This window comes from Platalea leucorodia, assembly GCF_965183815.1.
Source record: "Platalea leucorodia genome assembly, chromosome: 14".
In the NCBI taxonomy this organism is placed as follows: Eukaryota; Metazoa; Chordata; class Aves; order Pelecaniformes; family Threskiornithidae; genus Platalea; species Platalea leucorodia.
Genome location: NC_138836.1, coordinates 10,891,639 through 10,962,262, shown reverse-complemented (window position 1 = coordinate 10,962,262; position 70,624 = coordinate 10,891,639). Strand labels below are relative to the sequence as shown.

Below are 70,624 nucleotides of genomic sequence, written 5' to 3'. Positions count from 1 at the left end.
TTTTATATGCAAGTATTAATCCTCTTTTTAAGCGACCCATTTATTAAAACTCGGCAAGTTTCAATTTTTGAAGCTGGTTTCTCGAGATGTCATTATCCTCCTGCTGGAGCAGATTAGCGGATTGCTAGGAGGATGCAATTTGAGCTCAATTAATTCTGCTTCAAGTCCCAATTCAGTGTTGCTAAACAGCTCTCAAAACCTCTCATCAGGCTATCCAGCACTCCGCTGCCTGGGGAACACTGCCCTGGGACTGCACTGCTGCCAGGGCAGTCCTGCCCGGCTCTGCCCGACGCCAGCCCCCGTCACTGGCAGACACCGGTCGTCTTTGCACCATTGCTCCCTTTTTTCTAGAGGACTTTTACAAGACTTTCTGCTCAGTTACTCTAAAGCATCTTGTGTCCAGGGAGCAAACGCTGAGTTGGTCTTTTAAAATACCAACGCCAGCATTCAATTTTTCTTCTCTATTGTATCGCTTCTATTAAATCAGTTAAACCATTGGAGCAATCATTTTCATGTCTGCTTGAATACAGCAATGAGAGGGAATGGGAGAGTAAAGCAGGTAAAATATAAAGCAGTGAAATAAAAATAGTCAGTTCACAAGACAGGGTTTCTTTTTTTTTGCTTGGGTAAGACTTGCCTTGACTGTCATAAGTAGGATTAAACCAGAGCCTTGACTTAACCTGCTGGGCCCAGAGCCTGCAAATCCTCACTCATGTGCTTAGGTTTATGCGGGTGGAAATTGGGCTACTGGCATGTGTAAAGTGAAGACTCTAAATCACCGCCAGAGCAGAGCCATCAACTGGTTGTTCTTCCAGGCAGGAATTGTCTTTTCTTTACATGCCTTTGCAAAACCTGTAAAATTGGGCCCAGATCCAAGACTATCCAAATCATTATTAATCTTGACCTAGTTTACAAACAGGTATCAAGTCCATTTCCTTCGTTCCTGTCCTTCCTCTCTCTTCCTTCCTTGCTCTCCCTCTTGTGCTCACAAGTATATACTGCACGTCCTCTTTCCTGCTTCCAGCCAGCATCCGTTGCAATGAACCTGCCTTATTTATTTTTTTAAACATAAATACAAACCTTACCATGACATTCGACAACTTCCCAGTCTGCCGTATCTACTCTCACTGGATGCTCAAGAGAGGGGAGTTTAGGTACTTGGAGGCCACCTAAGGCATCACCATCAGCATGAATATGCAGTAGATGACTCTTGTAGCTGCTTCTACTACTTTTATTTTAAGACAAAGAGGACTTCTGAATGCAGACCATCTGAAAGAGAAAGGACTGGGGCAGGTGGAAGGATGGAGCTGTTTTCTTGGTGAAGGAGGTGCAATGCCCAGGGTGTTTCCAGCAGTTGTGCAGAGGGAGGTAAAGACCGATGACAGCTGCAGACTCATCACCCACAGCCTCCTCTCTTCAAACACCCAAGCTGCAACACGACAAAACAGATTATCTGAATTGTCAGGTGGGACCACAGAGTCCAAACAGCAAAAGCTCTTGACCTGGGCTCTAAGACACTAGTGAAATGCCCATGTTCCTGTCTTCTTCACAGTGGTCATCTAGATGTCTCAGAGACTTGCTTTTGTGTTGCCATATACCTGCCCGTATCCTTTCAAGCATCACCCCAGGGCAGCTACACTGAGAAGCTTCAGTCCCATGGCATCGCTGCAAGCACAAAGATGCAAACCAGACCAGAGAGAGACTGTCCCATGTGCTGAGCTTGATGCTATCATTTACGCCCAACGGAGTGTGCACATGAGCCTTGGGAGCTGGCAAAGTTTTGCACATGAGCTGAGGACAGTCCGAGGCACTGGCAGCATAGATGAGCCTTTCTGAACACGTCTCCAACGAAAGGCAGAAAACGTGGCTCGCTGAGAAAAGTCAGCTTCAAAGGGATTCCCCTGGCGCATTCCAGGCCCTCAGCCCATCAGGCAGCAGCCTGAAAAAATACTCAGTCCCTAAAGGTCAGCATGCATCACAGCAGTGGGCCGGCCGGGGAGTGAAGGGCACAGCTGAGGGACATGCCGGGAAGGTCCTGCCACTGGCCACAGGTGCCACACACCAGCAATCCCCTGCCAAAACGCCTCTGCTGTCTCGGCATACTCTGTTTTCATTCCCTTTTGCATTCAGGTTGGGACAGAAAGCCCTGTCCCCGGCCGTGCTGTGCACCCATATCTGCCAGTGACACCCAGCCCACGGAGCAGAGTGGGCTCCAAGTGCAGGAGTGCTGATGGCAGTGAGACCTTGCTCTCTGTGATGGATGGGGAAACCTTGGGAGAGATGCCACCACCTCCATGGTTGGTGTCTGAGTGCCGTGGACCCGCTTACCTGAACCCTGCGGTGTGGACCACAGCAGCGTGGGAGCAGCCAGCGCCTTCTGCGCTCGATGAACCCCAGCTGTGACGAGGAGGTGACCTGCACCCCTGCGCTGTCCCCTCTTGCTTACATAGCCAGCAGCCTGTGCTCTCTTCTGAAATTTTCTCCTTCCCTGCTATAAAGCTAGTGGCGTCAATGCCAATTGCCCTCTTGCCTGTCCCACATCTTACAGTTGAACACACAGGCAGATTGCTTGGCTTTCCTGATGCTGTCCTTCCTACGTGGTGATATTAAAGTGTGGGAGTGCTCACAGGGGAGTATGTTAGGACGTATCCCCCCACGGATTTGCTCTGACCCACCGATCCAGCTGTGCCCTATAGAGATGACGTCCAAGCAGGGAAATCCGCATCACCCTCCATGCCTGCAGCACAAGCTCCGGCTCTGGTGGGTCTGTACAGCCATGGCAGCACTGGGATGGGCAGCTTTGCATGGTGGCAGAGAAGCCGGGTCTGTGTTCCATCTTCTCTGCCCAGATCACCACTGTCACACTGGTGGAGATGCTCCCAGGATGCTGAGGACATCCACCTCCGCTGCCAGCTGCCCCTGAACTGGCAGGTACTGGGGCTGCCTGTTTTCCCATGCGCTGCCATTGCCCCAGGGCAGCACATCCGCAGCTGCCGGGGCTTTGCTGCAGGTAAGCAGAGGGTATGGACACAGCGGCGCTTGCAGAGCGTGGGGGAGCAGCACGGTGCCACTCCTTCAGCCGTTGTTTGTTCTACCATCGGTGTACAGAGTTGGTAAATGCAGCCCTTTGCACTGCTAAAACAGCCTTTCTCAAAGCCTGTACTGTGGATTGGAGGTCAAGGTGGGCATAAAGTCGGTGCAAGTTGTTCAGATGGGCCAGCCATCTCCAGCCCACCCTGACGGGGCTGGGGCTGAGCCAGGGGCTCAGAGCACAGTGTAGTTCGTGGGGCTTCACTACCCCGCAATGCAGCTGCGCCCCAGTCCAGCCCTCTCTCCATAATGCTGAGCAGCCCTTTCTGCTTGCAAGGACCTTGCCATGGCTGTGGGTGGTTTGTAGCTATTGACTGAAGGGACCTGGATCGATACAGAATCTATTGCCTTTGTGGTTGGGAGTCCTCCAAAACAGAGTTAAATGCTTGGACAGGCCCAAAGGAGGATGTTGCAGCTGGGGATCATGACCCCAGCAGATGCCTGCTCCCGTGGGGCCACCCTGCCTTTCCCAGATATCCCCATGGGGTGATTCCCAGCTTATGGGAATGACTGCGAGCCGCACAGACAGGGCTCAGATGCCAGTACATGGATATCAGCTTACCATCCCAAGGCAGGACAGCCTTGTGCATAGACCCAGCAGGCTGTACTCAATAACTACCACCTGGGATAATCTTCATTTTGGAGCATGATTCCCACCTTAAAGCCTTTAGGATGCGCAAGTGTCTCAGCAGAGATGAAAGCACCGAGCCACCCAACATCCCCCATGCGAAGGCTGAGCTGCCCTTGCCAGGGCTCTACAGAGCTGCTTGGAAGTCAGAGCCACAGCCCTGTGGACTGCGATGCCATAAAAGCTTCTCTTTACACATTAATTTTCCTGGGAGAACCCCAGGGCTTGGAGGGTTAATAAGAGCATCAGCTAAACAGGGAGGGAGACGCAGACAGCTCATGTGGATGGCGTGGAGGGGCTTCAACTGTTACAGTTCCCTGCTACAATTTCCAAGGCGGTTTTGCCAGCTTACATCAACATCAAGTCTTTCATCCACCGCTCCGTCAGTCAACCAGCAGCTCATAACGCCCAGCCCGTCTGGAAGGAGAACAAGCAGCTTCCAAAAATCGCAGCCCCGCGTCTCGCCGCCAGCACTAGCACTCGTGGCAGGGGCAGGAGCCAAACAGGCCTGGAGAAGAGGCAGGGCAGGGGATGCAGGGGAAGAGCAGGCGAGGAGGAAGATGCTTTTGGCAAGCAGAAAAAGAGCGAATTAGTGGAGATTTTGGGTTTGGTTTTTTTTTGAATGGGAACTTCCTGTGAAATGCAGGCATATTTTTCAAGGACCTTTCCCAGTGGTGCCATATCACTGGAGATGATCTACCATTAAAATTACGATTACCGACTGATTAAACAAAACCCACTCCTGCCTTAAGCCTAACCGATGCACCACCTTCCCTTGGTGAAGGCGGTGTTGGAAAACAAGACTGCCATCACCAAACCCCTTAAAGAGGAGGTTCAAAAGGGCTGATCCAAGGGTTAGGATCAGCGCCATGACACCATCCAGCAAGAAAAATCACCTGACATATCTCTAGAGTGATTAGATCCCGAAAGAAGGTGATTTGTTAACGCTGTGGGTCCATCTCCTTTGTGCAGAGCCCAGACATCTGGCAGGAGCCCGAGGTGCCGGTGGTGGCCGGCTCCATCCCCATTGCCAGCCTGCGAGCTGTGCTCATTGAAACACTGACCGCGATTCTCATGCAAATGGCCGGACGGCGAGAACAGATGTGAAACATTTGGTTCTGTTCTTGTTGGCTTGTAAAGAAATAATGCGACTGGAAGGGGGGAAAAAAGGGGCCAAGCAGGGTGCGGGGGGAGAAAGTTTATAACAATGGTTCTCCCTTGGTGGCCCGAAGCGATGGAGTTTATGTCAGGCTGTGCCAAATTCATATCTCTAAGTGAATGGGACTAGCCCTGTCAAGCTTTGAGGTAGGGGCAATACACAAATATTATAAATACAGGGAAGTGTAGAAGCTGTGTCATGTCCAGTGTGGAGCCATCAATCATCTCCTCCCCATCCAGAGTTTATAAAGTGGTTTCTGATGGTACTTAGACAGTTTACGCCGGCCGTGTGGACTGGCTGGAAAAGCTGACTGCATGCTCCAAGTATGTCGCGTTTGCTCTCAGGAAGCTCCGGTGATGAGGTGCCCTGGCAGGTTTTGTTGATATTAGCAGACGGAAAGAAAAAAAATCCACCGCCGCAAAGAAACAGGCAAGCCGAAAACACAGCCCATGCTCCGACTGAACCCAGGCTGGAAGGAGCATGGGGTGTCCGTCACCGCCGTCCCCACAGCCTTGTTCAGCACACAGGATGGGGAAACAGGGCCAGTGGGAGAAGAAAGCTGGTAGTGACACAGGTGCACAATGATGCTCAGTCTTCTCTGCCGTTTTTCATCATTCCTCTGGAACTACAGAGTTACTGTTGTCTGTTGGCATGGGACACCCATCCAGACATAGATGGGTCTTCAGAAATGTGTGAGGCCCTTTTGCTGCGGACATCCATGCAGAGAAACCTATGAAGACACACAACCCTCGTTGAAAAATATGCATGACATGCAGGTGCATAGAGCTTGCAGATTGCAACCATGCAGGTGCTCCCCACAACCTTATGCATGCCCATACCTCCGTCTGCTCTCCTGTGTGTGCATGTGACGCAAATGCTTATACACAGGCAAGAGCATCCCTTCACGCACACACACACACTGGATCCTGAGCTTGACTTTTCCCTTCTTTATCTATCTGGATACCTCTGAGCTGGGACCTAAGATCACAACATGAAGTAGAACCTCAAGCCTGAGCTTTTCCCACCTTCAGTAGTGGCTGAGCCCTGCCAGCATATTGCTGCTGATGCCTCTGACAGCTCCCAAGAGAGAGGGAAAGGCTCATGTGTGAACATGGAGGCCAGGGAGAGAGTAGGGAGAGTGGGAAGGTGGAGTCTGGGGAGCTGGGGGGCTGAGAAATGGCAGATCTGGTTAGTGCATGGCAGATGTGGAGACCAAGAAGAGCTGTTGTTGGTTATCAACATGTTCAGACTAACCCAACCTCGTCTCAGCCCTCTGCCCTGTGTAGGGGAGGTGACCACGTCTCCCTGGGCTTGTCCAGCTGAGGCTGGTTGGGTGGACCTGTCTAATCTCCACCCAACCCCACCGCTTCTCTTAGCCAAACCTCACACGCAGCTGCGTCAAGGGAAAGGTGTCTGCTTATGTTTCGTGAAGCACTAAAGATCATGTTTTGAAACAGCTGAGCTGATGACTGCCTGTGCAGCTCAATAATTACACACTCGGCGCTGTGATGTACATGCAAATTAGGCCTAAAATGACACTGGGATGTTGTGCTCCCAAGTTGTCAAAAGCTCAGTCCTGGGATTGCCTCCAAAACCCTCCAGTGCCTGCGACGTGCTCGCCGGCCGGGTGCTCCCCGGGGGAGCTGGCTCTCGGGGTCGTGAGTCGCACCCCTCTCCGGCGGTAGCCAGACCTCATCCCAGCAGGGCGATGGGCTTATCCGTGAGCTGGCGTGTGGGTGTGAATCCCCATAAACACCCCGGTGCACACCGGCAGGTGGGTGCAGACACAGCAGGGCAGGTTCCCCCCCCCCCCGATTTTTCTGGTGGGTTTAGCGCGGCAGTCGCCACTGCTCGACCATCACCCAGCCCTATCTCGAAGCCTCAGCGAGTGATCCAGGCGTGACTTCACCCGCCGCTGAAGCACAGCCATCTCAGAGCTGGCAGCATTTTTTAGCATTGCTTAGCAGGAGCGCGGGCTGTCTGAGGATGGGATGCTAAGAATACAGTATTCAGCCCAAACTCCTGGGGTGATGCAAGCAGGCCAAATTTCCCATACAAGGCAGGAATGTGTGTCTCTCGTTCCCCCTTCCAGCAGGAACTAATGCGATGTTACTGCTTTGCTTCCTTTTAAAGTGCTCTCTTCAGCCCAGCAAAGCCAATAAGTGGAGCTGTCACCAGCTCCGCTCAGCCAGGACGGAGCAGCAGCGGCAGCGCAGGGTCTCCTGGGGAGGGAGGCAAAGCCCATGCCCTTCCCTCGGCAGCCCCTAACGATTTGCCGGCTCTGACACTGGTTTGCTGGGAGTACACCATTGCCCCTCTCTGCCTGGTGCTGCTGGTTACACCGTAGGGCTCGGTGTTTTCTGGGTGTTACAAACACCCCGGGAGCATCGTGGGGCTCCAGGCTCAGGTTCTGTTGCTGGACAAGTCATTTCCAGCTGTGGTTTCAGCCCACCTGAAGGGAGGTGGGATATTTCAAAGGGATCACATGGAAAGAGCAAGCCATGAGGCTCAAATCGCCACCTCTCCTTTCAACCCCTACTTGTACCATTGCTGTACAAAGGACAAGCTATCCCGTAAAACCCGCTGTGAAGGGAGAAGCTCATGGGGGTTTACAGCCAGCCCCTCATCAGTGGGTCTCTGGCTCTTCTGTCCAGCGCGCCTGCCCTGTCCCAGCCCTTCGGGAGCCTGGTTCAGCCCTTGATGCTCTCCAAGCGTTGCTTCATACCCAGTAAAGTCAATGAAAAGATTGGCCTTAATTTCAGAGCCCCTTGGTTAAGCTTTTGGAGAGAGCCAAGGCTTTGTACGCTCTCTCACAAGGACCAAAGCGAACCAGGGTGTGAGCATGGGCAGCTCCCATCTCCACTTAGGGTGAGCCTTGTCTCCAGTCCGGTCCTTGGGGTCCATGGCATGTCCATCCTGGACCGGGAAAACCTTACCGAGTATATCTTCACCAAAGCCAACCCTCCTTCACGAAACATGCCACCTTCCCCAAAAGCACATTTTTAACAGAAAAAAAAAGTTTTATCAACAGTTTGAAACCAGCCTTCCCTGTGTGTTTAATATAGAACCATAAATGCAGATTTAGGGTTTAATTTTCCCTGTATTGTTTTCATCGTCTGGCTTGGCTTTTTTTTAAAGTAGAGAATAATATTAAAAAGCACAAAAGGCCTGGAAGGTATTTATTGTTGTTCCAACCCATAGCCAGTCACAACTGTATCAAACCCAGCACAATGAAGCACACAGCGCACAAATAAAACGAGACACAAACAAAGGTAATAAAAGAGACAAGTATCTGTTTCAAAAGCACTGGAAGAGCAGCAGGAGTGTAACTACTTCATGTTCCAGCTAATATAGCTGTCTGGAGTGATCCTCAGAAAGCTATACCAGGGAGCAGTTTATGGGTTTCCCTTGGAGAGCTCTTGTAAATATTTGCCTGCAGTGGCTGAGGACCTTTGGGAATGCTGGCGTTTGCCAGCCCATCGTCACTTCGGTTCGCCAGCCCAGCTAACAAACCCGCTGTTTGGGGTGTCCGTACAGCGCACCCTGCACCGCAGGCTGTAGGCATGGACGTGTAAACAGGGCATCACGCCGTTATTCTCAGGACGTTCCCGATGCTGGGTTAGTCTGAGAGTGGTTCTTCCATGGATGAGAGCTGCTGATGCATAAGTGCACCTGGGTGTAACAGCTCACTTCAGGTGTGCAACTCCCCTGTGTGCAGATTTGTACTGAGCACGGTGCATCGCCATCTCTGCCGCCGGCCCCAGCTCTCCAGGTGGAAATCCATCACTTCCCGCAGCCCCTTGCTACCTGGGGAGGGGTGGGTGTCATTTGAGCCAACCCAGCATGGCATAATCCCTTTCCCGATCTGATAAAAGCCAAGATGAGAGCTGGGCTCAGCACCCAGACCCCTCAATGTAGCACCCAGACCCCTCAATGTAGCTCCCAGACCCCTCAATGTAGCACCCAGACCCCTCAATATAGCTCCCAGACCTCTCCACGCATTTGCTCTTCAGGCTCACAGCCCTTTGCAGCCAAGCAACTCCCACCATGGCCCCACGGTGCCGACCTGCCTGGTGTAAAGGGGTCCTCACCTGCCCTTGGGGTGCACTGTTGGGGCTGCAGCCATTATCATGGTGCAAACAGCCTCCCTTAGGCAGACAGGATGGGTGCTTGCTTGCCCGTGGGGTACGTTGCCCATGACTGGCAATGTACCCCACATGCCCTGTGTGTTTTAGATGGCTGAGGCATCTAACAGACGCAGTGCCGGTCCCCTGAGGATGCTGGCTGCAGTAAGTGCCACTAGCTGAGGTCTGTGGGGCTGTTCCTCTGCTGGACCTGCCCGTGGATGAGCCCCAGAGGTGGGCTCGGTGCACCAGCAGGGCCCCCGCTCCCTTCGTGGGCTGCAGAAGGAGCTGGGGTGAGCAGGCACCCAGCAGAGCATCTCAGCAAAGCGCCAAGGCCGCCCAATTCGCCCTGCCTGGCTCTGCTGTCTCCCAGCCTGTTCTACCATCACAGCAGCCTGAAGCAGTGGTAGGCCACTGAAAACTGGGAGCTGTGGCTTCAGCAAACAGAGAGGCGTGATCGGTCCCGCTGGCCCTGGAGGGTCCATAGCCCGCTCCAGGCTTTGGGAAACACTGATGCAGCTGCTTTCATGGGAGGCTGAGCCATTAACAAGCTGCGGAGGCCCTCCAGATAAATCATCAGCCCGTATATCTTGGGGAAGGACAAACAGGGGTCATTTAAACGTCAGTCCTTTTGCCCCCTAGATTATATTGCGCATGACGAAGCGCCCCGCTCCAGGCCGTGCTCTCCCCTCCTTTACGGCAGAGGCATCACCCTGAGCATGGTGGCCGCATTGGGAAGGGCAGGGCCAGAAATCAGGACCCTGCCTGCGGCAGCTGGGCAGCTGCGGCTGGCAGCCCCGAGCTCCCATCGGGGCTCTGAATCCCATTCAGTCTCCTCCTCTTACTGGTTCTTATTAATTCATGCTCCCGATCTGAGGCCTCCCAGATGTCCTCACGTCTTGTGCCAGCTCTCTAATCAAGTTGGCCTGTTCTCCATCCCCGCTGGGCAGGAGGTATCAGATACAAGGTGGACAGCGTGCCATGTCCAGACGTCAGGTACAGAGATACGTTGCCTCCTGCCTCAGCCAAAGCAGGACTAAGATTTCATCCGCTTTCTGCTCGCAGGTCTGTTTGCTTTCTGGGTGCAGGCTTTGCATATTCTGCAACAGGCCGAGTCATTTTGTCAGGTTAAGCGAGTGCAGGCTGAAAATACTCCCTCAAAACTTTTTTTTTCTTTTTTTTTCCTCGTCTAGATGATATTTCCTGTGGATACTCTTGTCAGTCAAAAAAAAAAATTAAAACCAAAAGAAAAATCCCATCCCTACATTTTTAGTGTCTATGGCTCAATATTTCAGGATCCCTTTTCAACAAACCCCCCTTCCCTAGAGATGCTGCTCGGCTCTCCAACACGTCTCCAGGACCTGCCCCTACCTGCTCAGCCCCCATGATGATGCTCCGTGGGGATGCAGCTCCCATTCCCAGTGCTCGCATGGCTCCGCCGCTGCCCTGTACCCTCAGCACATGCTGTGCCTCAGGAGGGCTCTGCAGATCCCGTAAAAGAAGGACCACAGTTCCTTTTTTAATAATACGGGAGCATTCAGTTGGGACCCCGCTGCACCAGGCTCTGTACGTCCACTCATTCTCTGTCCCAAAAAGCTTGGTGGAGCTGGAACCCACCCGGGATCCAGAATGCGCCGGGATGAGGCCAGCAGCCACGGTCCTCCTGCCACCGCTGCCAGCCTGGGGCTGGGGACATCCCCGCGGCTCATCCCAGGCACCCCAGCCCCGCTCTGGGGCACGTCCCACCAGCCTTCCCCACACCACACCTCGCTGGCTGCTGGTCCCGCCGGCTCGCGAGGACAATGCATGTCCCTACAATCCAAAGGCAAAAAGTCCTTGAACTTTCTGTGTGATTTCAAGGGGGGGAAAGCCCAGGAGATTACCGAGATCAATAGAGGATTTGGGTAAAACAGGACCCGCCATTGACTCCTCCCTCTCCTCTGGCCTCTCAGATCCTGGGCTGCTGCTGGCCTGTCCCCGTTCGCTATTGTTCCTATTCATTTTAGATGAAGGGGCTTTTGTTGCAGGAGCCCACGCGGGGTCACATCGCCCCTCGGTTATCAATCTGTTTCTCTCTCCTCTGTCCCATACTCCATCTCCCCAGTACAATGGGATGTTTTCTTCGGCAGCAGCTTCCTGACAGGCAGCGGTTCCCTTTGCCTTCAGACCTTATAATCACTTGTTAAGCTGTACTAGCCTCGGGCTCCCCTGGTCTCTTTTCCACCATACTCCCAGTTTAACCCCTGATCCCATCTACACTACGGGTCACTGGGAAAGGGGAAAAAATACAGCCGTCCCAGTGGGGCTGGCGCAGGCTGTGCATGCACAAGGCATCCGAGCTGGAAGCCTTCCACTTTCCCAATTGTATGGGAGCACCTGGAAATATCAGATGGTGGAAGCAAAGTCTTCAGCTCTTGTTTGCCAAAGCGACAGAGGATTTGGGTTGCTGAGTTTAAGCCTTTGCAGACTCGCTTGCCAAAGGGCTCTCCTGGTACGCAGGGCTGTTTCCTCGGTGCCCCATGAAGGGACCCCAAAAGAAGGGCATCCCAAAACAGCCCATTTGGAATAGGAAACCTTGCTAACGGGCTGCTGCTGGTGGTGGAGGGGGATTTTGGCACCAGCCGTGCTGGGAGAAGAGCCCTGCTCGCTCTCAGAAGTGGCACGAGAAAGGACTTGTGCAGCGGAGCATTCCTGGGGGGGGAGGCAAGAGGGGAGCAAGCAATAAAATAATGAATAGATAAAAGGAGAAAGGAACAACCAAGCAAGGTAAGGAACGAGTGCAAACAGGACCACGGAGGAGAGCCTGCCAGGACCATCCCCGGGCTGAGCCCATGCCAGCAGCGGGGCCGGTGCCAGCGAGCCGTGAGTCACGGGCACGACGCGCAGCCCCGCGAGCTCGGCTGGCCGCGCTCGCCTCCGCCCTGCCAGCCCACCGGCGAGGCTGATCGCGGCACACGGAGCTCCCCTGGATCCCGGGGGATCCCAGCACCCCGAGGCACCCCGCTGCTGCCAGGCTTCGGGAAAGGCACGCTGGTGTCTGCGATGGGGTGTGGTGAAAGGCTTTGAAATACGTAGGTCGATCAATGCGGCAGGAACTTAAGGGGAAAAGAAAGAGGCTGCACTGAAAATGCTAAGTCGCTTGTGTAAGAGGCTGAGTAAAATGGAAAGCACCTTTTGCTCCAAGCCTCTAAGTCATTAAAAAAAAAAAACCAAAACATGTTATGCCTGAGAAGGGTTATTTTTGCATCAGGGCTAAAACAGATAAGAGGTGTAAAGTCTCAGAACTGGATGTCATGACGTCAGCCACCCAGTTTTTCTGGCCTTATAGTACAGCCTTCACCAACGGTCTCCGTGCCGAGAGAACCTCATCTAAAAATAAGGACAAAACCAGCCTGCTAATAAACCTCTATGGAATCTCATATTTGCAGCTGTACTAGCAGAGTCCGCAGCAATATGGGGTACGGAGGGGTGAAACTATTTGCTATTTTATTCCCCTGCATTGCCCTTTCTACCAGGTAAGACACCTTCCTTCTCGGAGAGCCGCTGCCGGCTGCCGGAGCCCCCGATGCCTTCAGCCCCGGCAGGCAGAAACGATGAGTCAGGTTCTGAAAAAATCACAAGATTGCCTTAAATATCGTAAGGCTGTTTTAAATACAGATATATTTGGCTTACTGCTTTCTAGACACCGAAACTTTTTAAATAGACTCTGGTCACATTTTCCCTAGGCAACTAGCGACTTTTTAAAGGAAAGCTGAGATTCTCACCAGTATTTCCAGGAAAAAAGTAGCAAATGTGAGTCCTGCGATACGATCACAGCGGATACACACACATCATCCCTCTGTGCTCTTTCACACTGATTTCACTTCTCTTTTCTTGCTTTCTCTGCTTGAAATGACCATTTATTCAAACAGAAAATGTAGCATTGTTCTAAGCGTCTAGGAAAAAAGTATCATAATGACCAGCATAAAGAAATCAAACCACTTCGCATTGATCGCGCTCCTTCCAGAGGGCCCACTCCAAAGCCCATTGATGTCAGCAAAGTCTTTTCATTGACTTCAATGAGCTTCGGATCACAGCGCAGATTTATAAAGGCATTTAGGTTCCTAATGATGTAAGTAGTTGCCTAGAGGTGTTAGAGGCCTAACCTGCTTATAGCCTTTTGTAAATCACACCAGGCGTCTACTTACATGTTGAAGCACTGAAATACCTGAAACGCTACAGTATCCTGAAGTCACCAAACATACCGAGTTGGAATGACGCTCACTAATTTTAGATGAAGTGATCTGGCTGTGTTGCAGCTGGGGTGGGTATGGATTTGGAAATCCATATATTCAAGATAAGTTTGTTAGAGAGGAAAAATGTCATAAAGTTAGGAGAAGATCTAACAGAATAATTCATTGCAAATAACATTTGTTATTAGTTTTGGGCTGTTTACTATTTGGAAACACATTTTTATTAGCCAGCCAGCTCTGCAGATGGCTGATTATTATTCATTGCAATTTTTCCCCCCTTTTCATTTTATAATTTGTGGACACACAAGCTTTATTTCCCATAGTTGAAGTTTAATTCCTCAGCTAGGTCCACACCAAACAGAGGGGGGGAAAAAAAACAGATCTAAGTCAAGTGTTTCATGTGCAAGTTTGTTTAAAAATTCTATAATCTATGACAAACATTTCAAATTAAAAGGACATTCCCACAGGCAATGAAATAATGAAGCCTTTAGAATCAGGCAGCCGAGGCATGAAGCTGATAGCTATTTCCACATTTTATGTACTCTCAAAGGAGAAGAGCAAATTCTGAGAGCAATATCATGTTGTGTTTGTAGATATCTCTTACCAACTGCGGGCCAGATTCTGCAGCCAGCCTAGGGGTAATTTGTTCAAGTGAGCGGGGAAAAGTCTGCTTTCGGGTCTTTCTGTGCTGCATTCAGTACAGTGCTTAGTGTAACTGTTGGCTGTAAGCCCGCGAATGTATTTCACACGCATGTCAGTGGTTTCACCGATTTTAAGGGGGACTATTCTTCCATGTAAAGGTATTTGCGTACGTAGGGGTGGATATGATCGTTGGCCAAATCAGGAATTTGTGCTCAGGTACCAGAGGGATGGGGGGGGGGGGGGGGTAGTTCAGAAATCTGAGTGGACGGACAGAAACGTGGATGGAGCGTGGACGAACGGACATCACGGTCTCATCACACTGCACACGCTTAACGAAAAGTCCTGCGGAGCTCGGCTGACAAATGAGCCTGTCTGCAGGCAGCGGGGTGGATTTCCTACCGCAGCTCCAGCGGGCAGCTGGCAAGTAAGTCAGCATCCAGAGAAAAGCTGTAGGGAACTGAGATCTCCTCTCTGCCCTACGGGGCATCCCCGCACCCTCGGGACAGCTTCCCGGGCACCCCCGCATCCCTCTACCCCCCGGGACAGCCTCCCGGGCACCCCGGGACCCCCGGGGCACCCCCGCATCCCTCTACCCCCCGGGACCGCCTCCCGGGCACCCCGGGACCCCCCGGGACCTCCTCCCGGGGCATCCCCGCACCCCCCGGGGCACCCCCGCACCCCGCTCCTCCCGAAAGGGCTCGGGAGCGCCCTCCCCGCGGGTCCGCCCCACCACCCGCACCCCGCGGCCCTGCGGGGGCCGGCCCGGGGGCGGCTCTGCCCCCCGCCCCGCCGCGCCGTGGCCCCGCCTCGCCCGCCCCGCTCCGCCCCGCGCCCGGCGATGTCTCCGCCGAAGTTTGCCGCGGCGGGCGCCGCACGTGGGAGCCCCACGCCGAGCCCCCAGCACCGGTGGGCTCCCGGCCCCGCTTCCCCGGCCGGCCCCGGCGGTGCCCCGCTCCCCGCCCCGCGGGGGATGCCCCCCTGAATCGCCGCCGCGCCGCGGCCCCCGCGCCGGGGATGCGGCAGCGCGCAGCCCCCCGCCACCGCTGAGCGCTGCGCGGAGGGGCCGCGCCGGGGGGCGGCCGCGGAGCATGGCCAGGGCGCCCGGCCGCCGCCTCGGGGTAGCATGGCCGTGAGCGCGGCGGCCGCCCCCGCCGAGCCGCTGCCCCGCAGCATCTTCAAGAAGTTCCTGGTGATGCTCTGCTCCCTCCTCATGTCCCTCTACGTCTTCTACTGCCTGGCCGACCGCTGCCAGACCCTGCCCGGACCCATCATCGCTGCCGGCGCCGCCTCGGAGGAGGAGGAGGGCGGCGGCGGCGGGTACCTGGGGGGCTCGGCCGAGCTGCCCCCCTGGCAGGCGGCGGCGGCGCGGCGGAAGCGGCTGCTGCAGCGGCTCAAGCAGCGGCGGCGGCGGCAGGAGGCGGCGCCGGGCGAGGAGGTGCCGGCCGGGGGCGGCGGGAGCCGGGCCGGCGGCTCGGGCGGCGGCGGGGGCGGCGCGGCGGGGACGCCCGGCACCCTGACGCTGCTGCTGGGCGAGGGCAGCAAGCGGCTGCCGCAGGCCATCATCATCGGGGTGAAGAAGGGGGGGACGCGGGCGCTGCTGGAGTTCCTGCGGGTGCACCCCGACGTCCGCGCCGTCGGCGCCGAGCCCCACTTCTTCGACCGCAACTACGAGCGGGGACTCGCCTGGTACAGGTACGGGCCGGGCTGGGGCGGGCGGCGGCAGCGCGGCGGGGCCGGGGCCGTGGCCGGGCCGGCAGTGCCCCCCGCTGGCCGCCGCGCCCCTCCGCCGCCCACCCGCGTCTCCCGGCCCCGCGTCTCCCCGACCCCCAACCCCTCCTCGCCGCCCCGCTGCTCCCGAAGCCCCGGCCCCGCTCCCCAGACCCACCCGCCCCTCCTTTTCTCGCTCCCCACATCCCCCAGCCTCGCTTCCCCCGGCCCCCGTTTCCCGGTTCCCCAGACACTCTTCCCCCCATCCCCTCTCTCCACCCCTTCTCCCGTCCCTGCTCCCAGATCCCCCGGCCCCTCTCTCTCCCCGCATCCTCCTCCCCGCCACCGCAGCCCCCGATCCCCCACCCCTCCTCTCCCTGCCCCGGTGCAGGGTCCCCCCGGGGGGGCCTCCCCGCACCCCGGGGTGCTGCCTGCAGGGCGGAGGGGGGCAATGGGAAGAGCAGTGGGTGGCCCATCGCCCTGGGGGCTGCACGGGGATGCTGAGGCAGAGCTAAACACCCCCCACCCCAGGAGCCCAGGCCCCCCAACATCTTGCTGCTCCCCGGCTCGTCTGTAGCTTTGCAAGACCTGTGGCTCATCCTAACTCCCAGATGAGCCACCCCGCAACCCCGGCTGCCTCCCCTTGCAAAGCATCGTATCATCACCTCCCGCAACTCCCAGCCCAGAGGTGCAGCCACTTTCCTATATTCGATGAGGAGAAAAAAAACTGTTTCCCATGCAAGTGTTTCAGCAGCCCCGTAATGAATAACCCAAAATGCCAGTTCCAGGGGCGCAGCCTACGCGCTCACCTTGCCTAGGACACGAGCAAAAAGGTAGATGGGGTTCTTCTTTCAATTAATTAGTGTTTCATTAAACCAAATGAAAGGTATCCCCTTTAAAACGAGACAGTAAACATTAAAGCCAAGGGGCAGGATTCTCATTAACGTTGTTTAGCTGTTTTCCTTGTGTGTTTTAAAGTTAACAGAGGAGCGTCTTCTGGCAGATTCCCATGGAAAGGATTGCTTAGGGTGGGGGCGAAACTGCTCTTTCGCAGAGTGTCTCTGTGTTTGTGGCTGTCTTGAATGAACAAGCAAAAAGGAGAGGATTTCAGGTACCCCCGGAGCTTGTTTTACTTTCAGGTTAAGCCCAGCTATTAGCAGAGAGGAGAGGGTGATTTTGGCTCAGCTTGCGGTGCCAGTATTGAAACGTGGAGTAGGATAGTACTGACGGTCCGAGTGTTTATGTAAAAGTCTTAACACGTGGAAGCGATGAGCTTCCTTGTGTATCCGCCGGTGTCAGAAACACGCCGGGTTTTTGCAGGCAGCAGAGTGTGGGTTCTCCGAGAAGAAAGATTTCCTTTCGTGTGGGCTGAAGCTGTCTACGGAATTATATTTTTAGCGTGCGCTTATCCAATTTCCACATGCTGACCCTGTATCAGAAAGGAAACATTAAAAACGAATCTGAAAAAACCTCAAGAACTTTAATCAAGTCTTGACTTTGAAAAATAAACACATGGCTTTGGGGTGGCATCTACTGAAATTTATGGTGGATATGCAGAAAAGCTCATTTATCAAAGATGCTCTCGAAGCCTTGAGGAGCAGATGGCAGTGGGATAGACCTGCTTCTGGAAACGGTGCCCGAGCGAGGAGCGCAGACCTAGACAGAGGAGCCGCAGGCATTTGGGGCATAGTACAGTCCTCGGTCTAGGGGATTTAATTTTCCAGAGGTTTGGTCTTGGTCTTGCAGCTCTTACTCATTCGAGGTGCTGCCCTGCAGCCTGTTTGTGTAATCATTATGTTTTAGCATTTGGTACATGAGCTCTCCCATTAATTGCTGCAGTTTTTTTGTTCTGGTATTTGATGTACTGAATTTCACCTTTTTTTTTTTTTTTTATTAGCCCTGTGGAGGCTGAGGTACAGTGAATTCTTTGTATGGGATTATTCCTTTGAGACCTAATCTTGCCGGCTTTGCTTGTATGAGTAATCTCTATTAACACACAGAGTCCTGGCGTGATGGCAGAGCTGCGGTGTCAGCCCACTGGTAACCAGTTACCAGCCTGTTATAAGTACTCATTTGAAAAAATGTCTGTCTCTCTCCATGGGTTTGTTGTAATCTTTGATGAGGGTTCAGTGCCGGGGAAACGGCCAGATGTTTGCCAGGGGTCCTGATTTCTTATCTTTGGCATCAGAGGCTTAGGTTTCACGTGCATTTCTGTTTCCCAGCAGTCAGACTAAACAGCATCAGTACAAGGTATAAACAGTTGGGTTTGCTTTCAGCGCCCGCAGGAAGCCGGCGCGGGCAGCGAGCGCCCTGTCCGAGGGAACAAAAACCTCTTGGCCGTTTGCAGCGACGCAGGCTTGCAAACGGAGAAGAGCCAGGCAGCCTTCGCGGCCGATGCCGTTGTCACCGGAGGGCTGCTGGGCTGTCACGAGGATGCCACGCCGGGACTGTGGCAGGGTGGCTGCGGGGTCTCGGGCATGCGGGAGACCCCGATTCCTCCTGGAAACAAAACAGCAGCTCCCGTAAGAGCTGCTCGTTATGCGGCGTGAGGCTGGAGAGGGGCTGAGCCGTGGCTGCAGCAGCAGGGTGATGCTCCCGAAGCGGCCGGTTTGATGATGGTACCTGTAGGGCAGCGGCTCACGAGGCGGAGGCTTGGCAGGTGAAAGTCCTGTCACCTACTGGGGTGCCACACAATGCACGAAACCAATCGCAGACGCTGTCCGTTAAATCGAGTGGAATAATCGCTCGCCTCTTACAGCCTGCACTGTGCCTGGGTAAGAAGGCAGCTGTCCTACCGAGCGGCTGATTTTATTAAAAAAAAAAAAAAAAAAAAACCAACAATTTGAGTGATTTAATTTGGTAAGCGTGACACCTCCGTGTGTGCTCGTGTGTGGGTTGAATATCAAGGCAAGTTGTCTGCCGAAAGCAGCTTTCTCCGTTTCGGGTTTACAAGTCCTCTCTTCGTACGGGGACAAAAGGAGGGAGGGGGCAGCCCACAGAGCTCGCGTTGACTTCCCAGCACAGAAATCTCCGCTCCAGCCCTGAACAAGGCTATTGAGCTAACGGAGTTCAATAGCAGGTGAGCATGGGTTGTAATAGAGTTCAACGGCCATCCCCCACCCCGAATACAGCCATATACAGCCTGGGGAAAACCCCAAGAATAGGGGTAAGCCAGTCAAGTAAAAAACATGTCTGGATTAAAAAAAAAATCTGTATTTGCGGGTAATATTGCGAGTCTGGCTGGTTCCCTCTGATCCTTTGTTAGTCTCGCGCTGATTGAGCTGCCTGTTGGAATGTCATTATACTGTCAGTCACCCCAGGAACATTTATTTCATATGTTTTAATCTCCCTGCCTCTGTAGCACCGATGCCAATTTCACTCGAGCGAAGCCAAGCTAATGTCATTAGATTACACCCGATCCAGGGGAAGATGAAAGATGATTCAAAGTTACTCCGGCAGGTTGGGAGTTTAAGTATCGCTCCTCCCGATGCTTCCAGAGCTGGGGAGTTCTGTTTCCTAATTAATGTCCTCTTGGGATTTTTCTCCAAGGCCTTTTTTTTTTTTTTTCCTTCTTTCTAATCTAGGCAACCACTGATGTTTCTGAGTCAAAGGGAACAGAGAGCGTCTCAGTTGCTGAAGAGGTCTGGGATGGAGGAAAAGGAGGTCTGGGGGGACGGACATGCTTACAGCAGCTGCGAGCAGCTGCATCCCACCTTGCGCTGGTTCCCAGCCTCTGTGCCTCAAATCACGGAGAAATCGGAGCCCCGGGGATGGAGGAGCTGGGCCGCTCCTGTAGCAGTGGATGGCCTGGAGGTCCGTGGGGTTTTGTGGTCACTGTAATTCAGCAGCGCAGTCTGCGAGTGCTTTGTAGGCGTGGACGTGAGGATGGGAGCGTAGGTGTGGGGGGCAGGAGTGTGTGGATGATGCCAGGGGAGACTTCGGGGGACTGAGTACAATTCATGAAAGGTGGAGCAGGACCAGATGGCCATCAGGAGGAAAGGGCTTGTTGCAAAACGCGCTGCGGGAGGGAGATGCTGTAGCAGTAGCTGCCTTAAAGTGATCTTCTCCCCCACCTTACTTCAGCCATCCTTGCAGCCTCTGCAAGAAACACCAGGTCTTTGACTGTGTTCAGGGTGTGCCCAGCCCAGGACATGGGTTGTGCCACTGAACGTCGAGTTGGAGCCAGTTTGGGTTTTTCCGCTCCCTGCTGTGTGCACGCCTGCTTGTGGGAAGGTCTGGTTTAGCAGCGCCTGCTCCTCGTCCTGGGAACATCTTGTCTCCCAAACACACCTGAATTACTAATAGCATCAAGCGCAGCCTGCAGCAGTTTCTCTGGAAATTGCAGCCTTGGACAACCACATGCTGAAGAGGATCAAGGTCCTTGTGTATTTATTAGCCATGTAATCAGACACCTCCCCATACTGAGCTCATGGTGCCAGGTGCTGTATAAAAAGGGAACAAAAGATGATCTTGGCCGCAAAGCACAGGTAATTCGCTGTAAACCACAGGTGGAGATAGGCTGAGACAGGCGCAAAGACAGTGGAGAGTGTGTTGGTTGGTTGGGCAGCGTGGGTCTCCTGGCCAAGGAGTCATTGGAGATCATAGAATGGTTTAGGTTGGAAAAGACCTTCAAGGTTATCAAGTCCAACTGTTAACCTAGCACTGCCAAGTCCACCACTAACCCATGTCCCTGAGCACCACATCTCCCTGGCTTTTAAATACCTCCAGGAACGGGGACTCAACCCCTGCCCTGGGCAGCCTGGGCCAGGGCCTGACAGCCCTTTGGGGGAAGACATTTTTCCTAATATCCAACCTAAACCTGCCGTGGTGCAACTGGAGGCCGTTCCCTCTCGTCCCATCGCTTGTTCCTGGGGAGCAGAGACCGACCCCCCCGGCTCCAGCCTCCTTTCAGGCCGTTGCAGAGAGCGATGAGGGCTCCCCTCAGCCTCCTCTTCTCCAGGCTGAGCCCCCCCAGCTCCCCCAGCCGCTCCTCCCCAGCCTTGTGCTCCAGCCCCTGCCCCAGCCTCGCTGCCCTGCTCTGGCCACGCTCCAGCCCCTCCATGGCCGCCTTGGGGTGCGGGGCCCAGCGCTGAGCACAGCATTCGAGGGGCGGCCTCACCAGTGCCCAGTGCAGGGGCACCATCACCTCCCTGCTCCTGCTGGCCACACCGTTCCTGATACAAGCCAGGATGCCATTGGCCCTCTTGGCCACCTGAGCACACTTCTGGCTCATGTTCAGCCGGCTGTCGACCAACACCCCCAGGTCCTTTTCTGCCGGGCGGCTCTCCAGCCACTCCTCCCCAAGCCTGTAGCACTGCATGGGGTTGTTGTGACCCAAGTGCAGGACCCGGCACTGAGCCTTGTTGAACCTCACACAGTTGGCCTGGGCCCATCGATCCAGCCTGGCCAGGTCCCTCTGTAGAGCCTTCCTGCCCTCCAGCAGATCAACACTCCCGGCCAACTGGGTGTCGAGGATGGAGGATGAGGTGAGTTTATGGGTGGTTGAAGGGACCTCTCCTTGCTGGGGAAGAGCAAAGGGGAGAAGGAGCTTGTTCGAAATGCTGATGAGATCAGGGCTAGGGTCATTGAGTCTGTTATAAAAAGACAGTAACTGGTTCTGGTGCTCATGTGCTTTGCTGCTGCCTTTGTGCGTGATCGGGCTCGGATACTCCAAGGCAGGTCGGTAAAGATTTGAAATAGTTTGAAGGTTGGCACACTGCTGCTGGGGAGATGTCTTGGTGTGCCTCAGTTTGTCCATCTGTAAAGTGGGAGGGAAGTCGCTGCCGTGTGCTGCAGGGGTGGGACAGCAGGGTTGTGACTCTGTGGCACCTCTCTCCGGCGCAGAGATGAGGTGCGATGTGGAATCTGAGCTTGTTGGGCTATGCTGTGGGTTAAATAACACCCAAAGCAGGTGAACCCCACCAGAACAGCTGGCAGAGGTCCTGCAGCCTTGGCACAGCTTCGGCTCACTGTCCTCTCGGGGCGAGGTGGCGTGCCATCTAGTGTGCTCACCTGATGGATGGCACCAGCCGGGGGTGGCAGCGTCCAGACACACACCCCTCGCAAGATCTAACTGCAAAGAACTGAGACTGGGCTCTTTCCCCTTCTTACTCCTTAATAAACCCTAAAGGGTGGTTATTTTTAGTGGTTCTTTCAAGCGTTTTACATCTATACGTATCACTTCTGTTTTCTGTTAATGGGGGAGTTCATATCCAGGGTTCGCGTCCATCCTTGATGATGGGGTGAGCTCCTGAGCTGGCGTATAAGGAGACATCAACCCCATTCCCATTAGAAAGCATCAAAATAAGTACTTAGGATTTTATTGGATTCTCCTCTTGGCAGATCCTGTGGTCTGCATGGGGATATACCGGGGAGGTTCAGAAGTCAATAGACTCCATCCTCCTCTTCAGTACTGCTTCATGCCCTGGTCCCTGGGGCACGGGAGACTGGAGGGGATCGGCACCTTCCTCGTCCACCCCGTGGCTCTGCCTGGGCTTGGGGTGCTTGGAAACTGGGGCTCCCCTGGCCCTGCCTGCTGGTGCTGAGCAATCTTGAAAATATGGCCTTGACTGTCCAAGATTTTGTCAGTTAAATTCATAGAGCATTCATTCAGTGCAAAGCTCCAGCTGGCTGGGGCGAGAGCCCATTTATGGCAAGAATTGTGATACTCTTTAAAGAAGCAGCAGATTCACCCCGCTTAAACCACTAGTCCTCCTTTAAGGTCGGATCTTGCAAATCCTCACCTATGCATGTAGCCTGTCCTCCTGCCATCGGCTCCGCTGCCTTCGGAGCGGCTCCTGGGAGTAATTACATCGAGTCTGGGGTCGGGGGCCATGCTCTGGCCACACCATCACCACCAATATGTCTGTTCACCGCAGCCGAGCTAGGATTTCACCCTGACCTTTTGAAGTCTATAATAAGAGCAGTTAGGTCTGGGGAGGGGGAAGAGAGCTGGTGCCTTTCCAAAGAGTTCAGAGCAAACAACAAGTGATCAGAAAACCTGAGAATAACCCCCTGTGAGCCCCCTCCCTGACACAGGCATTAAAACTCCTGAGTTGCTAATTATGCTTTTCCCCTGGAGAATATCGAGGTAACCCAAACTGCTTTCGCAGGGAAACAGCAGAGGCTGGCGAGGGGGAGTAGGGGCGGTTGTTGTGGCCATAAATCTTTGCAAATTCTCATTACATGCAGGTATTATGGAAGGGAAGTGGATTAGGTTGCAAAGTTGTGTTGCTGGGGTTGGATACTGGGTTCTTACCCCATTACAAAGCCCCGTGTGGGTCGGTGGGGCTGTTCACGCAAAGGCTGTAGGACGGGGGCCATCCCGGGGACCGTGACAGTGGCTGGTGTCTCTGCCTGTCTCCTGCATAATCCAACTCCTGCGAAATTCAGGTTTTCATGGTTTGGAGTTAAACATGTTAACCTCCCAACTGTGCCCTCCTGAGCCCTTGCGACTCCCCGGGGGGTACGTGAGCAGGACGGTGCCCGCAGTGAGAATATAAATAGAGTTGCTCGAGGAAGTGAATTATTCTTGGCATTTCTTTCACTGAATGATGTGATTCTGCAGGAGGAAATCTTTCAGCAAAAGAAATCGCCGGTTCCCTTCATGCATGGCAAGACCATCCTTCTTGCTTCCTGGAAGTGAGGAGATTCATAATGTACTTTTTCTGTTGCAACACCATCTGTTGCAGAGATATAAAGATCCCTGCTCAAACTCCCCCAGGCTCAAGGCTGCTGCCGGGTACGTCTCTGGTGGGAGACAGAGGAGAAACTTCCCATCGCTGCCCCGGGGGAGCTTTGGAAACCGCATGCGATTGTTTTCCCCACTGTCAAGCAGCTGTGCCCAAGCGTCCCGTAAGAAAATCCCACCTGGGCAACTCCAGCCATCCAGACACCTTCCTTGCACAAAGCCGTGCAGATCGTGGATGCTGGCACAGCAGCTTCAGTGGGATCCTGCCTAGCTCCCGGCTGTGAGCGGGAGATGGAGCAGCCTCCCCTGCCCCAGCCGCACCACTTGGCTCCAGTTCCCAAGCGCATCCAGTGGCTGGAAACTGGGATGTGAACAGTTGGATCAGGTCTGACCACAATCGCCTTCCCATGCCTTCCCCTGATGAGAGATGTTCAGGTTCAAGCGCACCGTCGGGATGGGAAGCTGGCTATTTATTTATTTATTTTTTATCTCTCTAGCAGGATCTTTTTTTGCTGAAAATTTCAGAAAGCCAGGCTGATTTGTTCTGACATCGCCCATTGGAAAAGGGCTCCCTCCTGCAGCCCGTGCTCTCTGGGGAAGCCTTTTATGGGAAAATATCAAATCCAATTGTTTTGACTTCAGTGTTTATCTGATGGTTTGTGTGTGTGTGTACGCTCACGTGTGCATCTTTGGGCTCTCAAGTGTTGCATTTCATCGTTAACATTTCGTTTCTGCTTTCATGGTATTGTATTATAATGTTGAGTGCCATATACCAGCATCTTTCAACATTATTTAAACACTTTTGCACTGTCTGAACTGGACTGTTTGGGAAGCCCTTTTTGGGGAGAAATTCCCAAGCGTTGGCATGTTCCAGCTCAGAGTAAAACAAGTGAGGAAACATCTGGATTTCCCACCTGGGGGAAGCTCTGTGTCCTGACCCCTCCGGCGCAGGGTTAGCGAGGGAAAGGCAGGCGATGCGATGGCCCGGGAGAAGTGGTGTGCAGAGAGCCCGAGGAGGTGGCCACGCTCCGGGATCAGCGACCCCACGGTGCTGATGTGCTCCGAGCCCGTGTAACATGCCAGCTGGAGACACTGCTTTCCCCATTTTGCATCTGGACTTTGTTGGCTCCAGAGTCCTTCCCCCGGCTGTAAATTTGCTCCTTAAATCCCTTTGGTCTCAAACATTGCTGGACTCCAGGCTGTGCCTTGCCAAGTTTTGCTTTAAGTCTCAATAAAAAGGTGTTTGGGAGGACCCCAGGTCACCCAGTGCAGCAAGGCACAGCTTTCCTCTGCTCCTGCTGGCCCTGTGCCCATGGAGGGTCCCCGGGCCTGGGCGGGGGGAGCACTGGGTTACCCTGGGTGCAATTAGTATTGTGCCATTAACGCACTGTGATTTATGTAGGTAAAACTGGTGATGGCAGAAAGAGACTGCGTGATGTACCAAAGGCAGAAGGGAGGGAGAGCTCCCTCCTCTGAGCCACAAGCGCTGGGTCAGTGGCCTGAGCCGTGGTGTTTCTCGCTTTCCAAACCCATGCTGTTAGGAGGCGTTGGCAGAGCTGTGGCATGGCCGTCCTGCCTGGGGCTGGCAGCCAGTCCCTGGGTTAGTTCAGTGCCATGGCCACCAGCAGCATCGGTGGGATGGAGGATGCTCCGTGCTACCAGTGGGGAAACGGGCAGAAAAGCACCCAGAGCCTCTGGCAGAGGGAGGCTTAGCACATGGGGCCTCCTGACATCTCACTCCGTGCTGCCGTTGGTCTCCTCTAACCACGGTAGGAAGGGAGGCTGGCTGGTACGAGCATCAGCCATGGGTGTTCGGCGCGTGCTGAGCTTCCCTTGGCATCAGCCGTATCCCCCCCGGTGCTGCTCTGCTCCTCAACCTGCTCCTCGCGCGGAAGGTCACGGAAAGTTCCCCTGACTCCTCTTACAAGGGTTGAGGGTGGTAATCCTTGCGTCCGGGCTAACTTCCAGCTCAGGTAATTCTAGTCTCTGCCCCTAAAAATTAACTCTGCAGTTTTAACTGGCTCCAGTTGTCTTTGTTCCCCATCCACGGACCTGCTGGGCACCGTGCTGCTGGCAGAGACCCACCACAGGGCTCGGGGCGGTTGGCTTTTGATGGCTGCAAAGTGATCTTTCTTCTGGTCTGCAAGAGGATTTGGTTTTTTCTCTGTGCAAAAGCTGTGTGTCACGGCAAGGGATAAAGCTAATGTTGTGCAATATTCCTGCCCTCTTGAACTGCTGAACTGCACTGTGTGAATATTAATATTTGCCTATAAATGTTTACCTGGTATTTATCAGTCTTGTACCTGTGTGACAATGGCTGTTAGCTCCTTCATCATCTCTAAAGAAGGAAAAAACCAAAAGCCAAGTCTCACTGCATGCAGCAAGCAGAGCACAGGTCGTGGCATGCAGGGCTGGGTGAGAGGAGCGTGGTTTGGGGTTCAGCCGCCTCCTCTGCAGGGCTCGGTGAGACCCGCCTTGTGCGCGTTGGTTCTGCCAACGTCTGGCTGCCCTGCGTGCCCTGTCCCAACCAGCTTCCCCAGCAGGGCAGGGCCACACGGAGGAAGAGGAGGAGGAAGATGCTGAGCACAGGCACGTGTGCACGCGGATGCACCGGTGCCTCGGTGCTCGCTCTTCCCCAGCCCAGCGGCATTCAGGGCCGCAGGGGCAGTGAGCAGCTCTCCCCGCAGCCTTAGCTCACGCGGGGTTTACTGGGTTTCTTGCTCTGCCGACGCGTTAGAGATGACTCGGCTTTACCATGTGCTGGAAACGTCCTTTCCACTTGCTTCTGGGCTGGGGGCTGTCGCTCCTCCAGCACCTCTGCTGTCGCAGGGTTGGCTGCGTCTGCAAGCCCACGGAGGCATATTCATCTCCTTGGGTGCTCGCTGTCCGTCTTACGTTTCCCCCTCCGTGAGCTGTGAAACTCTCCCAGGAAGGGAGCTCCTGAGCTCTGCTAAAGGCTCTCCCTGCAGCCTGGGTCCAGAAGCTGCCGAGAGGGGGATTTCAGGGGGTGGTGAGAAGGCAGCAGCCATCCCTCTCATGTCTCCATCTGTACGATGAGCAACAGGTTGGAAAGAAGCAGAAATAGGGACTTTTTCAAACAGTGTGAGATTAAATTGTGAAACTGGCTGCCATGGGAGGTTTTTGGCTAAAAGGCTCTAAAAGGGCTTCAGAAGTGCTGAGCAAAGAAAGATGCATCAGGAGCTGTTAGGCATGAGCGACCAGAAGCAAAATCCAGCTGAGGGAGTTCCCGAGCCTTGGCTGGGGACCCAGGGGTTTGCTCCTGCTGCTGGCACAGGAATTAGCTCGTGGGTCAGGGGGACCCCAGGGCGACCCAGGGCTCATCTTCCCATGGCTGTTATCAGGGGAAATATGATCGGTGTTATTTGGTTAGAAATACACTTTCTGGAAGGGGATGAATTTTCCAGTTGGGATCGAATGGCTGGCGGTTGATAGCGAAGAAGGGAGCGTTGCACTTTGCGCCCACGGTCTGGGTAATTTCGGTGTAAATGACTGCCGAACGCCTGCACCCCGTCAACTCTTGTGCTGAAGAGCCGATGTGTGTGTAACTGTGTTAGTTCATCCCAGATGCAATGAAAAAAAGAAAGATATCTCTTATCACTTGTAGGCTAGTGAGAGCTGGGTAACCATGGCTGAACTTTCTGAAGCATCCTTTCAGATTTATGCACTCCTAAGGTACCCGAGGCTGCTCGCTCTGTGCGGTGGCAGCAGGCAGGGGCTGGCAGCGACCCGGCCCCGTGGCCTGAGCTGCTGCAGCCCCGCTGGGACCGATGTTTGCTTTGCAAACGTTTGGAGTGGCTTAAGTTCTGACTGCTGCCCCGGCTCTTCATTTCTGCCCATCTGCTGGAGGGTTTTGCTGCCTGGATGGAGGGCATGAGCCCTGCTCCTCTGCCCCATGCAAACCTGCCTGGGTTTAAAGGGCTGCCGGAGGTTTCTGAGCAAGCATGAAAAAAGCTGAGCCCATCCGTGGGTTTGGATGGCTGGAAGGCAATACGTGCCCCAGGAGAGACACAGCGGGGACGGCTGCATTGCTGCTTGCTGCGGCAGGAGGTCAGGTAGCAATGGGGGAAGCATCGTTCTGGGGAGCAGGCGCGGGGCAGGCTGGAGGGGAGGGCGAGCGCAGAGCTGCATGCTGGGGCTGCTGGAAGGAAAACTTTCTGCCAGCACTCATCTTTCCAAGGAGACCAGCAATGCCAGCTTGCCAGGAGCAATCCCTCCATTGCGTAGCAAAGAGGTGAAGGTGTGAAAGCTGGACCCTCCTTAGGGCAGGAATGGGATTTTGTTGTGCACCTGCGGTGATAGGAGAGCTGAGCTCCTGGGCATGGTGTGGGCATTGCCACTGCACAGATGGTGTGTGCTGCCTGTCTCTTGTGTTGTGTCCAGGCCGGCGAGGAGGCTTTGGGACACACTCAGCCTCGCTGGGTGGTGGTGAGCAAGGGCCTGTTCTGTCCCGTGCCTCAGTTTCCGCATCTGTGAAATGGGGTAATGCTGATGAGCTCACTCACAAACTATTAAGGTCACTGCTAAAGGTGCACCTAGGGGGATGGGACTTGGCTTTCCTGCAGTCGATGAGCACCAGGATCCGTCCCTCCAGCATCGCCTCTCCGGGTTGCGTTTGCTCCGACCACAGGCAGATGCAGAGGATGTGCAGAGGGTCGGACGCAGAGTCACGTCAGGTTTAAATGTTTTTGCCGCATGCACGGGGTGTGATCCCGCTCAGCCCAGCACAGGAGCTGGGCTCGGGGCAGAGGCACTCAGCCCCCAGAGCTGCCTTCATAACGAGTCGTGATACCGCTCCGCCTGCTTGCTCCTGGCTCTGCCACCCTCCTTTCCAGCAGCAGTAAATCCTCTGGAAGAGCCTCAGAAAGAAAGAATTTAGTAGGACACGCAAGCGGTTAGCCCAGGAGCCTCCGAAGGGGCCAAGATGGGGGGAAGGACTTTGCGGCCTGACCCAGATGCAGTGCACAGCATTTAATTGAGTTTGACCAGCTCCAGTGCCAGGGGTCAGGGTCAGGCCAGCAGCAAAGCCTGCCGCGGCGCCGGAGCCGCTTCGTTTGGCACTCGGACGGGTTGAGCTCTGCCCTGCCTGCGCGGGGGGTCGCAGCCCTCTGTCACATCGTGGGGACCCGCTGCCTCCGCGGCGCAATGCGGCCGGGTTGGCGAGCCAACCCGTGAGTTGTGGGTTTTCAAGTGGGCTGCGCCTCGGAGTTTTACAGGCTTCGTCTGCTCGTTGCTTCGTAATTGCAATTGAGTTGTCTGGCCAAGTGACAGCGAACTGCCGGGTTGCAGCTGATGCCTGGATGTGTCCCCGTTTCTGACGCACCCATCCCTGCAGCCCAGCTATTCAAGGGGCTTTACAACAGTAAAATCCAGCATTCATTGCCCTCCCTTCCAGCCTGCCCCAAAACAGAGGTGGGAGGAAGAAATTGGTGCTTCCCCACTGCTGCCTGCCTCTGCCAGGCGGTGCAGTGGGGCAGCAGCTCGCCTCCCCAGCCGCCGGAGCCGGGCACCGGCATCGCAGGCAGTCTCCTGCAGCAGCTAAGAGAAGAAGCCATGGGCTTGATTTATCCATCGGGACCCACCAGCCTTCTCAGGCCAGACGTAAAACCTCTGGTTTCCTAGTATACCTCTGGATTCTTTGGTACATGAGAAATATGCCATTGCAGCACTGGATTTTTAAATTGTTATTTATTTTTGGACCATATAAGCACCTCCCCAGCACATGCTTCTGTTCTCACCCCAGAGCAATGCCCCCAGCGCCGCTCTCACTCAGGAGCTGCTTGGGCTCGGTCATGTTATAGCCCTGGGAAGGTAGATGGGAAAGGCATCAGGGGCAGTGATCGCAGAAGCGAGGAAGGAATTTGGGTGTGTTTCCTCTGGAGTAAATCTGGCTTAAAATTATGAGTTGCTCCGGATTTTATTAAAGCCCAGAAAGCAGCGCTTGGCTTCGTTGGCCAAATCCAGCAGTGTTGTAAAAGCTGGTGTAAGCCCACACCTAGATGAAGGAGCCTAAGCCTGGGTGACCTGCAGAGCCATGCTCAACCCTGGCTGCTCCCAGAGGCGTTCTTGGCCATCACTCCCCTGGGGACATCCAGGGGTGAGTGGGGTGGAGGAGTCTGGATCCAGACCGGAGCCCACTGGGTGTTTCAGCATGGATGGGGCATGCGTCCCTGTGCCCTCCATCCCTGGGAGCTTCTGCTGAGCAGCCGAGTAGCCCATGGTCAGCCCAGGGTGGGTGCCCTGGTGGGTCTGGCCTCTGCTCATGGTCACCTTCCTGGTCACCTTGGTTGCTGGGAGCCAGCTCTTCCTGGAGCATCCCCTTTTCCTTACACATCCCCAGTATAAAGCCAGATTTATCAGACCAGTGACTTGTGCACCAGCAGCTGAGCCTGCTCTCGTGGGAGTCTGTCTGTCTGTCTGTCTGAGTGGGCTGTGCTCTTGCCTGCCTGCGGCTGCTGGGGCTGCTTGGCATCCCTGGATCCGCAGGCAGCTTTGCCCAATGTGAGGAATTAGGAGTTGTTTGATTCCTTGGCTTCCCAAAGATGCATCAGCAAAGGGGTCCAGGGGAAGCTGTGTCCTGGCTGATCTCCTAAGCTGGGCATTAAATGTGTGGCATACTGCAGGAAAGGGCTTGGAAGGAAAGCGCACCGCGCACTGAAAGCCATCCTGTCCCCGCGCTGTCCTCAGGGAGGGGGCACTTACCGCACCCCTGTACTTAGGAGTGGAGCCCTGAGATGATCCTGCTCCTGCCCTGGCAAACCTTTCCCAGCCCACTCCGAGCCCTCAGGTCCTCAGAGCCATAAAACAGATTCCAATGGGATCCTGGGGATGAGGAGAAGGGAGAGACCCGGGCACTCTCCCTCCCTGCTCTCCCTGCAGGCCCCCCCCCGCCGAGCAGCCCTGGGCAGAGCCACAGCCCAGGGGCACATCCCTTGCTGGGAGCCACGGGGCTCTCGGGGGGGGGGGGGGGGGGGAAGAGTCGGGAGGGAGCTTTAAGGAGTGATTAACGGCCTCAGCCACGGCAGGGCCATGGGTCAAAGAGGCCCAATTATTTCCTGGTGATATTCCTGCTGGAGGGGGCGATAAGCCGATGTGGCAGATACAGGTCCACCTGACCCCCCAGCTTCGGCAGAGACAATGGGGACACCCCCTGAGCCCCGTTCACGCTCTCCGCAGAAGGACGTTCAGACACAAGACCCAGACAGGTCACCCCGACATTGCTGACTCAGGCATGGTCCCCACCACTTAGCACAGATTTCCAGGAATGCCATCCTTAACATCTCCCGCTAGGCAAATCATAGCCATCATATGTTTAAGGGAAAAATTGGATTTGCCTTGTAATCTAATCAATGTTAAATAACAGTAATTCTAACTCCGAGGCTCTATGTTTAAAGTGCTGTGGGTCTCTGGGGATCATCAGAGTTATTTAATCTAATGAAATTACCATTACTGTCTAATGAGGGTGCGCCACAGGGATGTGTTTCCTGGGAAGGAAAGCAATGGTTAAATCACTGGCAGTCAGGGCCAAATATTCAGAGGAGGGTAAATGGACAGAGTGCAGTAAGTTGAAGGTTTCACCTGGTTGGGACCCAGAGCTATTTGGCTGCATCTTTCTAATGGGAACTGGCATTGCTGAGGACATGGTGGTGGTGAGCACGCACCCAGGTCCCTCCCGTCACCTCCCCGGGATGCCTGGGCAGGCTGGGCCACACTGGTGCCACCTGTCCCCTTTTTCTGGCCCAAGCAGGAATTACTGGACTCGATGATCTTAAAGGTCTTTTCCAACCCAAATGATTCTGTGTCTTTTAACCCATCTCAATACTTCATCCTGGGTCATGCCTTGCAACCCAGCAGGTTGCTCTCTGCGTTGGCTCTCCGTGTGGTGGTCCGGGCTGTGTTGTCTGCCGGTTTTTAAGATATTTTCCCCCAAACCTGCTGTACTTTTTAATTTTCATTAAGTGGTTTTTCCTTATCTCCTTTTTAGAGGGAGATAGGGCCTATTTCAGTTCATATTTCCCATGCTGGCTTCGCAGCAATTTCTGAGCCACCAGTCGATTCAGTCATTACGGAGCAAGCCGAGCCGTACTGAGCCGGCTGCTTTCCTACGCGCTGAACTTACTGTATTCAAATATGTTGGAGTTATATCAGCAGCAGGCAGGGACTCTGCTGCTGTCAAATACCAGCACGGGCGCATCCTGTGTAACCAGGGGAGTGTTCCTTCCCTGTAGCGCGTGCTCTAATTTCCCATTATTATTTCTTTAATAAGACTGATACTTACTGTACATCGCTCATTTGCTCCTAAAATTGGAGCCATTAGAGCAATAAGTGGCAATTACCTTCTGAGCGGCGTGTCAACCCAGCGCGGTGCCTCCCCGAAGAAGGAGGCTGAAACCTGCCTTTCAGGAGCAAACGCCCGTGAGCAGCAGCCTACCGCCGGGGTGGCTTGGTAGGGACAGCTGGGTGTCTGTCGGGGTTGCCCAGCACCCTCCGGAGGGAGGATTGCACCCATGGGTGCTGGGGGAGGACGCATCTGGCTTGGTGTCTGTGGATGATGGAGATGAGGAGGGGTTGTGGCTCTGGACGTGCTGCTGAGTTATGTCGGGACATGTTCCCTATCCGGTGGCTGGGCTCCTCTGAGCAGCCCATCCCCAGGGAGTGGCTTCTCTGCTGGAAAACAATCTCCATGCTGAAAAAAAATAAAAAAGGAACATGTCTGGGAATTTAATCATATTAAGTGCTCCTAAAAAATCACGTCTGTGCTGCACAACAGCATGCCAGAGGTCTCTGGGGGAGCAGATGCAGCAGGACCGGTGAGGATTTGGTGCAGAGGGATGGGGCAGAGGAGGGACTTCTGGAGGACGGCGGGTGAGATGTGCGAGCAGGCAGGTCTGAGAGCCCACACGCCGCCCTGTCCTACACGGCCGCAGCCCGGCCAGCGCTGCAGGCCACCAGCCCTTGCTCCCACAGGGGCAGCACTCTGTCCTCAGGGCTGGCGCGGATGAGCCCCACGGCCACGGCACGGGTCCCCTCGGCGCAGCGTGGGAGCGCAGGCGATGCCCCGCGTGCTAACGAGGAGGTCCGGGAGCCGCCGTCGGCGAGGACGGTCCCTACGGGCGGCTCCTCAGCGACAGCCGGGATGTCTGTGTTCATTATGCACATCCCTTTCATGCCGCCTTCATTATTCGCATGCTATCTAGTGTCATTAAGATATCAAGTTCATTTAGGTACATCCACATTGGCAGTTTAATTATGTCTGGGTACTACTCTGTATTTTATTCGTGGACTATCTGGGGGCGGTTGTCAAACACAAACCCAGGAGATAAAGGTTCGGTGGCTGCAGAATGCTAATGTCCTGCTGGTTCCCTTTTGACAAATACACATGCCAGTTATTACCAAACTGATTATTTCATTCATTAACACCACATACATCAGCTCCCTTCACCCGGTATTATTGTATACATTCATCTTTTCATAAACAATTACCTGACAAGGTTGGGAAAGGCAAGTACTGGGGAATTAATGCTCTGATGAGAAGTTCCTGGCGTGGGTTAGTAACAAGGTGCTGGGGGGGTGTGGAATGCCCCGTTCGCGTGATCGCTTCATTAATCAAATTAGGGACAATAGCACGTCACATGCGTGCCATGTTTCCCGACAATACCGAACCCCTTTGCATTGTGCCAGGGGCTCGGCGGATGGGGCTCCCTGTCCAGTTTGCGGTGATGGGGGAGACGAAATGAAAACCGGGGGAGCTGGCGGGAAGGCTTGGAAAGCATTCGCTGCGGCCGGACCATCGTGTGCATTTCTCATCTGCCCTTTTCTTTTTTTTCATTATTATTTTCTTTTATTCTTTATTTTATTTCTTTTTTCTTTTCTTTATTATTCTTTTTTTTCATTATTATTATTATTATTATTATTATTATTATTATTATTATTATTATTGTCGTGAGGAACATTTGCATGAGAACAGGTTCTTTGTTTATTGTTTGTGCCTTTTTTTCCGGCTTCCACATATTGCTTTCCTGGAGCTGTAACCCTCCACGACAGCATTAGCGGTGGTGGTGGGAATGATTAAGACACCGTGAACATGCAACCATCTGGGGGAACAAACCCCCCTGGGTCTTCTTTCTCCATTTTTTAACTGTAAAAGGCTGGCAATGGAGAAAAAAAAGTACAGGGAGACATGAACACTGAAAAATAACCAAACTCATGAAATAAGTGATTCGCACAGCTTGCTTAGAGATCATGGTGAAACCCAGTGGACAGGACTGGTGACGCTGCTCGCCCAGCTGGAAGGTTGCTCTCACTGTCTGGATCTGCCACAGGTAGCATCCTCCAGCATGCTATGTCCAGAATTGACCTGTGTGGAAGGAATCAGACCTGGAGCCGCTCTCAGCGATTTCCCTTGAACACACAGCCCACCAGGTTTCAGTGTGCTGTTGGTCCCGTATTTATTTCTTTAAAGACGTTGCACCCTCACCTGTTTCCACCAGCAAGCTCGCTCCCGCTGATGCGGAGAAGGAGCAGCTGCAGGAGGCCACCAACGCAGCCAGAATCAATTCAGCTTTTCACTCAAGCAGACACGCTCGGAAAGTAATGCTTCAGGGGTCATACTTCTGCACTACTCCAGCGCAGGATTTGCAAACTAAATAAAGGATCCGAGTGAGATTTAAGTGCCTAACTCCCTTAGGCCCCTTTGAAAAAAAGCCCCGCTGGAATAACTAAGAAGCTTTCACTGTGCTTTTGCAAAAACATTAATCCTCCTTGCTATCTCCACGAGTCTCTTTGATCACACTTCAAAATCTTCATCTCCAGGGGTCCTGTCTGGGCTTTCCAACGTGGCTTAAGAGCAGACATCTCGCTGCTTCTTGGGGAGACCTGGGCTCCCAAGAGACAGGATCACTTTTCAAAGTCCCCCCGTGGCTCTCCATGTTGGGACGGAAAGATCACACCATGCCAAGGCTGCCAGTGGTGCCGCTGCCCTGCAAGGTGAGACCCCGTGCCCCGACCACGGGCTGATGCCCGACTGTCGTGGTGGGCCATGGTGCCAGCATGGATCTGAAATCCCTGCTGCTGTTAGGAGTGTCAGCGGGGGCTTAGCCAGTTTTTCCTGCATTTTCTTCCTTTTCCCCAGGGGAGCACAATGAAAGAGGGAGCACGCTCAGGCTGGGTTTTCTTCTCTTTGTGGATGCTGAGAAATGAAGGGGGAAGGAGGGCTGGTCTTCCTAAGCAGGGCAGCCCTGGAAAACGAGAGGCTGGGGGGTCATCTTCACGAGCTGATCTGAAACCCCCAGCCCATGCCAGTTTGGTGCTGAGTGAAGAAGATGAGGGTTTATTGGCCTGGATCCAAACGGCTCAAGCTGACTCATGACGCTGAGGTCACTCATTGTTTGGGTTTGTTCATCCATTCATCGTCTGGAGAGCACTTTTCTTTGTTTGTTTTTTTTTACATTAATGAGCTGGATTCACTCTTAGAAACCTCGGTGTCATGCTAAAGCCCAAGCAACAGCCTCCACATCCCCACTCCCTTCCCTGTGCAGTGAGATGAAGGTGAGCACGGTACAGATGTATGGACCAGCTGGACCTCAGCTGGACGCTGGGACTTCTTCTTCCTCTGCTTGCTGTACAATTTACTCATGAAATTTAGATCTGCTATCAACTAAAACTTCCTGAAATATGTCAGATGACGCTGTTTGATACCGGGTTAGACAATGATGCATTCCCTGGGAGGAGGTGGAATAGCTGAGCACAGAAAAGAGCTCTTAATGCGTGACCTTGTGAGCTGTGGCTAAAATCCCTTCATAGACTGCGGGGCTGGCGGAGGCCAGGATTGCTCAGTGCAGTTTCTTCAGCACAAGCCCCTGCCTTGCCCAGAACTTGCAAATTAGGCTAGGAGGAATCTTTTTAAGCTTTCTATTTTCTGGAGGCTTTTGCCCTCTTTGCACTTGACTGCTTTGCTCCAGGAATGAGTAGGGAGCCCTTTCCCAGCCATTAAATTTTCGTTTAGCGGAAGGACAAAGAATTGGCATGGGAAGGATGAAGAATGACTGCGAGGGTAAACTTGTGTGACTCCGTATATTTTAGATCGTAGCCTGAGGTCAGGCTCCCTTTTTTGTAATACAGATAGAGGACTTTTTGGCCTTGCAGCAGGAGGAAATGTGTAGAGACATAAAAAGAAGTCACTTCTCAGCATAATTTAAGAAACAACCTCTGTTCTCAAAAGGGGGGTCCTTTGAGGTGTCTGGCTCTTCCGTAAAGCTCCCCATTGATGTGCACGCACGCACACAAGTATATGTGAAGCATCTCCAGCAGTATAGGGCATGTCACAGTATTTTTCCAAACTTAATGATTGCTGTTGAATTGTTTAGGACTCCACAACAATATCTTAGAGGATGGATCCCTTTATCTCTGCAGAGAGGGGAGAAAGTCCAACAGCTGGGCTGTTAACCCGCAGGGATGTCTGAAACTCCCCGGGAGCGGTTGTGTGGCCCAAGTGGGTCTCAGCCTGCTGCGCCCACTGCCCATTTCAGATATTATCTCCCTACCTTGGGCTTCAGCTTCCTTAGTTTAGCTACTTCAGTTCCTGCACTCACTAGGTCCTGATTTTTGGTCTCTGAGATCTGGCAGGATTTCTGCTCCTCCAGAGGGAAGGAGGATGGAGGAACACCTTTTTTTCTCTAGTCCCCTCCATTCAGTGGTTTTTCTCTATCCTTCCAATTTCCAGACAGTATTTCATTCCCCTTCACATTGCCTGTAGCTTCTCAACCGGCCCTCTCTCCTGCTCCGGTTCCTGCCCTAGCTCCTCTCCCATCCTTCTCGTCTTCCATGGGAAGAACGCATGCATTGCTGTGAGTGTGCATGGCTGAAGGTGCGCCTGTGTTTGTGCCTAAGAAAAATGAGGCAGACATGGAAAACAAGCAAATCACATTATATATTGCAGGCAATAATGTAGCTCCCAGGGGACAGAGAGAATATAGTGAGAGACAAAGGAACAATAGACTTTGCTGGCCCGAGCGCTCAGTTGATTGTGGCTTTTCTGGAATTATTCTTGACTTCCTTTGCATGAGTGGTGAATCGGGCCTTGGAGCTGATAAGAGATCAGGATGCGGTCTGGGGGCCGCGGCGGGGATGCGCATCGTTTTGTCGGGAGCCCTTGTCGTACATAGTGCTCTTAAGGGGAGATTCTTGCTCTGCACAGGAGCCCTGCAGCAAGGGATGGGGATTATTTTAAAGCTGGCTGTGATTTTTGTGGTTTGGAAAAACACGCCGCTGTCTGAGGGACTTTGTCCGGACAACTGTGTTGATTTGCATTCCCGTTTAGGGGTGGGTGCCATTAGCAGTGGGGGGGAAGCAGCTGCGATTCCCTGAGTTTCGGATGCAGGAAGAGGCATCAGGATGAAACCGCTGGCATTAACCGTGCAGGGTGCTCCCCCCAGCGCCACACCTGGGGCTTGGGGTGCTTGCAGGACACGGCGGGGCTGTCAGTCCCCAGGCTTGCCGGTGGCCGAGCGGGGGGCACAGGGCCAAGTTAAGGCAGAGGCTATCAGGGTACATGATGGGGATGGCTCTTCTCACCAGCCCGGGTGGCAAGGAGCCTTCCAAACCAAAGCACCACCGGCTTTTGGAACAATCCCAGCCGGAATGCTCTCCTGGGGCTCCCCAAAGTTTCCTCTACAGAGGCAGCCAATGCTTTGAGATGTGCTTCAGATTTTCCTTCTTTCCTTCTTCTTTCCTCCCTTCTCCATTTTTTTCCTTCTTTCCTTCTCCTTCCTTCCTTCTCTTTTTTCTTTCTCCTCTCTATCTTCTTTTTTCTTTTCATCTTTTTCTTCTTTCTTTTCCTTTCTCTCGCTTTCTCTCTTCTGCTTTTTCTTTCTGTCTGTCTGTCTTTCCACCCTTCTTAGACCTCAGCAAATTCCAGGAAGGCATCAGTTGTCTTTAACACCCAAAGGAAAAATCGAAGGGAAGGGTTCAATTACTCGCATGAAAAATGAGTCTCCTAACCGAGGTCTATCCATTTGCTAGTTGTGCTTGTTTTAAAACTGAATTATAGAGACTGCACATTTTTCTGGAGACAAATGCATTAATTTTTCTCAAAACAGACAAGAGGGAAGCAGAGGGAAAATAAGATAATAAGAGTTTCCACAGTGATTTATATGCCTTTGTGAAAAATAATGGGGGCAGACGGCAGCGCGCACCGGCAGCCCGTGGGGGAAGGGGCAGGGGGGTGGCAGGGACGACTGCAAGGAAAACTGCCAGAAGTCCAAGTAAGATTGTTGGTATTAGATGATATAAGATCACTTTCTGTCTCTGGCTGGCTTGAAAAATCTCTCTTTCTCTCTCTCTCTATACACACATAAAATATATGCCATATGATGCACTTAAAATCAGCACAGGCTATGCTGTTTATACAGGAAAGGATTGTGTTTCTCGCCGGGCTCTCCCCAGCCCTCCTTCTTCTGCCGAAGGATAAACTGGGACCTTTAGAAAACAAAGCGGTGGCTACAATTTTTAACAGATTTGCTCTTGCATGTATTTATATAGGGCAGGCGAGCCCTTCCCCAGGGCCAGCTGCCTGCGCTGTCGGCAAAAACCAGGGGGGTTGAGTTTATTTTTCTTTATCTGTTCACTTTGGTTTGATTTATATGCTAAAAGAGATATTTTTATTATAGTGCATAGTAAATTGGGTTTCTTTATTGCTCATGAGAGCTGTTTTCCAAAATTGGAGTATTTATATAGTACACTGATTGCAATATATTTCCGATCTTAATGTCTAACTGTAGGGAATAAAAAAAAATTAGACCGAATCGTATTTTTTAAAAACTACAACCTTCTTTTAAGTAAGATGAAATGAGTAACTTTTTCTTGAGAAGATGTTGCGGCACTCAGCAGCTCCCAGGAAATCATCTCGTTTTAGCAAGTAAAGGCTTTTGGTGGGAACTGGAGGCTCTGGAAGGGTTTGAAGCAGTTTTGCGGTCTGCCCGTTGGTGTAATCCATGGGAAACGTGGCCGGGAGGCCAAAGGCCACCGGGGCTGTAGTACCTGCGCCGATGGTTCTCTCCAATTATAGGAATGATTCAATGAATTTATTCCCCGTTGGTTTCCGAGTAGAAAATCCTGTGGTGTTCAGACGGATACGAGAACAGAGGGAGGCTGGAAGTGAGGCTTTAAAGCAAAACCTAAAGCTGTTCCAGGGCAGATGGTTAATTGTGTGGTTCGATTTATTTGCCTAATGCAAATCACGTCCCGTTTGCCCATGGCACCAGGGGAACCGGATTCCTGTTTGTTTGGCTAAAAAATGGGCTGAGATTTCATTGCATCTTCTGCGGCTCCCACGTGAAGCTCCCCTGCAGCGAGGCGGCTTTGTGGTCCGCAGCAGAGGATCACCGTATCTCCAGGGCTGGTGGAGAGGAGAAACATCTGCTCCATGGAGAAGGGATGGGATGGCAATGAGCCGCCAACACCGTGTTGGTTTGCAGGATTCAACCTCCCATCTTTGTGGCTCCAGGCCCGTGAAGGTGCTTTAGTGGATGGCAGCATCCCTTTCTCCCATCCCAAAATCAGGCACTGGGGTGTCTCTGTGGGCCTGGGCTCCCCGGCCTCCCCAGTCCCCTCCGGCCTCTGACCAGGAGGGTGTTTTAGGGGGTTCCCAACTTCCCAAATGGGCCTAATTGAAGCCTAAAGAGATTTTTCAGAGATTCATGGCTTTTCAAAGGAGATATTTGCATATTAATAAGAAGCTGTTCAGACTGATTGGCTTAATGTGTTTGGGGTAAGTATAATTAAATGTCAAGGGAAATATATCATGAAGTAATGAAGCTGAAGTTAATTTATCAAAAAAGGAGTCCTAGAGAGGGAGACATTTCCAATAATAAACAGTTCTTTAACCTGCCTCTTTAAGGTGATTTGCTTAGTCAGGGCTGAAATGTGCGGTCTTGAAGATCCTCGAGTGAGAGAGATGTGAGGTGGTTACGGGTTTGGGGGTTGAGTTTTTTCCATGTTCTCCCTGGTACAAACCCCTCTGCCCTGGGACCCCAAGGCTGAGCCCATCAAGAGGGTTCACCCGGGTCCGGATGGGGGAAGGTGAAGCTCTGGTCCCTCTGAGGCCACCAGCTGCACCTGGGAGGGTGTTTGGGGGGGATGTACACATGTAAGACTTCAGGGGTGCCCTTAGGGAAGAACAGGCTTGGGGTTTAATTATATCAGATGCTGGGTCACTTATGCCTTTTTTTTTCTCATCTCTCAGTCTTTTCTCTTCACTCCATCAGCTTTTCAGAGCACGTGCCACCTCCTGCTCTGTTCATGTAGCAGCCGGGGAGAAAGACCAGTCCATACACGCGCAGCTTTAACACGAACAAAAAAAATGCAGTGCACATTCAGAATTGCGATGCAAGTCCCAAAACTGGTTATTTTAACATCAGAATTGCGGAGGGTGAGGTCCAGGCTAAAGGCTACACCGGTCCCTACGAAGGCTGCGACTCTTCCGCATCCTTCTGTGCGATGGGAGGAGGTTGTGAGCTCCCTCCCCGCGGCGCAGCCATGCAGTGGGCAAATGGGCATGCGCTTTTCAGCACGCCTGCTGCTTTGGGTGAGCGCCGGGTTCATAGGATTCATTTCAGGCCTTGCACCGGCTGTCCTCTGCCACCCGTCTCTAGCGGTGACTTACTCCCATGTGCGGTGGGAGTGGGACTGGGAACTCTTGATTTGCGCTTTGTGCACTTGCAAGGGAGAAAGGCAGGGTGCAAGGCTGTAAAAGGATCGTGCCCATCATCTCAGCTGGAAAATCCTCCTTTGGCATAATACAGCATAGAGGGGAATCAGCCGGTTGCGGAATAATAGAGGCATCTGTAGAAGAGAGCAGAACTCATGTCCACTTTCATTAAGAGGCACCACAGTTACAACAAAAAACAGCACCAAAAAGCCAACAGAACCAGCCACCAGAAGCCTGAAGCAAATCCATCGGGGAAACGAGGAATCACTTTTCATTTGGGAGCTATGTTGGAAATATGATGAAATCACTGTGGGCCTGATTTACTCCCTTGTAAGAATTAGCTGGTGCTGCAGGGATTTGGCAAACGGCTCATGCCCTGTGCTTGGAGCCCTGACCGCTGCTGGGGTTAAGCTCTCATCAGAGAAGGTGCGTGGTGCTGGAGAGACCACTGAGATGTAAAAACATGGGGGATCAAAAAATGCAGGTGGCCACTGCCGGAGGTGATGAGCACTGGGTCCAGGTCTGCTGAGGAAGGGCAGGGTTTGTGCTCCCCGGCGCATGGCACACCCCAAAGCGGCACTCACTGAAGCTGCTGGCAGTGCCTTGAGAGGAGCTCTAAGGCTGGGTTAAAGAGCAGGCTGCTGGCCAGGCCGAAGGGGAACCGCTGCAGGACTCCTCGACGGCAGAGATGGCTGAGGAAGCCATCCCCAAGCCCAGCAGAGAAACCTCCTTTAGATGGTGCCTGGTGGTGTCTCCATTCCCATACAAAGGACAGAGACGTGGCGAAGGGGTCTATGGCCAAGGGCTCCGGAGCTCTTCATCTGCATCTGGTAGGCGGACGGCTGGGATTTACCGGCAATGCCACTGGGCAGGACCCAGCATCCTCCCAGACGGGTGCAGAAATGCGCCACGATGACTTGGCTTTTTAGCCATTGGAAAGAAAACAACTACAAAACGCCCCTTTTCCAAACCCCAGCTGGTCAGCCCGGAGGAAGCAGCGGTGCCACCCGTGATTGCCTCAGCTCCGATGAGTTTCTTGTTCCAGCAAAGAAAATCAATGGCTTGCACAGCTAATGGCATCAGAGAGTTTCTGCTTGTCGATAGCACTTAGGCACTGGCAGTCTCCGGGAGATGCCCAGATGTGCTTCCCAGCACAACAGATTTTCGGGAGCCTCTCGGCACGGTTCCTCCTCCCAGACCAGTCATGGGATGCCGGGACAGCGGCATCGCTTCTCACCACCAGCATTGCCTTCGCCAGGAGGCCACCGGGCACCTGCCTGAACACAGGGCTCCCCGCTTACCTGCTGCCCTCAATGCTCTGCCCATCAATAATTAATCAGAGCAATTAAGCAGAAGGCTTGCACATTGTAATTAGCTCTGATCAGTGCAATCTCCCTTCCCAGGGGGTAGCAGCGAGGTAGGAGCCGAGCACTGAAAGCACAGCAGGGGGACAGTGCTGTTGAGCAGAGGCTCCCGTGCAGCCCCTCTTTGCGTGCAAATGCTCCCCTGCCCCTTCAAAACACCCCACAGCCCCATCGCTCCAGGGCTGGGGAAGCCGGCGCGAAGTCACCCGTGTGCCTGCTCGAACGGGTGGCTCTCGGGGGCAGAATGAGCCCCTTATCTTGGGGACACTGCTGCTTCCTGCTGGGTCACCTCGGCCCCGGGGCCGCGGGGCGGCAGCCGCCCTGCCCTTGGCCGGGGATTGTTCCTGCTCTTCCTGAGCGAGGTCACGGCCCCGAGATCCGGATGGAGAGTAGCCATCTGCGGAGGTATCGGCAACGGCCTCTGCGAACACACCACTTTGTCCACAGCCTTTCTTTGATGGGTTTGCCAGCTCCTCGGGAAGGAGAAGGTTTCCTGGCTGTGACCTTGGGACAGGGTGACCCTGTTACTCCTGTGGACGTGGTGCTGACAGCTCAGTGTCCAAGTCCCTGTTTTGGAGGCAGTGAGATTGCTGGAGTGGTTTTTCTTAAACGCTGAAGTGGTTGAACCCACTGGTGGCAGGGAGCAGAGCTGCCCGCGGTGCTCGGCATGCAGCAGGGGTGCAATTGGGGGGGGTGTCTGCTGGGGACCCCCCAAGAGCCTGGCGCAGCCCCTGGCTTGGACTTGCTCATAGACACCTTTGCCGGGATGCCTGATGGCGTGGCACGGATGTCTGGATGGGCACGGCCGCCTGCCTCGTCCCTCTGTCGCACCCTGCCCCGGACAGACCCTGTCCTGGGGCTGGGACGCTTGGCTTTGGTTGCTGCTGGGGGTTTGGATGGGGACAGGGCATGTGTCCGGGGGTCCCTGTGGCCCTGCGGGCTGCAGTTTAGCTTTGCACCATGGGTGCTGGCTGCATCCCGTGTCGGGCTGTCAGCCATCTCCTAAACTTCGGAGGGCGCTTAACTGGAAGGAGAGGAGGGAGGGATGGGAAAGCAGCTCCGCTGATAAGATGCTGCTTGACAGATACAGCATGGAAACAGATGCTACCGGCTGCAGATGTAATGAGATACATAAATACGAAGACTTGCTCAAATAAACGCTGGCATCCGCCGTAAGGATGAGCTCGGGAGCTCCCGGCACCGCTGACTGTGGCCAGCAGCCAGCACAGAGCGGGCTGATTTGGGGGGTGGGGGGAGGAGAGGCCCTGCCTCTGCGGGAGCGTTTTATTCGGGAAGGTGGCATATTAACGGTGTGCCACGGTTATCCCTGCAGCGATGCCTGCGGCCAGGGCTGCGCCTGCAGCACCCAGCAGTGGCCGTCCCTGCAGCCCGGGCTCCGGCGTGGGTGAAGGTGCCTGCGCTCAGGGCTGGCTGCCTGCTGCCAGCTCTGGATTTTGGAGTATTTCCTAAGTGCCTAAAAGTGATGATACGCCCCATGTACTTTGAGAACTGCCCTTTCATCCCAGCACAAGTCAACGCAACAAGGTCCTGTTTTCATGCATGTTTTGATTTTAAACCCCTCTGGAGCCTTGGGGATAGTAAAAAACCTGCGTGCTGGGAGAGACCTCGCTGAGCGGGGCACAGGGAGCGTGCCAAGGTGGCAGGAGGCTCCTCAGCACATCTTGGGGAGCAAAACAACCCAGGGACCAGCAGTCCGGCTGGGCATCTTTCCAACCATGGCCAAGGGAACAGAACCACGACTGTCCCAGCGGGTGATGCACTCATCCTGCACGGTTTGCAGTGGTTCAGTGGGGACAGAAGAGCAGAGGCAGAAGAAAACCCAAGGCCCCTGACTCCACCGCAGCTGCTTCGCGAGGGTGCAGGCGTCCTCTGGGAGATGACGGCTGTGTTGTAGATCCCCCTGATAACACCTGGATTTTCCTGAGTGTTACCTTTATCCAGGAAAACGTCTCAGCAGCAGGATGGGTAGGGATGGGAGAGACCCACAGTCTTCATTGTCCCCTCCCAGGGCCATTCCTGCATCTTATTTTGCTCCAGCCTCAGCCCAATCCACCCTCCATTAGAAGGAATGGCAAGAGTCTCCCTTTAATATGATGTCAGTTGGACTTGATTTTACATCCAGCAACGCAATGAGTGATTTTCTGTTTTCCTTCCAGACCTCTCTGATCTTTTGCCACTCTCCTTTCAGCTTCCTCAGTCCCGCAGCTTTTCTTGGAGGGTTTTTTTTTTTAATTTCTATCAGATTCTTGAAATGCATCTTTCTATTTATTGATTTCAGCTGACATCTAAAGGAAGGCAATGCAAGAGGCTCAAACTCCGACGTGCCCTCGCAGCTCATCAAAGCAAATTTAGAGCCTTGCTAGAGCTGCCAGGGCCGCACAGCCCCTGGGCTGAGACACTGGCCTCATCGGAGGGACGCATCCATCTCTTTAGGCAGCGTTTTTTAATTTATATATACATGCATGCTACCGGTTACATCAAGTTATCACTCTTGCCAGAGCGTCTTTCTTCTCAATCTCTTGTACACCCTGTAATGGTACTTCTGGGAGTGTGGGCTCGAGGGTGCGGGGAAAGCAACCGCTTGTGATAGCAGGTTTTGATTTTTTTAGAAATTTCTGTTGCAGAGTCACTACTTAAAATGATCTGGAAGAAAAAGAGAAATGGTGGTGGGAGGAGGAGAAGACAACTTGCTGGCGGCTGCAGTAGCACAGGGAGCAATGCACACCGCTTCGGGGCATGAGACTGCATCAAGCCCCCGTGCTTGCTGTGCCTCAGTTTCCCCATCCTCCTTGTTTGATAGCTTCGTGCTGGAGAAGGCTCCATCTTTCCCACAGGATTGCCGGCTGTGTTACATCCACGCTCCTGCCCTGTCTTGGAGACAGAAATTCTGGCAGCATTTCTATAGAGAAGCGAGAGGTGAAATAAGCCCCCTCGCCAGTTGATTTTTCCCTCTCTGCTCTGTTCTCCTAGCCTTGCCATAGCACCCATAACAGTCTCTTAACACAAGTGAGAGAGGCAGAAAACGCCGTCAAGAGGGACTAAAGGGCAGGAGAGTGCCAGCGCCCAGCTCAGTCGCTGCTTGGTTTTTCGGGTGGTTGATGGAGGGGGGTCCCTCTCAAGCCTTGAACACTGCTGGCTCCCAGAGGTGAAAGGAATGTGGTTTTTTTTTCTCCTCTTTCTTTTCTTCCTCCCATACACAAAGACCAGATAATTTTGCACAAACAAGCCACTTTCATTCTTAACCATGCTGTCACTTCGTGGTGCAAAGGCAGGCCTCAGGACGGGTGTTCGCTGGTGGGAGAGTGGCCGATCCTCCCCGTGACCCCGTGTTACATTTGTGGGAGCAGATTTGTCCCTTCCTTGCCGGAAAGGCCCTTCCGTGGGATGCAAGGTCCCGCAGCTGACTGCAGAGCTGTTGGGCTCTTTCGGAAAGAGCAGTATTTCTTTGATAGGGTTTTTCCTGCGATGACCTCTTTGGCGGCACGTCCTCAATAACAACACTTGCCACCACAGGAGACTTCCTTTCCCACCGCTGCCGCGGGCTGGGGCGCTCCAAATCCCAGCCAGACCCATGAATCCGCAGCAAAACCGAACTGCATCGGGTTTATGCTGACCAGGGCAAAAGTAACGGAGGGCAGGTTTCTTCTTTGAAGATTGCTCTAAGGTGTTTATTATCGCATTCATGGCAGCTCACCTCGAGCTATGGAGACATCCCGGTGAGCCTCCGTGGATTCTCCACTATCCGCCTGGGGGCTTTCCCCACCATTTCTTTGTGTGTATCCCACTGCTTGGACCTGTAGTTTAGACTTTTGGCTCAGGTGGAAAAGGCACCTGGAGGCTGGAGCAAGGTGCCCCCCAGCCCAGGCTGTCCGGGGAAGGTGTCTTGGGGTGCAGGGGGTAAGCAGTGCCCTTCTGTCTGCTGTGTCTCATAGCCCCGCTGCAATGTCCAGGCTGTGTAATGGAAAGATCCTGATAGCTAAAATCACCAGCGCCTTCATGACTTTGTACCTCTGGGAAAGCCCAGCTCTGTGTAAACAGGCCGTGCGGAACTCCGGCTTCGCGTTTCTGCTTCATTCCCATCCTTAATCCAGCGGATAGTTCCCGGCCCACGTGCCCTTTCGGGGCTGCGGCCAGGTCAGTGGGAACGCGGCCAAAGATAAGGGTAAACATCGGCGTGCCAGAGGAGGCGGCTCTGCGGCGGCAGCTCCTCCTTCGCTGCCTCTGTGCTGCTGCAGACGGGTGGGGAGAGCACTAGGGCAGCCCAGCAGCACGCTGGAGGGGTCCAGGGACACAAGCAATGTCCCCGAGCTGTCACTGCCACGCAGATGCCCCAGCTGCAGGTGTTTCTGCATCTCAGGTCTTGGTCGATGGTGGTTTTGTACTTCCAGGCTATACCTCGGCCGTGTTTGCTGGGGTGCTTGCAGACCTGCTCTGCTCGCCTCTCCTGCACCGAGCGAAGCTGTGACTGCCCTGGGGATGCTGAGCCTGTGCCCGCATCTCAGCCACCCCCAGTTTGCTGGTGCTGGGACCAGGACATCAGCATTTGGTGAGCAGGGGACTGATCTTTCTCCTTCACTGCTCATTTGCCTTGTGTTGTTCCCAGCTCCAGCACCGAGGAGCTGTGTTGCTGCAAGCTGCATCCCCCTGTGCTGGGCCAAACCTGTTCTCTGCATCCTCCTCCTCCTCCGTTATATTGCAATTGCAATTTCAGGCAGTGCACAAACTGACTTTGCTGCTGCAGATGAGCTTGAGGTAGACCTGGCCATGCACTCAGATGGAGAAGGGTGTGCAAGACCCCGCAGCCGAGGCGCTGCCCTGACACAGGGCAGTGCTGACCCTGGCAGCACAGGGTGACACCATCGTTCCTCTCTGTGGCATCGGGCTGGCACACCTGGTTCTGGATGATCATTTCAGTCCCTCTAGCCTGGATGCCCAGGTTCTGATAGGCTGATTATTTTTAAAAAGTCATACTAGGACTGCCAGGGAGAAGGCACTCACCTTCTGGGGTTATGGGGAGATGAGTCCTGCCCTTAGCACGTGACTGGGGCAGGTTTTACTAGAGACCAGAAACACATGGGGCTGATTGCTGTAATCACAGCAGCTTTATTTATCACTCTGGGCTGCGATGGCGTGAGGCCTGGTGAAGAGCTGCCCTCGTCTGCTGACTTCAGCCTCCCTCCGGGAGAGAGCTGGGCTAGGTTTATGTGGGAAAGCCTTGCAGCAAGTCCATCCACGCTGCTTTTATGCCTTGCACGCTGCAAAGGAGCCCAGGAGGTCCCGGGCAGGACATGGCTTGGTCCAGCTGGGAGCAGAGCAGCAGGTGGCCTTCACACAGCAAGCTCTCCTTGAGTTTTCTGGACCCAACACCAGGAGCAGCTCCCACCTCTGAGGGAAACACAGCAGCACGGGGCTGCCTGTCCTGCATGAACCAGGCTGTCCCCTCCCAAAATCTCGTTTCTGGAACAACCAGTTCTTGTTTTCTCGCTAATCACCAGCTTCTCTTGCTGCTTTGAGTTGGTGCGACAGCAGCACACGTCAGCTGAGATGAAACAGCTGCTTTAAGCCATTTCCCATCCCCTGATGGAGCTGAGGGGGGGTACCCAGTGCAGGCTGGTGCCAACCACCACCAACATGTATCATTGCATCCATTCTGCCAAGCTGAAGTTCCAGAAAGACTCAATGCTTGGGTGTTCAGTCTTGTAAGGAGGGATCCCGTTATGTTATTCTGGTTTCTTGACATAAAGTGATGCCTTCTTCCCCAGAGTCGTGCTCTTGCTAAGAACAGGGACTTGAGATCAGGTGGCATCTCTGTGGACTCTGATCTCCGGGGTTGAGCCAACACCCTGCGTGCCCTGGGAAATGTAAAGTCAAGCTTTTTAAAGGTGTCATTGTACCCTCAATAAAGAGATGATAGAAAAGCCATAATAAACATGACACCGGAGATCAGTTCCCACACCAGGAGCAGCGGAGACTGTTACTGGGACGTCCTTATGCAACCCCAGCAGTGAAGTGCCGATGTCAAGGCACACCAGGGTGCATTGGGAGCACTGCGTGCATTGCTGGGACCTGTAACCTCCTGGTGCTCAGCCCCTGCACAGTGTCACCCCCAGCCCGGCCCTCCGAGGCAGTAACAACCCTGCAGCTGGGCCTCTCCCACCCTGGCCGGGTGCTGGGGGTTTGCTGCAGTGGCTCCGAGGGAGGACACATCCAAACAGTTGCATGACCAAAGTGCAGTCTTGCAAAGCCCATTGGGGCAGGGAAGGGGCCACAACCTTTCTACAAGCAGCAGCCCCCAGAGCTACCTCCGGGGCTTTGGCTGGACACGGGAACGGCCATCTCGGACACCACTGCTGGGAAGAAAGTACAGACCTGGAAAAGGCCAGATATGAATATGCATGCATAGCCGAAATGCTCCCTTTGAGGAAAGTCTTCCTCCCCTATTAAGTAATTAAATAAAGCCCCAAGCTCTACTAAAATTAAAATAACAGAATCCATTTATTCTGGCAGGGCCCACTGGTGGCTGCTCTTGCCAAAAACATTTTTGTGGTTCTTGTCTTTTCAAGTGGCTCTTTTGCAATAAAACCCAGATGCCATTAGTCCAGGGAGGCCTCCAGGCAACTGTTTACGTCCATGAAAGATGCCCTTTGTAATTAATTAATCTCCCAAAAGCTGTGGTAGCACATTCCCTGTGGCTCCTGGCATGTCCCTGCCCACCGGCCCTGGCAGCGGAGGTGCGTGCTCATTCCTAGGCGCTGAAGAAAGCTTTTTGTGTAGCAGCCTTGCCACCAAAGGGGTTAATCTCCTCCTTGGAAAGACACAGCAGAGATTTCAACAGTTATCAAAACACAAACAGAAGTCAGCTCGCCTTCCCGCTGCCCTTGCCCCGCTGCCGGTTCAGCAGCTCCCGTTCTTGCTCAACAGCAAATTGCAGTTGCAGGAGGCTGCGTTACGGGGGCAGGGATCAGCTGGGGACTGAGCCGGCAGGCGATGGGGAAGGGGGGGTACGGCCTGGTTCCTGCGCCCCTTTGGGGGTTCAGGTGCTTCCAGGTGACACAGTCGTTTTGGGGTTTCCAAACCGGAGGGCAACAACACAACACCTGAGAAATGTGGGCTTGGTGCACGCGGGGGAAAAGGTGATTCATGAGACTGCCCTGAGCAAAAAACCATGCGAACAGCTGCACTGCAGCAGAGCACAGAGCCGTCCAGCCCAGTGCCTTCTTCCAGATGGTGGCTGCTATCAGGTATCTACAGAAATGTACGAAAGTTGGTGGTTTGTAGGGCTCCTTCTCCTGTTATCTCCTCCCAGTTGGGGCTTCCCTGTGGCTGAAGAGGCTCTGGACTCCCACATTTCATTGCCACCAACTCATTTCATCCACCGTGAATTTGGCCCGTCTGTTTCTGAACCATTTACACTTTTGACCTTTGCAGCATCAGGTGATTGATAGCAAATCCCACTGTAGAATTATGTGTCTGCTCAGCAAGGGGCATCCTCATGCTGGTTTTGAGCACTTCTCCGTCCTTCGTGTCAGCAGCAATTGCCTTTATGTCTTCACATCCTTCGGGATGCACGAGAGCTCTCTCATACCCCTCAGCTTGTTTCTTCTCCAGCCTGAATGTCCCTAATTCATGGAGTTTCCCCCAAACAGAAACCCTCAGCAGAGACCAGCAAAGATTTGGCTTCTCTAGGACCATGTCTGCTCAGCCTCTGTGTCACATGGTTGCAAATAGAAAGAATTGCTTTAGGAAGGGTCAGTCCTCGCTGCCTCATTTGTAACATAACGACTCAGCCTGGGGTTTGGTTGTTATTGGTATTTTTAGCTGTTGTTGGCTTTTCATTGTTGCTTTTTTGATAGATGAGTTTAATTTTGCTGGCATATTGCACAGGTTTGCAAACCAGATGTTGCTGCTGCGAGACGGTAACAGCAACGCGGGCAGGGAGCAGTTCATCACGGCCCATGGGTGTCGCAGCCGCGGCGAGGTCAAAGCCGAGGGGTCAGGGGTGGGGGGGATGCAGGTCCCTGCTCCTCAGGACCCGGGACCGCAGTTGCCATGAGAACTGCTGGTGGCACGGCGGTGAACCTCGCCAGTGCTGCAGCCACCTCCCATCCATCTCCCATTCCCCCCGGGAACGACCGGACCGTTGGACGGAGACCAAGCTGTGCAGAGGAAAACTGCTGAGAGCCTGGAAGGAGGGATGGGCTTGTGTAACCAAATGATGATGGTGTGAATCACTGATGTTTTGCCGATGCTGGCTCCTGTCTGGGGGTGATATGTGGGGTGATGCAAATGTGAGGGGATGGGATGTGGTGTGGCAGGCAAGGGGGAGCAAGGAGAGGAGCTGGGAGTGCCCAGGAGGAGCAGATGGACGGCCGCTCGTATGGCTCCTACGCCTTCCTGGCTTGCCTTGTTTAACACAGAGGAGCTGAGGTTATCCTGTGGCCAAATCCTGCCGTCCCTTCGCAAATGATACCCAACGCCTCGCCCCAGAGGGCCTTGAACTCTCAAGGGCACCGTGGAGCAGGATGGACCCTGGCCCAAGCCCCAGGCCCCTTCCCGCTCCCAACTGGGAGAGCTTCCCAAAGCAGCCTGCGTGTAGGATTTCTTTGGGTGGAAGAAGGAAATTGCTGAGGTCAGGGGGCTGATATTGCGCATTTTTATGTGACATCAGCTTGCTGCCACCTTGAAAATACCAAAAGATAGAGTCTTACATCCTGGCCCCTGAAAATCCCTTGCGCCCTGCAGGAAGGGAGTGTTGTTACTCCAGAAATTCACTGTTATTCCAGGGAATTTAAGCCAATGTGCAGGAAACCCCAGTGTGGGCAGGGAGGAATTTAAAGGGATAGGACATTCCGATTGTAGAGATGATGTGCTCTGTTCTTACAGTGCCATTTCAAGAAGGGAGGTGAGATCCCCCTCAAGAAGGAGGCCTTAAATAGGCAAAATAGGTTTAGGTCTAATTCTAGGTAAATTGGCAGCCAAAGGAAGTGGGAAATCAGGAGTGTGTTTGGATTCTTTGCTGAATCAGAGCCTCCCGACTATCCATGCAAGGAGGAAAGCAAGCTGGGCTGGAGGCGTGAGGCTCCGGAGCATCCTGCCCTTGGTACCCGGGACATCCCCGGAGCACTGCCTGCGCTCAGCTCCCCCCACCCTGCCCAGGGGCATTCGGCACTAACGTGTCTCTCTCTCCTCTCTCAGGGACCTCATGCCCAGGACCCTGGAGGGGCAGATCACCATGGAGAAGACCCCCAGCTACTTCGTCACCAAGGAGGCCCCAGCCCGCATCTCCTCCATGTCCAAGGGCACAAAGCTCATCGTGGTGGTGCGGGACCCCGTGACCAGAGCCATCTCGGACTACACCCAGACGCTTTCCAAGAAGCCCGATATCCCCACCTTCGAGAGCCTGACCTTCAAAAACAGGACTACAGGCCTGATCGACACCTCGTGGAGCGCCATCCAGATTGGCATCTACGCCAAGCACCTGGAGAACTGGCTCCTCTACTTCCCCATCGGGCAGATCCTCTTCGTCAGCGGGGAGAGGCTGATCAGCGACCCCGCGGGGGAGCTGGGCAGGGTCCAGGACTTTCTGGGCCTCAAGAGGATCATCACCGACAAACACTTCTACTTCAACAAAACCAAGGGGTTCCCGTGCCTGAAGAAGGCGGAAGGCAGCAGCAAACCCCACTGCCTGGGGAAGACGAAAGGCAGGACCCACCCTGACATAGACCAGGAGGTGGTGCAGAGACTGCGGGACTTCTACCGGCCCTTCAACATGAAGTTCTACCAGATGACGGGGCAGGACTTCGGCTGGGACTGAGGCTGAAAAAAATAATTTAAGAAAAGGAAAATATAATATAATATATATTTTTTTTACCTATCAGTAGAGGGGGGAAATACAGAAAAAAAAAATAATACTTGTGCTGAAACATGGTTTGTTCTGATTTTTTGTTCTTTTGACACTGCTTTGTTTTTCTTTCTTCCCTGAGAGATGAGGTGATGTGTCCAACCAGAAAAGGAGGCTGTGAACAGCAGCCTGGTCCTGTTGGCATTGCCTGCAGCTTGGCCGCTTCCTTCGCTGGGCCCAAGGTTTAGCACTGTCTCCGTAAGAAAAAAGCAGGCGGAAAGTTTTAGTTGTCTTGAGGTTCACCTCCAGAAGTGACGGGGTGCTTGGGGGAGCTCAGGGCCTTACTGGAAGGTCAGCCAGATTTTGGCTTGCAAATGCCTTTTTAGACCAGACCTCATGACTTTTGACAATGAAACAAAAGAGGCTTAATATCTAATTTGGCTTTCAAAAACCTTACCTTAGGGGATTTTTTTTTTTTATTGCATGAAACCTTTGGTGAAATTTTTTTAATTTATGCAATTTTTGTTTGACTCTTGCCCCCCCAAACCAAGCTCTTTTCATCAACCAAACTTATTTTTCATCTTATAGAAGCCCAAACCAATATTCCTTAGTTTTGTTTTGAGACAAAACAATTTTGGTAGCCAAAACTGAAAGAAAACAAATGATTCTTTTGACTCTCTGATGAAAACTGCCAGGTAGTCAAAAGGCCTCATTCACAGGAGTTGGCTGTAAACCAGTGTTCCCCATTGCCAGCAACGTGCACCCCTTTTGCCACACTGGCAGCAGAGCGCTTTTACAGGGGGGCCCACTGGAAGGGATTTGCGTGGTGGCCAAGGAGGGTCCACACTGAGGTGATGCTCATGGTAAACCTGTCTTGAAGGTGATGGGGACCCACCATCCCACCGCTCGCACACAGGAAGCAAGTTCACAGTGTCTGGTGGATGCTCTTTAAGCCATAATGAAGAATGTTTTAAGTTGGGCCAGTCTTAAAAGAAAAACAGTGGAGAAAGGGTTGTTTGGGGAAAAAATGAACAAAAGTCATGTCCAGAAAGGGGAGAGAATGAGGAGAAGATGATGGAAGTTTTCTTGTCCTTTCCTAAAGGAGAACCGAGGGAGACGCAGGAACAAGAGCGTTGGTTCTGCAGGGATTTAAAAATTGTCAGGTAAAATGAATCGCCTGTTTGCAATAACCAGGAGCTTTAAATTCTTTACTTTGATCCTTATCACCTTTTTTGGCTGGTAAAAATGTCTCAGCAACAGAAATCTATTAGTGAAGCAGGGTCTTGTATTACTGTGGGCTCATTTATCTGCTGGCTCTTTATCGTCAGCATTTTCTGGACTATAGGAGCACCTAATTATCACTTGGTGCTGTATAAACACAACACGATGATGCTCCCTCTCCTGAGTCTAACTTTAAAAAGCCCCTGACAGGGTAAAACAAAGTGAGGGATTACCTGGTAATCTGGTTAGGAAGAAGCCCGGGGACCAAGCTCGCTGGCTGCCTGCACACCAGCCAAGATCTTAATAAAATCACAGCAGAGCAGAGATTTCAAGGAGTCCAAAGAGAATTGTCTCTGAAATTACAATTTAACCCAAGAGGGAGCCATCTCCTCCTTGGGCCATGCTGCTTGACAGGTTAGGAAAACAGCTTGGTACCTGCTCAACTTCACGGCAGCAAGTTCCACTGGAGGGGCTGAGCCACATCCCCTCCTGGCTGCCTGAGCCACCTCCTTCCTACCCAGCCCTGCGTGCCTCCCTCCGTTCCCAAGGATGCGGAGTCCTGGGTCCTTCCTATCCCCTGAAGACAAAAACCCACATGGTTTTGCATGCAAGGCCCATTTCCCAAGGTAACTAAAATCATTTCATTAGCGTTGTGAGGCCCCAGGACCTTTTCCCACCGTTGTTGCCCCAAAGCCTCACCTGAGCTCAGGTTTCCGTGCCCCGGCTGGTGGAGTGGTGGTGATGGGCTGGTGGCATCAAAGCCAGGCTGTGCTCAGCAGTCTGTCCTGGCATGGCACGGCTCAGTGCCACCCTTGCTGCCTCCACTGATACCTTCACCCCCTTCCTACCATTCTTGCTCCAGCATGTCCCATTTTAAGCCCCTTTTTGGCAATGATGTCCTGTACCACATCTGGCTAAACATTTTACATAATTGCCTTCTGCAAACACCTTACAGCAGAAAGGCTGATGAGGGATCACACAGACCCCCAACAGCCCTTTCTCTTACCTGCCTCCCTTCAGCCCCTCAGTGTTTGTGCAAGAGATGGCATGAGAAAATCAGAGATGGTCAAGCAGCTTCGGCTTCCTGGGGTCATGGTGCCCCAGCATCTCTGCAGCTCATTGCTAGAGCTCAAAGCTCCCAAATCAGAAGTTGGAAGTGTTGGGCTCTCGGTAATGGTCTCCCCAAAGTGCCACTGGAGACGAGGGGAGCAATCTGCTCTCTGCCAGCCAGATCAAGGGGGAATGGGCTTTAAGGTGTAGCCAAAAGATGGGGGTTAATTATTGGGAAACCCTTTCTAACAGCAAGGCATGTTGGGGCAGGAATGGGAGATGGCCACCATCCCTCCCGCACTGTGCTCTGCCATCCAAGTGCAACAGCCAAGCTGGCGGCGAGGACAAGGCGTCACTCGCTCACGGGCACAACCGAACAGTGCCAGCCCTACCGAGGCACAAAACCTGAGGTTTTCCAAGCTGAAAAGAAGATTTAAGCATGTCATTTCTTTGGTATTTCAAGGAGACTTAAGGTTGGGCTAATCTGTACATGCCTTTGACAAGTATAAATATCACTTAAGAGTATGATTTAAAAAAATCAATATAATTATATTGCTATTGTCTCTCATATGGTCACATTCAGACTAGTATAAAGGAGCTTTATAGTGCTACAGATTGTTCTTCCCATATTGAATTAGCTATAGCAATACAAAGCACCTTCATACAAATGAGTTTCTACAACTGCCACCAAATCACTGTCATTAAATCAGTAAAGCTTCAGTGTGTACACAAGGCTAACTATCACACGTGCCTTTAAAAAACTCTTCCCAGCACATGTACCTCGGGTACATAGGCATACTTTCTCCAAAATACTTGAGTGTTTTCCTTCCACTAATTTCTGAGGGTCTGAATCCCTCGATGCACACCTAGTAAAACTATTTCAGGATCTGAGACTGTAATTGATTTTTTTTTGATCTGGGCCATAAGTGTTTTGGAAAATCCCTCCACGTATGAACAACGGCTTTTAAAAAGAGGTCACACAATCAAATTGCTTTGAGCTCTAATAACATTTAAGCCTCTAAACTCTTTAGGCTTATTTTAAAATCCAGCCATGAAGTTTAGATTATTTTAACCTAAGAAGAATTGGAAGTAAAGTATTGAAAACTGCACCCCTCCTAGGCCTACAATACTGAGCATGTGTATTAGGAGAGGAAAGCAAAAGTAGCTATAAATAAAACTGAAAGTGAATGTCGTGGTTTAACCCCAGCTGGCAGCTGAGCCCCACCCAGCCGCTCGCTCGCTCCCCCCGGTGGGATGGGGGAGAGAATCGGAAAAGTGAGAAAACTCGGGGGTTGAGATAAAGACAGTTTAATAGGGAAAGCAAAAGCCACGCGCGCAAGCAAAGCAGAACAAGGAATTCATTCCCTCCTTCCCATCGGCAGGCAGGTGCTCAGCCATCCCCAGGAGGGCAGGGCTCCATCACGCATAACGGTGACTTGGGAAGACAAACGCCATCGCTCCCAACGTCCCCCCCTTTCCTTCTTCCCCCAGCTTTACATGCTGAGCATGAGGCCATATGGTGTGGGACAGCCCTGGGGACAGTTGGGGTCAGCTGTCCCAGCCGTGTCCCCTCCCAGCTCCTTGTGCCCCCCAGCCTCCTCGCTGGTGGGGGGGTGACAGCAGAAAAGGCCTTGACTCAGTGTCAGCACTGCTCAGCAGGATTGAAACCATCCCTGTGTTATCAACGCTGTTTCCAGCACAGATCCAAACCATAGCCCCACACCAGCTACTGTGAAGAAAACTAACTCTATCCCAGCCAAAACCAGCACAGTGACCTATAGACTTGATTTTTTTTTTTTTTTAAAAAAAGCAGAAAAATCAATACATTAACAATGAGAAACTAACCAGGTGTATTAAAATTCTTCTGGTTTCAATAATCAAATGTGCCATTAGGCACTGATGAAGCTCAGGCTTATATGCCACGCAACTTTTAGATTTTTATAACACGTGTTCTAAAAGAAAAAAAAAACAAAAAACACACACCTTTCTAAAGCATCCTGTCAACATCAAGCGCTAAATTCATCTTTCAGCAGACGGAGACATCTCCTTCAATGCCCGTTTGCAGCACTGCACGGGTGCCCCTTGGTCAACAGGCAGTGGCTCTGCGGAGGGTTTGCACGGCACCTTGCCCAGCCCAGCCCCACAACCCCAGCGCACAGAAAGCACCGTAAGCTTTGATGCAGGGGTGCTGAGCACATGTATATATAAATATATTGCACTTAGTCTGCAAAAATCAGGGTTTTTTCCACTGATGGTGACGTGCTTTGGCACAGGATTGTACAGGCCAATTCGTGAGATCTCCCTTTAGCCCACTGCAGCAGCTGCTTTCAGCCAAACCCAAACTGTGGGAAGGCTCTTTGCACCCTGCTTCAACTGGCCACACCTGGAAAATTTCAGAGAAACGGGTTTTTCTTTACCAGTGCAGTTTGGCAAGACAAAAACTGGCCCCTCTGCTGCTGCAATTCGCATCGCTGCAATTTCTGGAAGGGCAAGGACCGGGCTGCTGCGTCCACGTTGTAGTTGGCGCCGATTTCGTGTCGTGAGGAATTTAATCAACTCCTAAGGAAATGTGGCCACCCAATAATTTACACAGTTAAAAGGAATATAAACACCAATGTGCCATGTACGAGACTCCTCTATGTGGTATTCGGGGTGGTCTTTGGGGTGCAGCACTAAGAAGTTAAATTTCCAGCAATGATTTGGCCGTGCCTACCCTGCACCGAGTTATTTTGACTAACGCTGATCCTCAGCCTCCTCGGTTCTCCCGCATACACACTAGCATACACGATGTTAGATCTCCAGGTTAGGGGAAAAAAAAAAATCGCCCCTTTTCTTAACCATTAAAAACATTCTTGTTCATATATAACAGTTTCTGGGTTTTCTCTCCTCCCTCCCCTTTGCTTGGTGATACTGTCATCCTTCTCCCTTTGGTGCTATTTCAGTATGAAACAGACTGATTTTAATTTAATTTAAGAATGAAAAAGCACACATTTAATAAAGTTTACGGGTACTGAGAGGCTGTGCTCTCTTTTTGCTGGCGGCAGCAACCTGGAAAGAGCGGGCAGGTTTATGAAAAAACGGGGAAAACACAGAATTACCCACTTGTGTCTGCTTTTAGTCTCCTAAACCTAACGCACTCCACAGCAGCCGGGGGGGCTCTGCCTGCTGGAGCTCCCCAGTGGCATCACTGACATCGTTTCCGCGACCTCTTATCTTCCACTTCATGTTTCTCCAGCAAGCTTAACGTCACGCTCCTTTCTCTAGATTGCAAAAAACCTTGAAAAGTCAGGTCTTCAGGGCTCCCCCCGCCATCCGCCCACCCCCTGAGCCGCCGCTGGCCCTGCCACGTCCCCAGCGTTTCGCCACCAAGTTTGATGAATTCCTGCTTTCCCCCGACCTGGTAGGAGAGGAACGGACCCAGCTCACGGTGCATTGCGTGAAACCCGAGGTGGAAGCAATTCACCAAGAAATATATACAGCGGAGCGGCCCCCGTATATCAGGTTTTCTGTGTGGTCAAGTAAAGTGATATTCTATTTACTTTTTTAGATGTATAAACAGATTAAGTCCCAGGGAAAATATGCTCCCAAACTTCATAATATTTTATTAAACCGCTGAAGTTTAATATAATCTTTTGGCTTCCATGGAAAAATGTTCCATTTCTTTTCTGAGCACCTTTGATTTTATTTTCTTTTAATTACTGTTATCCGGAGTTAACAATGTGGGTTTTGCACTCCACCCAGCAAGGACTATCCAGATTAGAAGTGGGGAATTTTGCTGAAATACAGAAATATCTATGTGGTGGTAAGGAGTCAGCGACGCCTGGGCGGAAAACTCTGGAGAAGCCAATGTGCAGAATGAATTCCCCTCCGCCAGGCAGTAATAAGGCTGCATTCCTCAATTCATAGCATTTATTACCTAAGACATTGGCCACCATGGCTTTCGAAAAAAATTATACCTCCTTCATCTTACGCCTGTCCACACCGCTGCGCGGGGGCTGGCGCGCTGCTCGAGCTCGCTCCATCCCGCAGGCAGAGCAGCTCGTTGCTCCGCCGGGAAAGCTCTCATTAATTCAGGGCTGCTGCTGCCCTCAGGCTCAGTACCGCACCGTGTGAACGCAGCTTTGGATGCACTGTCTATCCGGGTGTGAAGTTGCTTGCGAAGGCCAACACTGTGCTCAGCCTCAAGCGCACCGCTCAGCCAGAGACCTTCCAAATCCGATGACCAAGAAATGCCCTACGGACAGCCCGGCTCACGGTGAAAGCTGCTGGGAGCCAAGCAAAGCTCTTCAAGAAAGACTCAGCACCTGCATTTCAGCATCGTTAAATAGGAATAATAATGGTAATAATAATCTCATGGTTCTTAAGACAACTGTGTAATTTCTGGAGGCCAAATTCACTGGTGTGAGTGTTACCTGAGGTCCTCAGTGCAGCAGAGGACCTCCAAACACAGCTTATCAGCCACAAGTACGTCTCCCTTGCCAAACCTCTCTGCTGTTTCCTCTCCTGCAACTCAGAACAGTCCTGGTAATGGAGGGTCCTTCTTCACAGATGCGCCAGCATCTGGCCTCTGTGAGCTCCTCCATTAACGGTGAGGCAATGGTGATGTTGTAGACAGGATTAGACCTGCTCGGCCACAGTTTCTCCAGTTCATTTCTTTTGTTCTTTCACCAACAGCTGTGATTTAGGGCGTGTGAGCAACATCTAAAGGAAATGACTGAGAGGTATTGGCTGGGGAGCACTTACCTTCCCTTGTACAGGGCTTACGGAACAGAATCAATAGATTTTCTATACTGCTCGCTGCTGGAGACCCCCCATGGCTGAGCACAGAAGAGATGGCAACGGAGTGAAAACATTCTCCCGAGAAGGACGAGTTTAAGAGCACAGAGGAAAGTGGCCGAATGCATCATATCGACAGGGCAAATGCAGTCACAAATCTGATTACCTGCCCCTCCACCCGCCTGCAGCTGCACGCCGCCTCGCCTGCAGCTCACCGGGGCTCTGCGGGTGCGAAACAGCCACAGCGGCTTCCCGGGCCCCACGGCTTCGGGGTGTGCAGAAGGGTTTGTGCTTTGCCCACAGGCTCCCACCGCGGTCAGGGCAGGATCCAGCGAGGCGCAGGGCTGGGCAGGGCTGGTGGAGGCAGAGGAGAGCATCCAGCCGGGGCCCTCCCGGCACATTATCAGTTCAGCAGTGTCACAGGATTTGCCGGATTGCCAGGAGCCATTTCCTACTTGTTTTTTCAATCAGCTCTTCTGACCAAAAGAGTGTGTCTGCTAAGCTGAGACAGGGTCTGTTGTCCAACGTGAAGCCACAGTCCAAGGACCCCACTTCAAGGGCACAACCTATCCCACAGACACGCCTCTAGCCACCTGCCATGGGAATTATAAAGATATAACCAACGGCATCACTACATCATGATTTAAGAAAAAAAATCACTGTGGTTCCCTCTAACTCAAAACCAGTATTGGCCTGAGACCAAACTCCTCCATTTTCCACAATGAGAAGATTCAAGGTTAAATAAAGAAATCATTTGTATGGCTACTAGCCCATGTGAGTTGCTGGCAGGGCTGGGGCTCAGGACACAGCCAGCTCTGCCCATATAAATTGGATATTGCCCCGTATGTCTCGGTGAGCAAGAGGTGCCGTATGAGCTCTCCCTGGTCGGTGGTTTCCCCAGCTGGCACAAGCCGTGTCATCCGGAGCAGACACTCGTGTAAGAGTCGCCTGGAAGATGCTGCTGGTGTAGTAATGGACTGCCCGTATACATCATCACATCTGCCATCAGCATCAAATCTGGGCTTTCACTGCCTCAGAAGAGCTTATTAATGGAAGAGGTGACTGATCTCCAGCTGGAGCCCAGCCCTGGCCGCAGCACCCTGCACGCCTGCATGGCCAGATCCCGACTGCGGATCCCACCTCGGTCAAAGAGAAGCTGCGGCTCGTTTTCCAGGCAGCGCAGGAATGTCCATCCGAAGGCAGAGTCTCACGTTTCAACCACCTAAATCCCTCTCAGACGCGACGCGCCCCAGAGCCAGGCAGCTCACGGGGTTCGCAGTGCACGTTGGACCCTCGGCACCGGCGCTCCGGAGGGAAATGCCGCAGAGGAGCCTGCCTGAACGCAACCGCTGCCCGGACACAACTGCTGCCTGGCCGGCCAGACTGGCTGGGGGAATTCATCCTGGTTTGACACCCCATATTTTACCAGCTTTACTAAAGAGAAAATTGTCATATGCTTCTACTTTTCGAGGACCTGAGCTGTCCTTTAGATAGCATCTGCCAGCATAAATATACATGAGGAACAGGTTTTTAGTTCCTGAAAAATGTCTAAAAATTGTAAACAATCCTCAAGTCATATGGGGATAAAGAGTCAGAATTTCAATATTATTTACAGCTTTTAAAAAACAACAGTCATTTGAGTTCAGTCAAGCCAAGCATTTTGGATAGATAACTTTTTAAACATTTGGTTTCAATTCTCCCAAACCTTCGGCAAAGAAGCCCCATTCATGCTATACTTAGCTTACAATTCAAACTGAAAAGTATTATGGACTAGAAAACTGGATGTTTCTATTTCAAAAAAGAAATGGTCTCAGATACTGGACTATCCTGGAAGACCCTTTCAGAAAAAGAAAAAACAAAATCACTTGGTCAAGAAGTTTATCCAGGCTGGTCTCCTGCTTAAAGTTTCAGTTTTGTTGAATTCGTTGTTTGCTTTGCTCAACAAACAAGAATACTCTGTCAAAAAAAAAAAAAAAAAATCCTGACAAGTACCGTTTGTCAGCCTGAGAGCAGAAACTTTCCTCCTTGGCCCAATCCTTCCCCCGTCGGCGTGCACTGCAACGTTCCTCCCTGGCACCGGCCCCCGCTCCCCGCACAGACGCTTTGCAACTGGGCAGAGGGGAAAACAGAGTTCTTTAATTTCCTCTTTGCATTAGAGTTCATTAGGAAAAATCCAGAGGCCCCTCACTGTGCAAATGGCTGCATTTGCATGTCTTCTGTGGATGTTTAAATTATATTTTCCTGTAGTTTTTTTTTTTTTTCCTTTTCTCGTGCCTTTCCTGCACCACTGACACTGGACTCCTCTGCTCACAATTAATTCCTGAAATAATTTTTTTCACTTCTGTCACTATCTATCAGCTGGATGGCTCACAGAAACATAATTTGCTAGTTCTGTTGTTAGGAAATGATCTATTTAAGCTATTTGTTGGTATTAGTGATTACTTAGTCAAGTCACATGGCAGTACTCCCATTCCCAGGCTGGGTAACACATCTCTCGGGAAGAAAGAAGTTGAAAATAGTTACTAACAAACTTTACTGGCTGCATTTTAGATGCTTATCTGCTCCTCCTGAAATGCATCAGATCTGAGGCATGTGCTTATTTCATGAACCAGTATTTATTGTTAACACTTTGCAATCACCAAATTCTACTTTGTGATTGCATTCATGAAAATATTTACAGGTCTGGACTTCTTAAAATTTTGTAGTAATCTCTGTAACCATTCCTAGGTACAGCCACCAAAGACCAGGATAAATAATGCAAAGTAAGACCAGGAACAGGAACAGCACCAGTAAGAAATGCAAACACCAAACAGTGCAGTGTCCAGATAGAGGTTTGCAACTGTTTGCCTCAAATCCACTCGTGAAATCCATGGCTGTGTTTGCCTGGTGGCAGAGGCTCGCTGTTACCGATGGTTTCATGAGAGCAGAATTCAGAGCCCATTACCAAAACTGAAGCCAAGTGTTGTATGAGCCCGTCCTTGGCATCAAATCCTTGCCTCTGAATGCACAAAGAAGGGATTCTGCACTTTCCTTCCTGAATGTCCCAAAAGAAAACAAAATTGGGCACCCACAATGCTGCAAACCCCGCAGCGGGCAGCAAGGGAGCCCTGCACGAGGCAGCCCTGTCCCTGCCAGCTATGGAATCAACACTTTTATCACCAGATCGGCCTTCGGACAAGAAAATAAGGGTTAACCCCTTTTCCAAGCTTGTGGCTCCTATTAAGGTACTTGATTTCCAACACAGAACAGGTGGGAACTAAATCATTTTTCACTGCTATGTAGGGGGTAAATGTGGCCCAAAGTAACCAGTTATGGGAATGGGGCTCTGTGGGCTCAGGAAGCCAACTTGTCTATCCTCGACCATGGTGGCCAACTTAGGGTTGCCCTAAACATGCTCCATATCTCAAGCCTGCCTTGGCCTTTTTCTTCGTCTCCCACAGGCTCTGTTTTCCCTTTTGCTTCCCAGCAGAATCCTGCTTCCCTGCCTGAGCACTGGCTATCAGGAAAGCTTCTGCTTGTCTCTATCCCACCAAGGCCCTCAGTAGCTTGTACACGCACGGGGAAAAACCATCACAAACATACTGTTAAGACTGCACAGCCCTTTAGCAATGCCATTTCCAGACCAGAGCCATGCTGCTAGGCAAGGGCTCATAGAATCATTTAGGTTGGAAAGGACCTTCAAGGTCATCAAGTCCAACCATAAACCTAGCACTGCCAAGTCCACCACTAAATGATGGTGGACCCTAAGCACCACATCTACACATCCTTTAAATACCTCCAGGGATGGGGACCCAACCCCTGCCCTGGGCAGCCTGGGCCAGGGCCTGACAGCCCTTTCGGTGAAGAAATTTTTCCTAATATCCAACCTAAACCTGCCCTGGCGCAGCTTGAGGCCATTCCCTCTCGTCCCATCGCTTGTTACTGGGGAGAAGAGACCAACAACCACCCAGCTCCAGCCTCCTTTCAGGCCGTTGCAGAGAGCGATGAGGGCTCCCCTCAGCCTCCTCTTCTCCAGGCTGAGCCCCCCCAGCTCCCCCAGCCGCTCCTCCCCAGCCTTGTGCTCCAGCCCCTGCCCCAGCCTCGCTGCCCTGCTCTGGCCACGCTTCAGCCCCTCAATCTTGTAGTGATGGGGAGAGCCTGAGTGCACATTCCCACTCCTTGCAAAGCTGCCCGCTGCCTGAGACCATCCAGGATGCAGATGGGAAAGCAAATTAATTAGCAGTCTGTGGGGCATCACTGATGAACAGCAAGGGAGGCCAATTCCCCCTTGCCTGGATCTGTTTCCATCTCACAGGCATATTTTGGCTTGTCTTCCTTTATCTGCTAGCTGCAGTTTTAGACTTTTGGGGGGGGATGCAGGAAAAGGGAGAAGGAAAAGTCCCTGAATCAGTAGTCCCCAGCCTGTTCTGCCCTGGGGCGGCAGCACGGGGGCTGAACAACGAGCCAAACAGAACAGCCTACTACTTGTTCTCCTGCAAAGGACCTCAGGGCCTCACAGGCAACATATTACTGCAGAATATAGTTGTTGTCCACTGATCCAGGTTTCCTAGAGAGACACAGGCGTGCGTTTGTGCACACACAGGGGTGTTCGTGTGGGAGACTGGAGCATTTTGAGCTTTGGCAAACCCTCCATGCACATCAGAGAGTTACTGCTGTGAAATACAGGGGAGGCAACAGAAAAAAAAAAAAAAAGACTCCCAGATGTTGCACTTGACTTTCTATCAGGCTTTTTGCTACCTGTGTGGCCCTGGCAGAGCACCGGGGCTTCTTGGATGCGAGCTCCCATGCTCCTGCTGGATCCATCCCGAGATAGGGAGCTGGCTGGTGGTCAGAGAGGAGAAGCCAAGCTGCAGCTATTCCCTCCTTCCATCCCAACCCGTGGGCTGTGCTCCAGTATCTCTGCTGAGAGAAGGAAAGAAGTTTTTTTATTAATCAAATGAAATAAAGATTGAAGGGATAAAAGGGAAGGTTCAAGGGAGCTGCAGGTGGGGAGACACCGAGGAACTGGAGTACAGCAGCTGTTTCTGTAAGGCTCACTCTTGCAGAAGCACTATTTGTCCTTCCCACCCCTTCTCTGCTCCATCCCCACCTCGGCCTTGGAGCAATGCGACTTTTCCACCTCCTCCTTCCTCCCAGCCCTTCTCCCCCTGCGCACACCCACAGCGTCTCTGGGCACTGGCAAGCACCAGCCATCACGCTCGGCATATTGCCTGCTCAGAGCTGCCCGCACACACAGTTAAGAAAAGTGAATAATTCTGTCAGATATGGGTTTTGGGGATTTCCGTGCTCAGCCCTTGGCCACCATCCTTTCCTGTACCAACCACCGAAACCCAGAATTAAGCAAATGAATGAGCATAAGAATTATTCTCTGCCTTTGTAATCCCAGTTCCAATTTATCAGCATAAAAACTATCAGTTTCCTTTGGCTACTCCCTGTTGGAAACTCCTTTTCCAAGCTCACCTTCCTTTCCAGCACCACCACACCCATCTCCAACCAGCAATGACACCAAGAATCCTACAACCATCCATACACAGAGGGTGTAGTTCCATCCTCAGGCTTAGATTTAGGCACTTTGCACCATGGTCAATTGGAAACAGAGACACTCAATCATCCTCCTTTTCTTTTTATACTACAGCCCACAAGCACTGAAATGCAGCCAAGTTTGGAGGTATTGGTAGTTTGGTGGACAGCTAATCTCTGTGAAGCGATAAGCAAGCCAGCTCAGGAGGATATTGTATTCCAAGGCAACTGAAGCATATTTCTGTTTTTACATCAAATCCTCTGCTACCTTTTGGCAGAAGGCTCTCTATACGTAAGCTCTTGTTTCAAGATTCGTGTACTTGGCATCCTTGCGCTCAGGTTAGGTGCTGCAGAACTCCTCCAAGTCTGCAAGGGTTTGTACTTGTGCATCATCCACGTCAATTCACATCAAGCACAGCAAGGTCCTCATCACTTCTGACCCCCTCTCCATGCCGTAAAGCGAGGGGCAAGCTAGTGTCCTGCAGCTGGTGGGTCCAGCCAGCCCTTTAGTAGACACTGCAGCAGTTTCAAGCTGAAAGGTTCAGTCTCCAAAGAGCCAGACGAGACTGTGGATAGAGCTGGCTGAGACTTGAAAGGCAGGGAGAACCTCTCCTCCCCGTGCCCTGCGCTGCATTTCCATGTTGAGCCAGTTGTAATGGGAAATGACAGCTGATGAAAGCTGCTATTCATGGCCCTCTAAACAGTTCGTTACCCCCCCTCCTCATCCCAGCCCCCCGATGAGATTCACTCTGGCTTGAGTCCAAGCTCAGAGACCGAAGCAGCTGGAGAACCCACCCCAGCTCCAGTGGCCAGTGCTGGACCAGGACAGGGTTTTTCCGGCTGTGCATCACAGCTGCCCGTGGAAAACAGCCGCAGGTTGCGTTCTGCCCTGCTGCCGAGCCGAGGCCCATCCCCAGCTCTCCTTCCATTCAGCTGATATCAGGTGAGACACTGATAGTCACCAAGGTCCCATTTGTGCATCTCTGTAGGTTTCTTTGGTATTTGAGTACCTCCCAGAATCACTCCAGATGTGTACACATCTGGGGACACACACACACACACAGAGCAGGCACAACATTTACCACACCGCTGCTTATCTGTATCGGGCCCCTTTTGTCCCTCCAGGACACACACTGCTTATTTGCTACAGGAGTGCCATACCACTTCAAACCTTAAATGCCTTCTCCGCGCCCAGGGGCTCCTAGACATCCCCCCTTTTCTCGACTTTGCCAGCTCTAAAAGACTTTTCATCACTAGCTAGCCATGGTTTTCACGACTAACCACTGGGGTGGCTTCCTGCACAAGGTATCCAGAATTTGGGTTGGATCTTACCTGTAAGGTCCTAGGCAGCTCCACACCTTGAGTTGTAGGCTGAAAAGCTGGAGGAGGATTCAGAGAAGACCCATGAGAATGGCTGAAGTCCTGGAAAGCCCTGGAAATCCTGCCATGAGTGAAGGAGCCAAGCAAAATCTATCTGGCTTAACAGCAACCTTTTCTCAGTCTGCAAGAGAAGAGTTCCAAGACCTACAATGATCTGAGCTTGGAGCAGAGCCTTTGGTCACTCATTTAGGTGCCTAAGTTTGATCATCTAAGTCTGGATTTAATTGTCCTCTCTCACAGGTTGGCCAGCTGTACTACAGAGTATGAATTCTTCTATTTCTACCTCACATTTCTGAGACTTAGTGGATGTAAATGATTTTAGCCTGCAAAAACAAACCATGGGGGTACTGAGAACATAATTCCTGCCCATGGGCTGTAAGACTGCAAGACAGGCAGTCAAATAAAAGGGTAAATACAGCTTTTTGAAAAGAAATCTCAAAAAATCAGCTCTCTCCTCTAAAACTCTGACTGTGGCATCATTTTCCAAAGAAGGGATTCCTGCACAGGGTAATTAAAGGCAGACATTTTGGCAAGGAATAACTTGGTGGATAATGAGATAGTGGTAGCGGGCCAGGGCCAGCCGCCGGTGCCTTTCCTCCCAGAGTCCCGTGATGGTGCCACAACTGCGACCGCTGGGGATGGACAGAATTCCTTCATCATAATCTAACGCTTCTGGCCTCATCCACCTGCTGGGACAAGCCCTTCCCACCTTGCCTTTGCGCTCATTGAAAACGCTGTCCAGGACTGTACTCACCAAAGCTTTGGAGTTGAGGTCTGGTCCATGCCATGGATCACTGCACTCTGCAGAAGCACTTGTGCTCCATCAACTGTCAAAGCCAAGGGGATGAGCTGAGAAGGGTCTATCCTGTCATTAGCTTCCCAAAGCCAAGTGCCAAAATTTTATCAGCCACCAACCTGAGAAGAATCAGGAATATTGAAAGACACCTTAACACCGATTCACTCCCCAGGTCTCCGGCAACCCAACAAAGCTTCTTTTTGTGCCTGGTTGTGGAACAAGACAAATCCAACACTTCTGGTACACAGCGACACTGTCTCACATTGTGAGGAGAGAGGAAGGAGGTCCCAAGCAACCATTACTAGTATATTAGGCCAAATACTGTCTTACTGTTTTCATGCCTGCCTGTATCCATCTCCTACCCATCTTCCCTTTAGCTTTTTGAGGCCAAGGACCTACGGCAACCAGATTTTAGGCATCACATTTTGGTGCTATCACAGTGGAAACCTTTGTGCCCAAAGGAGCTCATTGTTCAGCTGCTCCATAGGAGCGGGATACAGTGCAGTGGGGACTTTCAGAGAGGCTGGTGGGACCATGAGCTGCTGTTATTGACTCTGAAGAGGAAGGACCGGGGATCTGTGTCTCCCTGGAAGGATTTCCATTTCCACAGCAGGCTTTCAAAAACATTAGCAGCCACAGCCCAAGAAGCAAAATGTCTGTTTGTGGGTAATAAACCCAGACAGATGCCTCCTGCACGCAAACAGCCAGTGCCTCCGAGACAAGAGGCTCTAAATAAATAATCAACAAATCCTAGAGCTGAAGGCACAGTTGGTATTTGCATCATGAATAAATGAGGAGGCTTTTATTTACTCATTCTGGGGGCAGAGCACGTAACAGAGGAGCTTCTCAGAGCTCATACGCCAGAGATTGTCATTACCTCAGCACAACCATTTGGTTCCCACCAGATGCTTGCTCCTGCGCTGCTCCTCAGGAGATGCACAGCTCGCCAGCAAGAAGGGAAAACAAACACGAGGTCTCCATCATCACAGAGCACTCAGCTCCCTGATGACCTCTCCGTGCAGCACTGGCGGGGTGGGGAGGACACGGAGCCAGCGCCCAGGGGTGCGGCTCAGCCACCATAGCCCTGCCAGCTGAGGAGGTGGTTGTTGGAGGCTCCATCACACTAGGAAGGTCTCTAGATCCACCAAAAGACAGCCATGTTTGTCAACGTTAGAGAGATCTCACTTGGTGGTAAGCCATCCTCCTCTCAAGGCTCCATGGGAACAGTTGTACAGAAACATGTAGGTCCTTCTCACTACCGAGGCTGGAGGACATCATTTTCCATCAGGAAGCCGTTGCGCAGTTTGAGGAGAAGGCCATGCTCTGGGCAGCACTTTGAGAATGAAGAGCCCAAAGGAAAATTATGGTTTTTTGATCGTGAAAAATAGTCCCACAGTAGGGGAGAAAGGCCAGTCAGTGGCCCAAAACTCCACAAAGTGTTTCAAGAAAAACTCTACCAAAAAATACCAAACTGGAAAATTTCAGTTTCGCAAGATGCTTTCCACAGAAGACACCTGCTCAAGACCTCCTTTCTTCCCACAAATTTCACTTGGGAATGTAGTGAACCACCAGTTGTTCCTTCTGTGAGGCCAACAGTAAATCCTCTATCCACCATCACGCCTCGGGATCAAATCTGCTCATGGACAAGCAAATACAGTGACATAGCACCAGCCTTGCAACAGGGGCAGGAGCTCGAGTGCTCATAACCAGCGCTCAGTTTATCATTCAGCAAAAGCCGGATCAAACCACAAAGAACAGAAAAGTGCCCATTTCTTTCCCTTAATACTCACAAAACAGGGAAAACAGTTAGTGCTATTTCCAAGGAGAAAAGCCACCTTTTCAGCCACAAAATATATCCCTGGAGATCCAGCAAGCTGGGATCTGGCTTCATTTTATTTAGTTGTGTATCAAGTGGTATTGATCTGCTTGCTTCAAGCAAACCAGTGAGCGGTAAAACCTTTTCTGCTCTTTATGTCCTGAAAATGGTGGTTTTTCCTCTTTGGGTTTGGGGATGACAAACGGCCAGAGCTCCCAGAGGCTCAGAGGATGCAGACGCACCCTGACCCAATTCGTCAGCTGTAATGGCATCTGGAGCCTGCAGCTCTCTTTTGGCTTATTAATAAAACACAAATGGGTCCAGGGAGGTCCCACCTCTGGACACCACGGCGGCTCCGTGCCTTGCTGGTGGCACCAGGAGGCCAACACATGGGCAAGAGAAACTGTAGTGTAGAGCCAGGAACTGAATTCAAGCCTTGCATCTGAAATGCAAGGTCACCCTTGCCCATAAGTCACTGTCCTGCAACTCATCTTTGGGGACAGGAGGTGGCCAGTCCTCAGCAGGCGCAACACGACATCATGGGCCTTTGCAATGCAACATGTGGGAAGCCCAAACCAAACCCTTTAGAACAATTTCTCTCCATATGAGATTGTTACCTAATCCCATCACTACCTCAGCTCTCTAGTCACACAATTATTTTATCAGCCATCTGATAGCAAAAATGCATTTCTATGCTTGAATGGTTCATTGCAGGATTTGTATTTCTAACGTAGCTGTGAGAAGACCACGGCTTTGTGCACTGATCCCGCTGAGATGGCCTCCTCCCTGCCTCTGCACCAGGGGTACCTTGGTCCACAAGGTCCCAGCGAGAAAGGCCCATTGCCAGGCTCAGATTCGGTGCTAGGATTTATACCTCTTTCTTACAGGAATATGAGCTGCTCCAGCACTCATCAAGCTGGCACCAAACTGCTAATACTGTTCAAAATTAGGGCTGGTAGAAAAATGTGTCATAAAATTTATTTTGCAAAGGAAAAGTCATTCTTAGTTTGTTGGGTTTTTTTTAAAGAAAGTTATTTCCTCTTCCCGCACCACCACCACCACTCAATCCTCCTCCACCCCACTGAAATCATGTCTCATCTTGCAGAGGAAATTTTGATTTTTCATCGGAAAAAAAAAGCCAAACAACCCTAAGTGAATTATTTTGGCATGAAGCCGATACGTTTCAGCTCCAACATATAGCCACAACACCTCCAACATTAAGTACCCCAACCAGGGAACGGCGGCAGCGGGAGTACAGCTGCCATGAGGACGGGCGGCAGCACAGCCAAAGCAAACTGGTTTGGTTTTCCAGTAAAACATGCCACTTTCCAGCTCAAAAAAACGTTGGTTCACCTTCTTGTACATGTACATTAGCGTATAGCCTCTTGCTCCAGAAGCAGGGTAGGTTTCCTATGGAACTTGGTGGGTTATTTATTGCCAGGGATGAGTAGATAACTCCACATGGCATGGTTAAGACAAGATGCTGCTGGCCCTAGGGAATGGGGTCCTGCCTCTGCCTTCACCCCGGCGTTCCTCGGCACAGCTCCTGCTGACCGAGAGGGGCAGCGGGGTCCCATGGGGAAAGCAGCGTGTAACCACGTATTAAAACCCACACCCACATGGCCAGTGTGGCACAAGTGAGGATGGCTCAGGCAGGAGGAATGCTGACTTGAACTCCTCCGGGGTGCCAGACTTTGCAGCTTTATCAATTGCTATTATTAACACAGCTGGGATTTGTACAGCTTCCCAGCTCTTAAGAAAATCAAGAAAAAGCAAGATTTCACCCGGTGGCACTACCTGCGTCATGGATGGCACATAGGTGATGCATTTCAACCTAAAAGATTAAAGTTTTGCAGTCCTATAAAGAACTGTAAAGAAGCTCCGATAATAGGAAATGTCAGGAAACTTAATAACAACAGAGATTAGCACCCTGCCTATAGCACATTGTTGCTGCATTCAGCCAGCTTTTTATATATAATGTCGACAGCTCCATACAAGCTGTGAATACTTTCCAATCTCCTCTAGCCTTGAGTCTCCGGGAACTTGACTGACTTCCCTAGAGCTGTTTTGGATTTACACTGGCTCTGCTGAAATCAGAATTGAGCAGCCAGAGCAGACTGAGGCACGGCAGTCCCACCGCTCCGCAACCAGAGGAGCCGCGTTGCTTTACGCAACGGGAGGACGGAGGAAATGCACTTTGGATCTCTCTTTCCTTGGCAGAAATCCGCATCCCTCTTCCAGCCCCAGTAGAGCTGTGCTGATTTACGGCAGCGGGTCATCGGGTCCTCTGCTCGTAGCTCTGCAGGATGATGGAGACAGTGCCGATAGCAGAGACCTGTCCCATTTCTAATCCCAGTAAGAATTAACTGCCCAGTTTAAGCAAGAGCAATAGGCAGGTTTTTCCAAACTGGATGGAAGGTGAGCATGCTGCAGGTCAGCGGTCAGACGTGGAGCATCCTCTGCTAACGGACACCCCCACCAGCCCCCAGTAACCCACTCTTTACACTGGTCTGGGAGAGCAGAGGTGGTTAGCACATCACTGGCTGCATCGCTGCCACTTCCACTCACTTTCCCACCGCCACTCCACATCCCTGCCCTTGGCTCCAGAGCCCAGCTTTCCCCATCAGGAATGGCATTCCCGAGGGCTCATCAGGGCGTTCCTTAAATCTCTGCTAACTGGTGGGATTTTGACAGGAACATCCCCTTAAAGTCCTCCCTGGTCTCCAAATAATCTTCTATCGTGTTTAGGGCTGCTCTTTTGCATATGATATCTCTAAAAATACACAAAAAAATGAAAGAAATCCCCTCCCCAAACTTTTCAAACCAAAAAATAAATTATGTGAT

The 70,624-nt window shown here is 52.3% G+C and overlaps 1 protein-coding gene across 1 annotated transcript; it reads left to right on the top strand.

Moving 5' to 3' along the window:
* Nucleotides 1-14,753: 14,753 nt before the first annotated feature.
* Nucleotides 14,754-51,210, top strand: HS3ST3A1 (heparan sulfate-glucosamine 3-sulfotransferase 3A1). Its single transcript, XM_082326432.1, has 2 exons — nucleotides 14,754-15,567; nucleotides 50,576-51,210. The coding sequence occupies exons 1-2, from the start codon at nucleotides 14,999-15,001 to the stop codon at nucleotides 51,192-51,194; spliced, it is 1,188 nt and encodes a 395-aa protein (XP_082182558.1). The 5' UTR covers nucleotides 14,754-14,998; the 3' UTR covers nucleotides 51,195-51,210.
* The last annotated feature ends 19,414 nt before the right edge of the window (nucleotides 51,211-70,624 follow it).

Coding starts and splice junctions, on each gene's coding strand:
- HS3ST3A1 (XM_082326432.1), top strand. CDS start 14,999: ATGGCCGTGAGCGCGGCGGCCGCCCCCGCCGAGCCGCTGCCCCGCAGC. Junction 15,568..50,575: donor CGGGGACTCGCCTGGTACAG/GTACGGGCCGGG, acceptor CTCCTCTCTCAG/GGACCTCATGCCCAGGACCC.